Source organism: Bos indicus x Bos taurus, chromosome 19, assembly GCF_003369695.1.
Source record: "Bos indicus x Bos taurus breed Angus x Brahman F1 hybrid chromosome 19, Bos_hybrid_MaternalHap_v2.0, whole genome shotgun sequence".
Lineage (NCBI taxonomy): Eukaryota > Metazoa > Chordata > Mammalia > Artiodactyla > Bovidae > Bos > Bos indicus x Bos taurus.
This window is the reverse complement of record NC_040094.1, coordinates 3,317,189-3,389,277: the sequence shown is the minus strand read 5'-3', so window position 1 is coordinate 3,389,277 and position 72,089 is coordinate 3,317,189.

The following is a 72,089-nucleotide window of genomic DNA, read 5'->3' as shown; positions in this document are numbered from 1 at the left end:
TTTCTAAGGATTCCTTATGCAATTCTTGCTTTTTTGTGTGTTTTCATATAACTTTTAGAATATTTGTTCTAGTTGTCTGAAAAATGTCATGGGTATTTTTCTAGAGATTGTTTAAATCTGTACTATGCTTTTAGTGTTATGGACATTTTTATAATATTAATTTTTCCAATCCAAAAGCATGAGAAATATTTTCATTTCTTTGAATTATCTTCAGCTTTGTTTATCAATGTTTTATAGTTTACAGAATATATATCTTTTATTTCTCTGGATGAGTTTATTACTACATATTTTATATTTAATGCAATTTTAAATGACGTTTTATCTTCTGATATTTCATTATTAGAGTGAAGAAACAAAATATTTCTGTATATTATTGTGCTATCAGGCAGAAGTCATTCATTATTTCTAATAAATTTTGTGAGGTGATAATGGCACATTTTACCTCCTCTTTTCCAATTTGGATAATTTTCATTTCTTTTCTTTTTTTTCCTGAGTATTGTTACTGAGACTTCCAATCCTATGTTGAATAGAAGTAGTAAGAGGGGAAATCTTTTTCTTCTTCCTGAAATCTGTAGGACACCTTCAGCCTTTCACCACTGAGTATTATGTTTACTTTGTTTTTATTGTTCAGTCACTAAGTAATGTGTGACTTTGAGACCAAATGGACTGCACCATTCCAGGATTCCCTGTCCTTCACCATCTCCCAGAGTTTACTCAAGTTCATGTCCACTCAGTCAGTGATGCTATCCAACCAACTCACCCTCTACTGCCTCCATCTCATTTTGCCATCAAATTTTCTCAGCATCAGGGTCTTTCCCAGTGAATCGACTCTTTGCATCAGGTGGCCAAAGTATTGGAGCTTCACCATCAGTCCTTCCAAAAAATATTGAGGATTGACGTCCTTTAAGAATGATTGGTTTGATTGCCTTGCATTCAAGGAACTCTCAAGATTCTTCCCCAGTACCACAATTCAAAAATCACTAATTCTTTGTTGACTGATCCAAGAAGATCATCCTTCTTTATGGTCCAATTCTCACATCTGTATATGACTACTGGAAAAACCATAGCTTTGCCCATATGGACCTTGGTCGGCAAAGTGGTGTTTCTGCATTTTAGTAGCATGTTGTTTATTTTCCACACGTTTGTTCTTTTCCTATTTTTTCCATTGTGTAGTTGATTTTTAGTTTCATAACCTTGTGATCAGACAGGTGCTTGAAATAATTTATATGCTCTTAAATTTGTTAAAGCTTCTTTTGTGACCTAATATGTAGACTATCATGAGAGTTGGACTATGAAGAAAGCTGAGTGCTGAAGAATTGATGCTTTTGAACTGTGGTGTTGGAGAAGACTCTTAAGAGTCTCCTAGACTGCAAGGAGATCCAACCAGTCCATTCTAAAGGAGATCAGTCCTGAATATTCATTGAAAGGACTGATGCTGAAGCTGAAACTCCAACACTTTGGCCACTTGATGCAAAGAGCTGACTCATTTGAAAAGACCCTGATGCTGGGAAAGATTGATGGCAGGAGGAGAAGGGGACAACAGAGAAGGGGACAACAGGTTAGATGGCATCACCAACTCAATGGACATGAGTTTGGGTAAACTCCGGGAGTTTGTGATGGACATGGAGGCTTGGCATGCTGCAGTCCATGGGGTCACAAAGAGTTGGACATGACTGAGCAGCTGAACTGAACTGACGTACAATATCTTAGAGAATGTTCCATGTGTGCTTGGAAATAATGCATATTCTGTTTATTTGCTACTTTTAGATATACTGTCCTGTAGATATTAATTAATTTCAAATGTTCTATCCTGACATTTTGGAGAAGGCAATGGCACCCCACTCCAGTACTCTTGCCTGGAAAATCCCATGCATGGAGGAGCCTGGAGGGCTGCAGTCCATGGAGTCACTGAGGGTGGGACACAACTGAGCGACTTCACTTTCACTTTTCACTTTCATGCATTGGAGAAGGAAATGGCAACCCACTCCAGTGTTATTGCCTGGAGAATTCCAGGGACGGGGGAGCCTATTGGGCTGCTGTCTATGGGGTCGTACAAAGTTGGACATGACTGAAGTGACTTAGCATAGCATCATGACATTTAGGAATTCAGTGCCTTATTAATTATTCTGCCTCAATGGTCTGACCACTAATGTCAATGGGTATTAAAATATCTTAGTATTATTGTATACCTATCAGTTTTTCCCTGAATGCTCTTTATATTTGCTGTATATATTTAGGTACTCCTATATTGGTGGGTATATGTTAAAGAGTATAATATCTGCTTTACATATTCATCCCTTTATCATTGCATAATGTCCCTCTTTGTCATTCTTCATAGCTTCTTTTAAAAGTTTGTTTTGTCTGCTATGATTATTTCTACCCCTGTTTCTCTGTTGTTACCATTTGCATGATATCTGTTTTCCTACTCCCTCACTTTCAGGCTGTGTGTCTTTCACCCTGAAGTGAGTTTCTTGTAGGCACCATTTTGTAGCTTTTTCTGTGTTTTTTTTTTTTTTTTTTTTTAATCCAATTTGCCACTCTATTTGTTTTTAATCCAACTTGTCTCTTAATTGAAGTATTTAATATATTTACATTTTAAATGACTATTGATAGGTATGCACTTATTGTCATTTTAATCCCAGTTTTTAGGTTGTTTTTGTAGTTCTTTCTTTTTTCATTTTTGTGGCTTGATGATTTTCTTTTGTAGTTTCTTTCCCTGAGTTCTGTTTTTTTATTCTTTTCTGAATCTATTATATACTTTTGCTTTTTGGTTACCATGCAGTTCAAGTGTGTTGATTCATAACTATATCTAAATGCTTTAAACCTATAGTCACTCAAGTTCAAGAACATTTTAAAAGATGTATATTTTTATCCTCCTTCCCCACACATTTTATGACTTAGATGTCTTATTTTACATCTTCATGTTTATCCTGTTACTATTTACTGTACTTATAAGCATTTTTGCATTAAAAATTGTTTATTCATCTACATATTAGCTTATTAAAGAAAATGTCAATCCTTAATGTATATATTTGCCTTTCCTAATGTGATTTCCCCTTTTCTATAAATTCTTGTTGCTTTTCTATTTAAAGAAGACCCTTCAATATCTCCTTTAGGGTATGCTTCTGAATTATTTTCATTTTTGCTTGTTTGAGAATTTTTAAAAAATCTTTCCTTATATTTTAAATGGCAATCTTGCCACATAAGGGCTTCCCTGGTGGCTCAGATGGTAAAAAGTCTTCCTGCAAAGCAGGAGACAGGAGTTTGATCCCTGGGTTGGGAAGGTGCCCTGGAGAAGGAAATGGCTGCCCACTTCAGTATTCTTGTTTGGAAAATCCCATGGACAGAGGACTCTAGCAGGCTAAATTTCATGGGGTAGCAAACAGTCAGATGCAACTGAGCAACTAACACACTTTGCTACATAAAATATTCTAGGTTCCATATTTTTCTCTTTTAGCAGTTTGAATATCTTCGTGCCCCTCTTTTTCACTGGCCCAGAATGTTTCTGTAGTCTATCCTATGGGCTATCTTTTAATCGCCTTTTTGCTTTTCTCTTACTACCTTTAGAATTCTCTCATTATCTTTAAATTTTGTGTCATTTCAATTATGACTTATTGTGATATGGTCTTATTTGGAATCATCTTGTGTGGTACTGTCTGTATTTCTTGTATCTGGATGTCTTTTTCCTTTAGGTTTGAAACATTTTCAGCCATAATTTCTTCAGATCTATTTTTTATCCCATTTTCTCTCTCTTCTCCTTCTGGAATCCCTATTATGCATAGATTGGAACATTTCAAATTATCCCATAGATCTTGTATGTTGCTTTCATTTTCCCCCATTATTCTATCTTTCAGATCACAAATATGTTCTTCATTATCAGTCTGCTTTTCACTTCTTCTAACAGGTTTTTTTTTTCAAACATTGAATTATCTATTTTCAATTTGACCTTTCTTCATTTTTTTATATTTTGTGGTTCCTTGTTAAGATGATCTGTGTTTTGATCAATACTTTCTGCTAGTTCAGTTAGTATGCTTATTACCAATGTCTTGAATTCTTTATTTGATGAATTTTTATCTCTCATTTATTTTTTGGGGATTTCCTCTTGCTCTTTCAATTGAGCATATTTCCTCCTTTTAACTTTTTCTGACTCTATGAATTTTTGTGAAACATTTACCTATTGGTGTTTTGAAGGGGTATTCTTAAGTGAGAACATCCCTATGCAAAATGAGTATGCCATATGCCTTTAGTGGGAGATTCTGGGCTTGATGTGGCTGCCAATCATGTCTTTCTCCAAGTATATTGGCAGCTATTACTTAGGTAGTGTGTGAGGCTGGATAAGGAGGAGCTTTTGTGAATATATTCAATTTTAGAAGATAATGTTAAACAGTTTTCTAGATAAATTATACAAATTTATAATTTGTCTACAACAGCAATTTATATATCTACTATAAAGTCTAATTGTTTCACATTCATGTCAATAACTGCTTTTGTTGTTAGTTGTTTCTATTTTTTCTTTTCCTTTCTCTCTTTCTGTTTTTACTATCCAGATGGTTGTGCAGTGGTTTTTCATTCAAGTTTGAGAAACTTTTTTGTATATTTATGGCAGTATTAGGCATTTGAGAAAATTAATTATTCAAAAAATATTCAAGAAAATTAATGTCTGTGTTTTTTAATTCTTCCAAAAAACAGAAGATATAATACTTTTGACAACATAGGAAGACAAAGAAACTACCAAGAAAATGAAACAAACAAAAAAAAAAACTATAAGGCAATATTCCTGATGACATTGATTCAAACTCCTCAATAAAATACTAGAAAAGTGAATTCTGCAACAAATTAAAAGAGTCATACATCATTGTATTCCAAATCCTTGGAATGCAAGAATGATTCAACATACAAAAATCAAAGTAGTACACCACATTGACAAAATGAAAAGATGAAACTGCATAATTATCTCAATTGATACATTAAGATAATTTGAAAAAGTTCTACACCTATTCATTACTAAAAGCCTAAACAAAATGGGTATCAAGGAATACACACAATAGGTATATTGTATATGTATAAAGATTCACACCAGGGACAGCCCACAAGGAATTTACCTCAACACAACTATAATATAAGAAAACCAACAGCTAACATCATACTCAATTGGAAAAACTGAAAGTAGACCACTCTCACCACTTCCATTCAACATAGTACGTGATGTCCTAGCCAGAGTAATAAAACAAGAAAATGAAATAAAAGTAATCCAAATTGGAAAAGAATGATTAAATTATCTCTGAAGATGATATTACATATATAAAGAAAAATCTAAAGACTCAACAAAGTAAATATTTGAACTAATAAATAAATTTGATAAAATTGCAGGATAAAAAATGAGCATACAAGAATTATTCATGATTCTATACACAATGTTCTGTCCAAAATGGAAGTAAAGAAATAAATTCCATTCACAGAGCAATGAAAAGAATAAAATGTTTAGGAATAAGCTTAACTAAATAGCTTTAGTTATAAGAATAACATGTTTAGGAATGCTACTGCTGCTGCTAAGTCACTTCAGTCATGTTCGACTCTGTGCGACCCCACAGACGGCAGCCCGCCAGGCTCCACCATCCACGGGATTCTCCAGGCAAGAACACAGGAGTTGGTTGCCATTTCCTTCTCCAATGCACGAAAGTGAAAGGTAAAAGTGAAGTCGCTCAGTCGTGTCTGACTCTTAGCAACCCCATGGACTGCAGCCTAGCAGGCTCCTCCATCCATGGGATTTTCCAAGCAAGAGTACTGGAGTGGGGTGCCATTGCCTTCTCCATGTTTAGGAATAAGCTTAACTAAATAGCTTTAGGAATAAGCTTAACTAAATAGCTTTTGTGATTTTCAGTATTCAAATACTGAAAATCACAAAACACTGATGAAGGAAATTAAAGATGCAAGTAGAAAGATAGCCCACATTCATGGATTGTTAAATTGCTAATATTGGTCAAACTGTTTTACTTTTATATTTCCTTAATTTTATCAATATTTCCTAGCATATTTTCTTGTTGAAACTACATTGCTTTAATTTTTACATTTAAATGTATTATCTATCTGAAATTGATTTTGTTTATGGAGTAAGAATTTCTAAAATAATGGAAGTTTTTGTAGAAAGCAAAAATGTGTAATGGCACAATTTCCCACCTTTACCAGTTCTTTCACTCTAATGCTTGCTTAGTCTCCCATTTAGATCCCAGGTGTATAAGATAATGAGTCTCAGAATTTTTTTTAAATTTAACTTTATTTATTTTAATTGGAGGCTACTTACTTTACAATATTGTATTGGTTTTGCCATACATCAACATGAATCCACCACAGGTGTACACATGCTCCCCATCCTGAATCCCCCTCCCACCTCCCTCCCCATACCAACATGTATAATATCATATAAGAAATAAATTGTCAGTCCAGGTTTGATGCAGGATACAGGATGCTTGGGGCTGGTGCACTGGGGTGACCCAGTGGGATGGTACAGAGTCTCAGAATTTACCCACTCATGAAGGATATAGCTTACATTGATGACAGTATTAATGGCTCCTTTCTATACGATGATTCAGCAAGGTTGTTGGATACTCAAAGATAACAGAGTTTGTAACAATAATAATAGTAAATAATATTTACTATAATTTATATGTGCCAGAAACTGACTCAAACAAGTTATAGATCAGTCACTGAGAACCGGCCATCATAGAGTGTGAAGTAAAGTGGGCTGTAGGAAGCATTACTATGAACATAGCTAGTAGAGGTGATGGAATTTCAGCTAAGCTATTCCAAATTCTAAAAGATGATGATGATATAATGCTAAACTCAGTATGCCAACAAATTTGGAAAACTCAGCAGTGGCCACAGATCTGGAAAAATTCAATTTTCTTTCCAATCACTAAGAAGGCCAATGCCAAAGAGTGTTCAAACTACCACACAATTACACATTTCACATGCTAGCAATGCAATGCTTAAAATCCTTCAAGACACACTTCAATAGTCTGGGAAGTGAGAGCTTCCAGGTGTATAAGCTGGATTTAGAAAAAGCAGAGGAACCAGAGATCAAATTGCAATCATCAGTTCTATCACCAAAAAAAGCAAGGATATTCCAAAAAAACATCTACTTCTGATTCACTGACTACACTAAAGTCTTTGACTGTGTGGATCATGACAAACTAGAAAGTTATTGAAGAGATAAGAATACCATACTACCATACCTACCTCCTGAGAAGTCTGTATGTAGGTCAAGAAGCAACAGTTAGAACCAGACAAAGGACAATGAACTGATTCAAAGCTGAGAAAGGAATGCATCAAACCTGTGTATTGTCACCCTGCTTATTTAAATCCTATGTAGAGTTGTTTCTGTTGTTCAGCCCCTCAGTCATGCCCCATGCTTTGCAACCCCATGGACTGCAGCATGACAGGCTTCAGTGTACATCATCATCTCCCAGAGTTTGCTCAAACTCACGTCTATTGATTGGGTTATACCATCCAAATATCTCATGCTCTGTTGTCCCCTTCTCCTCCTGCCTTCAATCTTTCACAGCATCAGGGCCTTTTCTAATGAATCAGCTCTTCACATCAAGTGGCCAAATTATTGGACATTCAGATTCAGCATCAGGGCCTCCAATGAATACTCAAGATTGGTTTCCTCTAGGATTGACTGGCTTGATCTCCTTGCAGTCCAAGTGACTCTCAAGAGTCTCCTCCAACACCACACAGTTCAGAAGTATCAATTCTTCAGTGCTCATGGTCAAATTCTTCAGCTCTTTACGGCCCAACTCTCACATCTATTCCAATTTTCACTATTGGAAAAATGATAGCTTTGACTTGACGGACATTTGTCAGCAAAGTATTGTCTCTGTTTTTTTAATATTATGTCCAGGTTTATCATAGCCCTTCTTCCAAGGAACAAGAATCTTTTAATTTCATGATTGCAGTCACCATCTGCAGTGATTTTGAAGCCCAAGAAAATAAAGTCTGTCACTGCTTCCATTGTTTCCATATCTATTTGCCATGAAGTGATGGGTTTGGATGCCATGATCTTAGTTTTTTGAATATTGAGTTTTAAGCCAGCTTTTTCACTTTCCTCTTTCACCTTCATAAAGAGGCTCTTTAGTTCCTCTTAACTTTCTGCCATAAGGGCGTGGTCATCTGCATATGTGAAGTTACTGATATTTCTCCCAGCAATCTTGATTCCAGTTTGTGATTCATCCAGCTCTGCATTTCACATGATGTACTCTGCATAGAAGTTAAATTAGCAGGGTGACAATATACAGTCTCAATGTACTCCTTGCCCTATTTGGAACCAGTCTGTTGATCCATGTCTGATTCTAACTGTTGCTTCTTGACCTGCATACAGGTTTCTAACAGGAGGCAAGTAAAGTGATCTGGTATTCCCATCTCTTGTAGAATTTTCCATTTTGTTGTTATCTACACAGTCAAAGGCTTCAGAGTAGTCAATGAAACACAAGGAGGGTTTTTTTTTTTTTTTTTCCTGGAATTCTCTAGCTTTTTCTGTGATCTAACTAATGTTGGCAATTTGATCTTTAGTTCTTCTGCCTTTTCTAAAACCAGCTTGTACATTTTGAAGTTCTCGGTTCACATATTGTTGAAGCCAGGCTTGAAGGATTTTAAGAATTACTGTGTTAGCATGTAAAATGAGTGGCAATTGTGTGGTAGTTTGAACCTTCATTGGCATTACCCTTCTTTGGGATTGGAATGAAAACTGACCTTTTCCAGTCCTGTGACCACTGCTGAGTTGTGCTGGCATATTAAGTGCAACACTTTCACAGCATCATCTTTAGGATTTCAAATAGCTCAACTGAAATTCCATCTCTTCCCCTAGCTTTGTTTATACTGATGCTTTCTAACCCACTTGACTTCGCACTCCAAGATGTCTGTCTCTAGATAAGTAATCATATCATCACGTTATCTGGGTCATTAAGATCTTTTTTTGTGTAGTTATTATGTTTATTTTTGTCACCTCTTCATAATATCTTCTGCTTCTATTAGGTCAATTCTGTTTCTGTCCTTTATTGAATCTATCTTTGCGTGTAATATCCCCTTGATATTTCTAACTTTTTTGAAGCAATCTCTAGTCTTCCCCTTCCACTGTTTTCCTCTATTTCTTTACACTGGTCACTTAGGAAGGCTTTGTTATATCTCCTTGCTATTATTTGGAATCTGCATTGGGATGGACATATCTTTCCTATTATCCTTTGCCTCTTGCTTCTCTTCTCTTCTCAGCTATTTGTAAGACCTCCTCAGACAACCATTTTGCTTTCTGCACTTCTTTTTCTTAGGGATGGTTTGATCACTTCTTCCTGTACAATGTTAGAACCCTCTGTCTGTAGTTCTTCAGGTATTCTGTCAGATCTAATCCTGGAATTTATTTGTCACTTCCACTGTATAATCATAAAAGTTTTGGTTTATGTCAAAACTGAATGGCCTAATGTTTTTCCCTCCTTTTTAAATTTAAGTCTGAACTTTGAAATAAGAAGTTCATGATCTTAGCCATAGTCTGCTCCCAGTCTTGTTTTTGCTGACTGTGTAGAGCTTCAAATGACAGAGTAGAAGGACGTGAGTCCATTTTGTACTGTGAGAACTCCAAAATTTCAACTAACTGATGAACAACTATAGACAGGAGAATGTTGGATCCCATCAAAAAATGACACCTCACATCCAACAGCAAAGGAGCAGCTCCAACAAGACAGTAGGTGGGTAGAACAGCATTTAGAATCAAACACCATACCCACCAGAGACACAGGGAGGATCAAATCAAATCTTGTAACACCAGGTCCCAGGGACCACACAATAAACTGAGCCAGACCTAACATTGAGTGTTTGAGTGTCTTCTGGGGAGGCAAAATTTAGCCCCTGTGGGGACAGGGGCTGTGGCTGGAGCAGATCTGGGGGTGTGTTGCATGAGTGCAACCATAGAGCTACTGAGCAGACAACAAACAAACTGGAGAACAACTATACCAAAGATGTTCTCTCACTTTTGTGAAAATTCTAGGGCCCACAGATTTCCCAACCTAGGGATCTGGCAAAGGGACTGAGGACCCCCAGAGAATTTGACTTTAAAGGCAAGTGGGATTTGATTACAGAACTTCCACAGGACTGGGGAAACAGACTCTTGGAAGTAACAAACAAAACCTTGTGCACACCAAGACCCAGGGGAAAGGAGCAGTGACCCATAAGAGACTGAGCCAGTCTTGCCTGTGAGTGTCCAGGAGTCTCTAGTGAAGATGTGGGTCTACAGTGGTCTGATGGTCTACAGAGGCACTGAATTCAACCATCCTGAAGGTGAAAGTGAAAGCCACTCCATTGTGTCTGACTCTTTGCAACCCCATGAACCATACGGTCCATGAAATTCTCCTGGGCAGACTACTGGAGTGGGTAGTCTTTCCCTTCTCCAGGGGACTTCCCAAACCAAGGGATTGAACCCAGGTCTTCCACATTGCAGATGGAATCTTTACCAGCTGAGCCACAAGGGAAGCCCAAGAATACTGGAGTGGGTAACCTATTCCTTCTCCAGCAAATCTTCAGTTCAGTTCAGTCACTCAGTTGTGTCCAACTCTTTGTGACCCCATGAACTGCAGCACTCTAGGCTTCCCTGTTCATTACCAACTCCTGAAGCTTGCTCAAAATCCTGTCCATTGGTGATGCCATCCAACCACGCCACCCTCTGTCATCCCTTTCTCCTCCTGCCTTCAATCTTTCCCAGCATCAGGGTCTTTCCAGTGAGTCAGCTCTTCGCATCAGGTGGCCAAAGCATTGGAGTTTCAGCTTCAACATCAATCCTTCCAGTGAATATTCAGGACTGATTTGATTTAGGATTGACTGGTTTGACCTCCTTGCAGTCCAAGGGACTCTCAAGAGTCTTGTCCAACACCACGGTTCAAAAGCATCAATTCTTTGGTGCTCAGCTTTCTTTATAGTCCAACTCTCACATTCATACACGACTACTGGAAAAACCATAGCTCTGACTAGATGGATCTTTGTTAGAAAAGTAAAGTCTCTGCTTTTTAATATGTCATTTAGGTTGTTCATAGCTTTTCTTCCAAGGAGCAAGCATCTTTTAATTTCATGGCTGAAGTCACCATCTGCAGTGATTTTGGAACCCAAAAGTCTGACCCCAAAATTGAACCAGGGTCTCCTGCATTGCAGGTGGATTCTTTACCAACTGAGCAATCAGGGAAGCCCTAAATGAAAGTGAAGTTGCTCAGTCCTGTCTGACTCTTTGCAACCCCTTGGACTATAGCCTACCAGGCTCCCCCATCCATGGGACCTTCCAGGCAAGAGTTCTGAAGTGGGTGGCCATTTCCTCCTCCAGGGAATTTTCCCAACCCAGGGATCAAACCCAAGTCTCCCACACTGCACACAGACACTTTACAGTCTGAGCCAGGAGGGAAGACAAGAGTCTTGGCATAAGTCAAACCCTTATCATAGTTTGGCCTCAGGGAAAACACAAGAAGGGAAGACAGTTTCACCTATCAACAGAAAATTGGATTACAAATTTACTGAGCACAGCCCTACCCATTATAGCAAGACCGAGATTCCCCCACAGCCAGTTTCTACCATCAGGAAACTTCCACAAGCCTCTTCTCCTTATCCATAAGAGGGCAGACAGAATGGAAACTACAGTTACAGAAAACTAACTAAACTGATCACTTGTATCACTGCCTTGTCTAACTCAATGAAAGATGGATTGGTTATGGTGGAGACATCTGACAAAACGTAGTCCACTGGAGAATGGAATGGCAAACCACTTCAGTATTCTTTCCTTGAGAAACCCATGAACAGTATGAAAAGATAAAAGATATAACATGGGAAGACGAATCCTCCAGGTTGGTAGATGACAAATGTGCTACTGGAGAAAGAGATTCAGAAAGACTGAAGAGGCTGAGAAAAAGTAGAAACAATGCCTTGTTGTGGATGTGGCATGACAGAAGTAAAGTCTGATGCTTACAGGAACCTGGAATGTTAGGTCCATGAATCAAGGTAAACTGGAAGCGGTCAAACAGGAGATGGTAAGAATAAACATTGACATTTTAGGAATCAGCAAGCTAAAATGGACCAGAATGGGTGAATTTAATTCAGATGATCATTATGTCTACTACTGTGGACAAATATCACCTAAAAGAAATGGAGTAGCCCCCAGAGTCAATAAACAAATCCAAAATGCAGTAGTTTGGTGAAATCTCATAAACTACAGAATGATGAATGATCTCTGGTTGTTTCCATGGCATACCATTCAATATCCCAGTAAACCAAGTCTATACCCCAACCATTAATGCTGAAGAAGTTTAAGTTGAACATTTCTATGAAGATCTACAAGACCTTCTAGAACTAACACCAAAAACAGATGCCCTTTTCATCATAGGGGACTGGAATGTAAAAGTAGGAAGTCAAGATATAGTAGGAGTAACAGGCAAGTTAGGCCTTGGAGTACAAAATGAAGCAGGATAAAGGCTAACAGTGTTTTGCCAAGAGAACACACTGTCATAGCAAATACCTTCTTCCAACAACACAAGAGACAACTCTACACATGGACCTCATCAGATGGTCAATGCTGAAATCAGATTGATTATATTCTTTGCAGCTAAAGATGGAGAAACTCTATACAGTCAGCAAAAACAAAAACAAGATGACTGTGGTTCAGATCATGAGATTCTTATTGCTGTATTCAGACTTAAATTTAAGAAAGTAGGGAAAAACACTAGGACATTCATGTATGATCTAAATCAAATGTCTTATGAATATATAGTAGAAGTGACAAATAGATTCAGAGGATTAGATCTCAGAGCATATCTGAAGAGCCATGGATGGAGCTTCAAAAAATTTTACAGGAGGTGATCAAACCATCCCCAAGAAGAAGGAACACAAAAAGTCAAAATTCCTTTGTCTGAGGAGGCCTTAAAAATAGCTGAGTAAAGAAGATAACCAAAAGGCAAAGTAGAAAGGATTAGATATATCCATCTAAATGCAGAGTTGCAAAGAATAACAAGGAGAGATGAATGCAAAGAAATAGAGGAAAACTATAGAATGGGATAGACTAGAGACCCCCTGGCAAAACCAATACAGTATTGTAAAGTAATTAGCCTCCAATTAAAATAAATAAATTTATATTAAAAATAAAATAAAATTAGCCATACTAAGGGGACATTTCATGCAAAGATGAGCACATTTAAGGACAGAAACAGTATAGATCTAAGAGAAGAAGAAGATATTAAGAAGATTTGGCAAGAATGCAAAGAACAACTATACAAAAAAGATCTTCATGACCCAGATAACCAAGATGGTGTGATCACTCACCCAGAGCCAGACATCCTGGTGTTTGAACTCAAGTGGGCCTTAGGAAGCATCACTCCAAACAAAGCTAGTGGAGGTGATAGAATTCCAGTTGAGCTCTTCCAAATTTTAAAAGATGATGCTGTTAAAGTGCTGCACTCAATATTCCATCAATTTGGAAGACTCAGCAGTGGCCACAGGATTGTGAATGTTCAGTTTTATTTCCAATCCCAAAGAGAGATAATGCCAAAGAACGTTCAAACTACCACACAACCGCACAAATTTCATGTTAGCAAAGTAATTCTCAAATTTCTCTGATCTAGGCTTTAACTGTACACGAACCAAGAAATTCCAGATATTCTATTTGGATTTAGAAAAAGGAGAGGAAGCATAGATCTAATTGCCAACGTCCATTGGATCATATAAAATCTAGAGAATTCCAGAAAAAAAATCTACTTCTGCTTCATTGTCTAATCTAAAGCCTTTGACTGTGTGGATCACAGCAAATTGTGGAAAATTCTTAAAGAGATGGGAATACTGGACCACCTTACCGACCTCCTGAGAAACCTGTATGAAGGTCAAGAAGCAACACTTAGAAGTGTTCTAAAGTGAAGTGAAGTGAAGTGAAAGTCAGTTGTGTCCAACTTTTTGTGATCCCATGGACTACAGAGTCCATGGAATTTTCCAGGCCAGAATACTGGAATCTTCCAAACTCAGAGATTGAACCCAGGTCTCCTGCATTGTAGGGAGATTCTTTACCAGCTGAGCTATCAGGGAAACCTCACTTAAAATAAAACAGAGACAAATTAATACTAAACACAAGCTCAAACTTCTCACTTTTCAAATTGACAATATATCACAAGATTCACAATTGATTCTGTTGGCAAAGCTCTGAGAAAACAAACTCTCAGATATTGCTAGTAGGAATCTAATAGGTCACTACTGTAATGAAGGGGAATTGGCAATATATACAAAAGTACAAGGGCAATTTTATAAAAGGCTATTCAATGAACTAATGATTGTAACAAAATATTTAAAACATATCCATCAAATATCCATCAAAATAAAGCACATTAAATAAGCTACAAAATATCTATGCAATGCAGCTATGAGAAAAATGGAGCTGGAAAAAATGGAATGAATTTTCTCTGTATATACTGAAATTTTGAGTGATAATTAGCATTAAGATTAAGTGAAAAGTGAGAAAAGTGACTGTATATAATGTTTGCCATTTCTGTGTTTAATCTTTGAGCAAATAACCATATAAATAAAAGAAAAACTTATTAGTATATTTATTGGTATATGCAAGGAAAGCAACTTTTTTAAAAACCAGTAAGTAAAAGTTAAAAAAAAAATATCTATCTTGCTTTTCTATAAAACTTTCCAATCCAAAATGTTGAACAGAAGTTTTCCTTAGAGAACTATTTCAGCTGATAGAGAAGCAAGGAAGGATTGTATTGGACAAGCACCATTTTTCCACCCTTAATGAAAAACTAGAGCTAGACAATGATCATCAGTGGCTGCTCACGAAGGGCCAGCATTATGTTCCTCTTGAATGAAATAATCAAACACACACATACACACACACACACACACACACACACAATCAAAACAAAACTGGTCAAGCCTGAATATCTAACTGCTAATCTAAAGACAATGTAAGAAACAAATAAAAACATTAATCAATACCACAGATATGTAATTGACACAATTCATACTGGGGAAACTATAGGACAACCCAATTTTGCAAATGAAAGAGAGGAAGAACTAATAAATTAAAAGATACTCATGGAATATGTCAGTCAACCACAATAAGTGAACTTTTTTGAATCATGTTAAACAAGAGAAATGTGTACATGTGTGTGTCGGGGGGCGGGGGGAGTTGGGAGAATGGTATTCTTCCATGCACAACCATGTGCACATGTTTATTATAATTTGGGAAATTTGAATACTTAGTGGATATTAGAAGACACTAAGAAATCACTTTGGCCATGTTAACTATAATAAATACTATAGTTAATTTAAGAAGAGTACTTAATTTTGATAATACCTATATAAATGTTTATGGATGAAATAATATGATGTCTTCGATTTTCTTAAAATACTCTGGGTCAGAAGTAGATGGAAGTAAATATGAAACAAGATTAACCATGAGTTAAAGATGAATGATAGGTCCATGGAAGTTCAGTACACTATTACCTGCATGTTCATGTACATTTACAGTTTTCCAAACCAAAAAAGAAAAAAGTTTAAAAAAATAAAATTTTACTGTAAGCACAACCCTTGTTGTACAATAGCTTTTTCAAAAAACTGATAGTCAAAGAGGTTCATCCCTTTGAGTAGAGAACCAAATACTCCTCTATCATATATCTTATACAATTATAGCATGTGTACTCTGTGTTTCTTTTCATTTGCACAGAGCATTTTCAAAACTGAAATGAGAGCTGTATCAACCATCCTTCAATTTAATTTTACAGAGTGTCTTCCAGGCTCTATTATTGTAGGACTTTCAGACATATCTTGTTTTATTAGTCAAAGAATTATCCAGTCTAGGGAACAAGCAAGAGACAAAGTGGGTAACCATGACTTCAAATTACTATGATGCCCTTGTTTGCCCATCATAAAAAATAATAGAATGAATTAATACCAACATCAAAGTTTTGTCCAAGTCATTTATGGGTCAGCTGTGCTTTTTGTGTCAGGAAACTTCTCTATAGCTTATCCTTTAGGACAAAGTGAAATTTTAATATAAGGACTAAATGAGTCAGTCACGTGTAAAAACACACTCTATCAGGGTATCTGGTAAACTCATCTCAGACGTGTCTTCTTTTACAGGAATTAAAGATGAGAGAGTTTGACATTTATTACTGGGATGATTTACTCCTTTGTGAAGTTGTAAATAAATCATTCTTGCTCTGCTCTGTTACTGATTTGGAAATCTACAGAGCTTCAGATATGTTTGGCTTTTTTTTTTTTTTTTCTAATTTTATTTTTAAACTTTACATAATTGTATTAGTTTTGCCAAATATCAAAATGAATCCATCACAGGTATACATGTGTTCCCCATCCCGAACCCTCCTCCCTCCTCCCTCCCCATACCATCCCTCTGGGCCGTCCCAGTGCACCAGCCCCAAGCATCCAGCATCGTGCATCGAACCTGGACTGGCAACTCGTTTCCTACATGATATTTTACATGTTTCAATGCCATTCTCCCAAATCTTCCCACCCTCTCCCTCTCCCACAGAGTCCATAAGACTGTTCTATACATCAGTGTCTCTTTTGCTGTCCCGTACTGTGGTACATATACACAATGGAGTATTACTCAGCCATTAAAAAGAATACATTTGAATCAGTTCTAATGAGGTGGATGAAACTGGAGCCTATTATACAGAGTGAAGTAAGCCAGAAGGAAAAACATAAATACAGTATACTAATGCATATATATGGAATTTAGAAAGATGGTAACAATAACCCGGTGTACGAGACAGCAAAAGAGACACTGATGTATGTTTGGCTTTTAATCCAACATTTAAGTACATAAAAATTTACGCTTAAGAGATAGAACCTCTGTGGAAATTAATTTCATGTCAAGGAGGAACTTTTTGTTTGTTCCATTGGCATGATATAGAATCAAATAGAATTATCTACATCTGTGTATTGAACAATGTAAACTTGAGTTTCAACACACAAGTACAGCTTATGATATTAGTGGGTGTTAAGCTTTAAATAGAAGGAGAGATCACCTACTATGACTGTGATCCTCAAAATAATTGTAAGTATGTGTGTGTATAGTTGCTTCTGACACACATGAATACATGTTGACCTTGTAATAGATAGCTAATTCTGTGACTCATCAATTGAAAAATTTCACAATTGAAGAATCCTATATATTAGCTAAAATGAATACAATTATTAATTCTAACTTCAGCAGATAAAGAGGGGGACAAGAGCCTATGAAGATTCATTTTGTTTTTCTCCACAATATTTAAAAATTATCATTCTTAGATTCTAAATGGAAAAAATTCATGACACATAATTCTGTATTAAGAGATATTTCAGTTTCAAATGTTAGATATATGACTTACTAACTGAAGGGGACTGTATATCATTGATCATAATTTGTTACCACTTCCTGTATCTCTACCCTTTTTTATTTGATTTTGCAACTCCTCCTACTAGATATGGAGAATACATCCCTGCCCATCGATGTCTGATCAATAAGATGTAAGAAGAAGGGACAGTGGACCAGCTTGAGTTCAAGTCTTAAAAGTCACTGCTGTTCTGTTATCACCTCTTCTTTATTTCTGTTGTAAGAACATGTCCCAAGTAACCCATTGTCCCAGAAGCATGAGACATATGAAATTCAGATGAACCTATCCTTGGCTGGGAGCCAAACAGCCAAATTCAACCAATTCGCATGGTTCACACTCAAGCTGCAGTTACATGAGTGAAAACAAACACAAAACAGTTATTATATATCACTAAGTTTTGTTTGGCTTTATTTTTATTTATGCAGCATTATAGTAGCAAATGCTGATTAATTCAGATGTTGGGTACAGAACTAAGATACTGTTGTAAGAGAAACCTTAAATGTGTTAAAGTGCTTACACTGGTTCTGTAAATGTTACAAGACAAGAGAAGGGAGAAAACCAATATCTAGTGCCAGAAAACACTATGTGTCCCAATTTACTAGATTGTAAAATGCTGGAATTTGATGAAAGAAGTATATAATTATTTCATAGAGACAATATAAATGTTTAATTGGCTATTATGTGTCAACTGCTTAACCAGTGTTTGGTGCAAACAAATTATACTCAAATTTTAGTTACACATATTACAAGTGTTAGTCAGTGTGTCCAACCCTTTGTGACCCCATGGACTGTATCCCACAAGGCTTTTCATACATAGAATTCTCCAGGCAAGAATACTGGAATGGGTTGCCATATCTTTCTCTGGGGGATCTTCCCAACCTAAGGATTGAACTCCAGTCTCCTGCATTGCAGGCAGATTCTTTACCATCTGAACCTCCACATTAATTCTTAAAAATCTAATGATATTAAAGAAATATATTAAACTAAAATAAAAATTGAAATGTGCAATGGAGAGTTATGAATCAACATTCATGGCCTCCTAAATAATCACTCCAAGAATGACTTCAGATATTCTAGACACCATGAAACAATATAATATAAAATAGAGAATAGAAAGAAAGAAGAAATTGAGTTCAGCCGTGTCCAACTCTTTGTGACCCCATGGACTGTATCCCACAAGGTTTTTCATACATAGAATTCTCCAGGCAAGAATATGGGAATGGGTTTCCATTTCCTTCTCTGGGGGATCTTCCTAACCTAAGGATTGAACTCCGGTCTCCTGCATTGCAGGCAGATTCTTTACAATCTGAACCTCCACATTAACTCTTAAAAATCTAATGATATTACAGGAATATATTAAAATAAAATAAAAATTGAAATGTGCAATGTAGAGTTATGAATCAACATTCATGGCCTCCTAAATAAGCACTCCGGGAATGACTTCAGATATTCTAGATACCATTAAACAACACAATATAAAATAGAGAATAGGAAGACAGAAGAAAGTGAGCTCAGTCGTGTCCAACTCTTTGTGACCCCATGGACTATAGCCCACCAGACTCCTCTGCCCATGGAACTTTCCAGACAAGTGTACTGGAGTGGGTTGCCATTTCCTTCTCCAGGGGATCTTCCTGACCCAGGGATCAAACTCAGGTCGCCCTCACTTTAGGCAGATGCTTTACCTTCTGAGCCACCAGGGAAATGCTCAAAATAGAAAAGAAGAAGAATCTAAATCATCAGCTTACCTAATTCTCTTAAGCTACCATATCCCATCAAGTTATTGTAACTCAAATCTTCTCTGGATCTGCTAATTTTCCCATGAAAAGCATGCAAAAAGTTCTTCTTGATGAACACATTTCAATAAATATGATGAGAGAGTTAAATATTTTCTCCATGGCAAACTCATCAAGTAGATATGATGTATCATTATTAGTACATTGAAATTGATAATGAGGAAACCAAAACATATCAAGAAAGGTGATTTACTCAAAATTACTCTCCTGTTAGGTAAAAGGACTAAGATTTAACCCTGAATCATCTAATTACACATTTCTTTATTTTTGTCCAATGTTTTTTGCTGAAGTTCCCTCGAACACAGAGGTTCTCAAACCTAGCTGTCCATTAAAATCAAGTGTAGAGCTTTGAAAATATTTGCATGTGTTTGTCTAACTACACAGATTCTCATTTCACTTATCTGAATTGAGGCCAGAAATTTTTAAAATATCTCATGTGTTCTAGAACATAGGTATGGTTGAAACATCTAACACAGTGAGAAGAGATAATATAGTATAGTGGCTAAGAGTTGGACTGCTATATTAGGCTGCATAGATTTGAATCTTGATTCTGCCAAGTAGAGATACTCTGTTCCTCATTTTCCTCATCTGTGAAATGGAGATTTTGATCATATCAACTTACACTCTAGATATGAGGATTTCATATTTGAAAAGTGCCTAGGACAGTATCTACATATAGAAATGGCTACTCTGGAGATCCTTGAATAAAACAACAAGCCTGGAAACAGAAAAAACTTGGTTCATTCATGGATATAATTCCATCTGTTGCCCGCAAACACTGAGAAAATCATGTAATTTATACCCTAAACTTTTCAACTATAAAGTGAGGATTATTAATGGTCTTCTCTACCACTTCCTCTTTCTCTTCATCTTATACTTCATTTGGGTTTAACCAAATTTACTTTTTAGCATAAAAATACTTAACCATGGTACTGTGTGTTGTTTTATTCTTGAAATGTATTGGGAAATTTGAACATTGATCTTTAAAGGCTAAAAAACCCTTATCATTCAAAGGCTATAATATGGGTTCAAACAAAATCAAATCAAACAAAATCTTTTTCAGGATTGGTAACTCACAAATTGCATAGTAAACACAACAGAGAAATATGGGAGGAGTGTAGAATTTAGTATCCCTTGAATTTTAATTAACTCATTTAGAAAACAGCAAAATAACAGATTGTTGCTGAAATACAGTAATTCTGTTCTTCAGGGAAGATTTTTATTGAGTCATAGAATTTTTTTTTTTCCCCTCTATAAAGGAAAATTCAGGATCTAATATTATTCTGTTCTGGGCAACTTCTCAGCAAAAGTTGCTGAGACAAGACCTATGATGACTTTCATTTTCATGGAGGTGGAATAATTTCAATTTGGAAGTATCTGCAAATATGGGAGTGTGGACATATTATTTCCAGATCCAATTTGAAAGAGTAAGAACTTTCTGACTTCACACTCTGTGCTTATTCTAGATAATCTGTTTGGATTGGTCCAAGACAGAGAGAGAGAATCAGTTTAAACTTGTGCTTTGCTGCGCTTATTTCAAGCAGTATTGTTTCCACAGGTTTTCAAACTATTGTCATGTTATAGCCTAATCTCTCCATGGCATTATGATATTTTATAAACATCTATTTGAATAGTTATTTTCCCTACAATACCACAACATTCTTGAGGTTTATGTCTGTGTCTTATTTAGACATAAACTAATGAATATGTGGGTCTCCGTGCTGAGTAGTGAGATAGTACTTCTTTTTATTCAAAAATATAAACTATTAATATGTAAAGTTTGAAGATTCCTGAGAACGTGGTGAGGAAATGTCACAGGAAATGAAAGAAAAGAAAGGATACTAACTCTTCTCTGGTCTACCTGAAAGTCTTTCTGAAGGACTCAGGTTTGTCCAGCCAAGATCCATATGCAGGGCAAAGTAAACAAGGTTTCTGAGTTAAATATTACCGCATGGAGAGAGTCAGGGCCAGAAGGCTAGGCCCTACACTGGGTTAAATGGATGTTAAGAAGTGGGATTTGAGAGTGCTGTGTGGAGAAGGAGGCAGAACCTGGGTGCTCTGCTAAAGCTATCAAGATGTCCTAGAAGAACTAACTACATGAGTGTATATAAAGAAATATGATGCTGAAAACCATTCTGGAATGAACTACTCTTAACTGACTGTATCCCCAAGGAATTTATCATCCTCTCTTTCTCTTTGAAAATCTATAGTGATAAAAATAATGATATCCACTAATGTCAGTGAGAAGAACAAGTATAGAATCAAATTCAGCCATGAAATACTAACTGCAATTACATATGTTTAATTTGGTGGATGTAGAAGGGATAAACAGTGACAATTATTTGAAGTGAAACTTTGAGTTACAATACCAGGCCTTGAAATTGGAGTCATAATGGCAGAATTCCAACCATTCTGTAGCAACAAGAATACAGTATCAATAATAGAGACTTCTGAGCTTCATCTTCAAGGGACTGGTACTTTGGACACAAGAAGGCTGTTGTTCAATCATTCAGTCCTGTCCAACTCTTTATGACCTCATGGACTGTAGCACACCAGGCTTCCCTGTCCTTCACCATCTCCTGGAACTTGCTCAAATTTATGTCCACTGAGTTGGTGATGACATCCAACCATCTTGTTCTCTGTCAATCCCTTCTCCTCCTGCCTTTACCTTTCTCCAAAACCACAGCTCAAAAGAATCAATTCTTCAGCACTCAGCCTTCTTTATGGTCCAACTCTCACATTCATATATGACTACTGGAAAAGCCAGAGCTTTGATAGACAGACATTTGTCGGCAAAGTAATGTATCTGCTTTTTAATATGCTGCCTAGGTTGGTCATAGCTTTTCTTCCGAAAGCATCTTTTAATTTCATGCCTACAGTTACCATTCAGTGATTCTGGAGTCCAGGAAAATAAAGTCTGTCAATGTTTCAATTGTTTTCACAACTATTTGCCATGAAGTGATGGAACCAGATGCCATGATCTTAGTTTTTTTAGTATTGAGTTTTAAGCCAGCTTTTTCACTTCCCTCTTTTACTTTTTATTTTCTTCAAAAGACTCTTTGGTTCCTCTTCACTTCTGTCATAAGGTTGGTGTCATCTGCATATCTGAAGTTATTGATATTTCTCTCTCCAATCTTGATTCCAGCTTGTGCTTCATACAGTCTGGCATTTCACATGATGTACTTTGCATAGATGTTAAATAAACAGGGTGACAAAATACATCCTTGAAGTACTCCTTTACCAGTTTGAAACCAGTCCATTATTCTATGTCCAGTTCTAACTGTTGCTTCTTGATCTGAATACAGGTTTCTTAGGAGGCAGATAAGTTAGTCTGATATTCCCATCTCTTGAAAACTTTTCCACAGTTTGTTGTGACCCACATAGCAAAGACTTTAGCATAGTCAATGGAGCAGAAGTAGATGTTTTTCTGAAGTTGTTTTCTGTAATTGTTTTACAAAACAATATTCAAAGCATTTTCTCAAATTTTATAGAGTTTCAATGTGAAAAAAAAATATCATATATGGAAAGTAGGAATATTTTTATTTTTGGGGAAAGAGGGATAGAACTACTGAAAATATTTTTCGTGATTTTTGTTCTAAATGACTTCTGTATATCTACTAGGGTGTCTTTTATTCAGAATGCAAATCAAACCAAAGTATAGCCTATTTCAAATATGAACTTGTCCATTTCTTCCTAATAAAGAATTAGAACTTCATGACATATCAAGTGTCTTTTTTCTCAGCCAGGAAATGTAGATTCATCTGTAGTCATTCATAGCTTTGGTTTTCCAGTTTCTTTTCCTTCCCCTTCCACCATTTTGATAAGTTACCTTTTTATGTTTTTCTCCTCCTCCCTCTAACTTTAATGCATTTATATTTAAGTGTAGTTCAGATCACCTACTGTAAACAAGTAAAATTTGATATGTTCACTGAGTAACCCAGCAGTTGAAAAAAAAAAAAAAAGCAAAGGGAGCTGGAAAGGTTGGGAATCTTTAGAGATGGTAAACAAGAACACACCTGTTAAACTTTCACAACTTCAATCCCCAACTCAACTCACTCAGCAAAAATCAGAAAAAAAAAAAACAACTTTACTTTCCCTCTTCTATGGGGAATACCTAGGGTCAATATGAGAGGCATGGCATGAGGTTAACCTTTCTGCTATGATTCTTACAAGGTCAAGGCTTGCAGCAAAACACATCGTAACTAGAGCTACAGGGAAGCTAAAACCCAGCACACTGGAAGCTGAGATTCCAGCTGGTTAGGTAAGCCTGGGAGAGTCACTTAGGCAGAGAATAAAGGGTTGAGACAAAGTAAAAGTCAGAAACAGATATCTAAAATGAAGAATGCCAGAGTAATAAACTGGAAACAGAGAGAAAAGCACAGAGGAAGAGATGATCTGGGATGGTCTGTAGTCAGTAATTGATTGATGGGAAGATTCAACAAGAACAGTTCAACCCTAGAATTGTTACATAAAAGTAAAGCATGTGATGTAGTTCAGATGTTATTGCCACAGTGCTAACCCAGCACCAAGTGAACAATGGTTAGTTCTGTAATTGCCCAGATGCCAACAACAGGGCCACAAGTATCTCTCCAACATCATTATAGCCATGTTGGAGATAGGGCCAATTCTGACTAGCCCTGAGCTGCCTCTGAATGTTCACAACTTCGGCTTTTGAAGTGGGCTCAATAATAAGAGGAATTTATGAAGACCCACAAGTTTGATGGAGTATTCCAAACACTAGACAGATTTAGTATATATGATGCTAATCAGCAGACTGTGAAACAATGAACATGGAAGGTGAGGTTGTTCTTTCTTCTCTGAGAGAGACTCAATGCTTCAAGGATTGTGGAATATGGTACAATTGGATCTATGCTGCTGCTGCTGCTAAGTCGCTTCAGTCGTGTCCGGCTGTGCGACCCCATAGACGGCAGCCCACCAGGCGTCCCTGTCCCTGGGATTCTCCAGGCAAGAACACTGGAGTGGATTGCCATTTCCTTCTCCAATGCATGAAAGTAAAAGTGAAAGTGAAATGGCTCAGTCGTGTCCAACTCTTGGTGACCCCATGGACTGCAGCCTACCAGGCTCCTCCGTCAATGGCTTTTCCAGGCAAGAGTACTGGAGTGGGGTGCCACTTGGGCTTTACTATTTATTTTGTGGTCTTGGGCAATATTTTGAGATGACTGATCTTCAATATCGTAGTTTGGGCATATTATGAGTTCAGTATAATCATATGTTCTCTCCAAGGCTGAATTAAACAAACAAAAAAAAAAATCCATGCAGTGTGAAGGATCTATAATTAAGTGGGAAAATGTGCTGATATGTATAACATTCTTCTATGTTGTTTTAGCTGAGAATATAAAGAAACAGAGACAGAGATTAATAGAGGGTACTCTATCTGAAGTTTGGAAGAATGTAGACTGAAATGGAGGTCTGGTGGGGTTGAAGTGACCATAGGCAGAGATTTTTACATTCTACATCATATTTTATAAGTATTCTGAACAGTGGTGAGATGGTGAGGGATTTTTATTTGTGTGTGTGTGTGTTTGTGTATGCATGTGTATTTCATATAAAGGTAATTAAGGCATATTACACAGCATATGTAAAAAGCCTGTATCAAAATGCATACTCTCCATTGACAAATGTCTTTTCCCCCCTTTGCTTTAAGATCATCAATGCTGAAAATGACAATCCTTTTACTGTCATCTTCTGAAAGAGATGCCATGAAATTATCAAATAGCTTGGGAAGTTAATGAGTTATAGGGCTCTAAGGAAGTAAAACACATTCCCAGGAAGGAGACTCTATTATTCTGGACTGTTCAAAATAATCAGGTGACTGGCTCACTCCTCCCCTAATTGTAAACTGAGGAAGCCTAGTCAGTTGTTGTCCTAGAAAATCTCAGGGTAAAAATGGAAAGAGGAAAATATTTTGAATAAAAGCAGTTGTCTTCTAGTCCTTGCTTCACAACTTAAATTTTACAAGGCAGTTAACCTAACATTCTTAATCTGAAGAGTTGATTTGCTTTTTTTTTTTTCTTCTTTAAATGTTAAGCTAAAAATCTCTGTGATGCTATCAAATGAGGTGGTGACTTAGAAAATGCTTTAATTGATTCACTCATTCATTTATTCATTCAAAGTTGTTTGAGGATCTATTAAACTGTGCCAAGGTAACAGAGTTGAAATGCCAGTGGTATAAGAATCTGCCTTAAGATACAATATGTTGTTCAGTTGCTCAGTGCAACTGCATGGACTTTGTGACCCCATGGACTGTAGCATACCAGGCTTCCCTGTCCATCACCAACTCCTGGAGTCCACCCAAACTTATGTCCATTGAGTCAGTGATGCCATCCAACCATCTTGTCCTCTGTTGTCCCCTTCTCCTCCTGCTTTCAATCTTTCCCAGCATCAGGGTCTTTTCTAATAAATAGGCTTTTCATATCAGGTGGCCAAAATATTAGAGTTTCAGCTTCAGCATCAGTCCTTCCAATGAATATTCAGGAATGATTTCCTTTAGGATTGACTAGTTTGATATCCTTGTAGTCCAATGGACTCTCAAGAGCCTTCTCCAACACCACAGTTCCTTTTTATTATATTATATATTTTTGCCTTGTTTGTTTGAAAAGGCACACACACCAAAAAAAGACAATATAGTAAAAACGGGTTCTTAAGCTGCCACAAGAGTAACTGCCTATCTGGAAGAGTTGCCTTTACTTTGCAAACTATAAAACCTTTTGCCAAACCCAGAGGTTTTATTCTTTTTTCTAATTGAGCAGGACTTGGCTTGTATGTCTCCCAAAGAAGTTTTATCTATGAATTAGCAACAATGATTTACATTTAGCTAAGAAAAAGAAGAAAAATTTTATCCTGTAATTTTTCAATCATCTTCAATAAATGGTTCTATAGATTAACTATTTTCTCCTCTCTCACTCCAGAAATACATGTCTGTATCCCTTCTACTCTTTATTCCTTTCTCTGAAATGTTTCCTTTACTTATGACTTAGTCTACTATCATGTTCCAATTGCTGGTGTGAGTTTTTAGACAATAACTCTCTATAAATCAAGTATCCTCCAGCCATACCAGCTTCAGATAATTGGGATGAATCTTTAACTCCTAGAGTGTTACTAAAATTAGAATGGTTTTACTAAATTAATCATATGATGGAGTTTCTCTGTCGATTTATCTCTTTCTGTTAGGCAAGATCTGAGGTCAAATTACCATGGCCTTTCTTGTTAGCAGACCTTCTGTCTAGCCCTTGATTAGACTCACAGTTTTCTATTTCTATTTCTCAAGAATACTTTCCATATTTTAAGTAGCACTGCTTATGAAGTAAAAAACAGCATATTCAAATAAAGTCTCTCAAGGTAGAGTTAGCTAATACTCCTTTAACATACTTTGGGGAGAAAATTCTGGGCCCCTGACCTTAAGAGCTACAAACCTATAGGCATATAACTGCCTGGATATATTATTGTATTTCCTTATAATTTAACCATTTTAAAATTTGGGAAGAAATTTCCCATCTTACAAATCACATTTGCCAATGCAATGGGGATGCCAAACTTTTTTACAGCACATAGACAATAAAAATCCAGTTTTGATTGGTTGCTTTACATCTGAACAATATTTCTTGTATTTAATTCTATGAAGCTTACAGTTCAAAACTAACACCCAGATTTAAATATTCAGAGCTCAACTGACATTGCTATATGACTTTTCTGTAGCTTCTGCCATAATACTTTTTCTTTTGAGCATCATTTCTTTTTATGTACATTTGGAATTTTGAGAGATTCTGAGAAACCTAATTTCCAATATGTTGTTTTATTTATTGATGCTATTTTTCTGTGAAGTTCTCCACCTTTTAATAATAAAATCTTCCTTTTGTATCTTGTGCATTTATGAAAGTGATAAAATATATTTTTAAAAAATTCCCTCCCTAAATCCTATTCTAAATGTGGGATAAGGTTGAGGACAAGACTGACATAATCCCAGTCCTGCTCTGGTTCCAAATCTTTATCTTAGCAAATGGCATCATCATTTACATAACTGTTCAAGCCAAAATTCTAAAAGTTTTCATTGATTTTTAATTTTCCCTCTTCCCATTCTACATTTAGCCATCCACAACCTGTGTCAATTCCACTTTCACAATATATTCTGAAAGCAACTACTTTCTCCATCTCTACTTGCAACAAGACTGTCCAAGTCTCCATAATCTCTCATCAGAAATGCTATAAGAAGAGCCTCTGAACTGGTCTTTCTGCTTGTTCTCATCTCCCTGAAATTTATCCTCCAATGACATTCAGTGATTTTCCAGAATTCCATCCACCCCAGATTTACTGAGCTAGAAAATGTTTATTTTAGCAAAGCTTTCAGGGTATCGGTATGCACAATAAGTTTGAGAGGCGACGATCTAGAACAAAAATCAGTGTTACTATCCTTCTGATTAAAAGTCTTCAGTAGCTTATTTTTAACTTGGAATAAAGCCATTAAAGCCCAAACTCTTTAATATAGCTTATGAATCTCTGTATATCTTGACATATATCACACCCTCTGAGCACATCTTGTTTCAATCCCTGCTACATCCATTATACTCCTGCCACAGGAGTGATCTTTCTACTTCTAGAACATTTCTTTGGGTCTTTGCACTGGCTATTCCCTCTGCCCATAATGCTTTTCCCTCACCATGTAATGGTAGGCTCCTTTCTGTCATCCTGATCTTAGATTATATATCACCAAGTCAGATATAACTCCCCTTAACTACTTAAGTGGTAGTAGTCATCAGATTATTCTGTTTCCAGGCTCTACATTAATTCTCTGCTTAATACGTTTCTGCCATTGCACATTTTTCCTTTCTATTTGTTCATTATCCTTCTCTCCTCTAGAAAGCTCTTCATTAGTCTTGTTCTCTGCTCTATCTCCAGCATTTAAAGCTGAGCTTGCCACACATCACAGGCATCACCAAATAGATAATGAATGGAAATGTAAAGAAACAAAGGAAGGGACAGAAAATTGGATATATCCAGGACAATTTTAAGAAGCAAACTAGGAGAGGGTCCTAGAGAAACCATATCCAGAAAGGCTGAGAGTGGAGCTAAATAAAAGTGTCTGCTTTTATTCAATAAAATTGAAATTGGAGAAGATAGAATGAATTTATTATTTAAGGAACAGTACTCAGGACATAACCTTGTTGTTCTTGTAGGCACCACCGCCCCTTTCTATCAAAATAGAAATTTTGATATCCTTTTTTTAAAACATAAACTTTCATAATTTAGGAAAATTTGATATGATTCTTGGTATGGGAAGCAGGTCTTTATTAGAATGCTAGGTCAACATATAAAGTACATTCAGATTTATTGCTGTTTGCATATTCTCACCACCCCTATCCTTGATAAATTAAAATGTAGAGACCAGGAAGGTGGCATAAATATTTCTTATGTGGCTAATACAAGAGGCAGTAGTAGAGATTGTGTGTGTTTGGGTGGAAGAGTTTAATCTCACCCCTAATTATTTTCACTTTTCATTTTGTGACTCTTATACAAGCTGCAATGATTATATGCATTCACATTTGTATTGTTTCCCTCTTTCATGTTAGACCATCACTTTTATCTCTCCAAAGGTGGGAGTTTTATCTAACTCTCACTTTACTTCTCCAGGGACTAACACACAAAATAGAACATAACAGAATCTCTACAAATAGATGTTTAATGAATGAATAAAAGGAGAAAATAACTGATGAAGAAAATTTCCAGGAGAGGAAGAAAGGGCCGGAAGTTAGAGAAGGGATATGCCAGTCAATGAGACAAGATAGACATTTCAAAATATTTATTACTAGGGTGAAACATTTGAAAAGATCATTTCCTATTTTTTTAGTAGAAAGAGAAATTTACTGGACATAATTACCATTAAATTTCAACATTCACAATCTGCCTCTAGCGTAAATATATTCTGTGAGTAAGTTTTCTGACTCAAACTCTCAAGCCTGCCTCTGATAGTACCAAATTTTTACACGTAGAAAAATAGAGATGGGTTTCCTCTTGGCAGGAGTTCACTGGAGCTTTTATATGAAAATTTAATGATGAAGCAAGAGCCTGCCTATAGAATTCCATGTCATAAGTATGCTTTCTGGCTGGAGGGAACAAAAATCAATGATTTATTTATACAGCAAGTTACTGACAAAGACAATGCACTAGCAGTCCAGATCCTTACCACTGGTGAATAAAACATTGCGAAAACATCTTAGAAATCTTAGATCACTGGAGATGTGACTACCAGCCACTTCCAGAAATAAATGTGTAATCAGTTAAACACCACTTTAATTTGTGAATGTAGGGCCTAATCAGGAAAGATTAAATCATTTACTAGCAATTAATAATATGGGAAAGAACTAGAGATTTCTTAGATATTAAGCTTAGAATAAAAAGTGAATATTTAAATGTCAATTATAAAATTGATTTCAAAATACAGTAGGTGACCATCTTTTATATCCTTTCAACTTTCTGGTATAGCACAGTATAAATGTAAAAACAACAACAAAAGATGACTTGCATATAGGCAGTAGTTCTGGAGAATATTATTGGTGTAAATTTAGGCCAGATTCTCTGAACTTTGCTTCGTTATTTGTTGGTGTTGTTCAGTCACTTAGTCCTATCTGACTCCTTGTGACTCCATTGACTATAGTACACTAGGTTTTCTTGTCCTTCATTATCTCCAGGAGTTTGCTCAAACTCAAGTCCATTGAGTCAATGATACCATACAATCATACTCTATCCTTCTCCTCCTGTCCTCAGTCTTTCCCAGCATTGGGGTCTTTTTTCAGTGAGTGGTGTCTTCCCACCACGTAGCCAAAGTGTTGGAGCTTTAGCTTCAACATTAGTCCTTCCAATTCAGGGTTGATTTTGTTTAGGATTGACTGGTTTGAACTCCTTGCTGTCCAAGGGACTCTCATGAGTCTTCTCCAGCACCAGTTTGAGAGCATCAACTCTTCTCCACTCAGCCTTCTTTATGGTCACATCTGTACATGACTACTGGAAAAACCATAGCTTTGACTAAATGGACCTTTGTCAGCAAAGTGATGTCTGTGCTTTTTAATACAATGTCTAGATTTGTCGCAGCTTTTCTTCCAAGGAGCAAGTATCTTTAACTTCATGGCTACTGCCATAGTCCGCAGTGATTTTGGAGCCCAAGAAAAAAGTCTGTCACTGTTTCCCTTTCTTCCCCATCTATGTGCCATGAAGTGATGGGACCAGATTCCATGATCTTAGTTTTTTGAATGTTGAGTTTTAAGCCAGCTTTTTCACTCTCTTCTTTCACCTTCATCAAGAGGCTGTTTAGTTCATCTTCACTTTCTGCCATTATGGTGGTGTCATCTGCATATCTGAGATTATTGATATTTCTTCTGGCAATCTTGATTCCAGCTTGGGTTTCATCCATCTCAGCATTTCATATGATGCACTCTGCGTGTATGTTAAATATGCTGGATGACAGTATACAGCCTTGATATACTCCTTTCCCAATTTTGAACCATTTTGTTGTTCCATGTCTGGTTCTAACTGCTGCTTCTTGACCTGCAAAAAGGTTTGTCAGAGGATGGGTCTGGTATTTCCACCTTTTGAAGAATTTTCCAGTTTGTTATGATACACACAATCAAAGGCTTTAGAATAGTCAATGAAACAGAAGTAGATTTTTTTTTTTTTCTGAAATCCCTTTGCTTTTTCTATGCTCCAAAGGATGTGGGCAATTTAATCTCTAGTTCCTCTGCTTTTTCAAAACCCAGCTTATACGTCTGGAAATTCTTGGTTCATATATTGTTGAAGCCTAGCTTGAAGGATTTTGAGAATTACCTTCTAGCTTGTGAAATGAATACAATTTTGTGGTAGTTTGAATATTATTTGACAGTACCCTTATTTTGGATTAGAATGAAAACTGACCCTTTTGAGTTCTGTGGCCACTTCTGAGTTTTCCAAATGTACTAGAATTTTAAATACAACACTTTAACAGCATCATCTTTTAGGAACTAAAGTAGTTCAGCTGGAATTCCATCACCTCCAATAACTTCTTTCATAGTAATGCTTTATAAGGCCCTCTTGAATTCACACTATAGGCTATAGGTGAAGGATCACACCATCATGTTTATCAGGGTCATTAAGATCTTTTCTCAGAGAAGGCAATGGTACCCCACTCCAGTACTCTTGCCTGGAAAATCCGATGGACAGAGGACCTGGTGGGCTGCAGTCCATGGGGCCGCTAAGAGTCGGAGACGACTGAGCGACTTCACTTTCACTTTTCACTTTGATGCACTGGAGAAGAAAATGGAAACCCATTCCAGTGTTCTTGCCTGGAGAATCCCAGGGACGGGGACGCCTGGTGGGCTGCCATCTATGGGGTCGTACAGAGTCGGACACAACTGAAGCAACTTAGCAGCGGCAGCAGCAGCAGCAGAAAGATCTTTTCTGTAGAGTTCTTTTCTGTATTCTTGTCCCCTCAGTTTACTATCTTACACTTCTGTTAGGTCTATAACATTCTGTCCTCTAGTGTGTCCATCATTACATGAAATGTTCCTTTGGTATTTCTAATTTTTTTAAAGAGATCTCTAGTCTTTCCCATTCTGTTGTTTTTCTTTATTTCTTTGCACTGATCATCTAAGAAAGCATTATATCTTTCCTTGCTTTTCTTTGATACTCTGTATTCAGATGGGTATATCTTTCTTTTTCACCTTTGCCTTTCATTTATCTTCTTTTCTAAGCTATTTGTAAGGCCTCCTCAGATAACCATTGTGCCTTTTTAAATTTCTTTTTCTTGGGGATGGTTTCAATAATCATTTCCTGTACAATGTTATGAACCTTTGTCCATTGTTCTTCAGGCACACTGTTTATCAGGTTTAATCTCTTGAATCTATTTGTCACTTCTACTGTATAATCATAAGAGATTTGATTTAGGTCATACCTAAATTGTCTAGTAGTTTTGCCTACTTTCTTCAATTTAAGTCTGAATTTTAAAATAAAATGTTCTTGATCTGAGCTATAGTCAGCTCCTGGTCTTGTTTTTGCTGACTGACTGTATACAGCTTCTTCATATTTGGTTGCAAAGAATATAATTAATTTCATTTTGGTATTGACCATCCTGGTGATGTACATATGTAGAGTTGTTTCTAGTGTTTTTGGAAGAGGGTGTTTGCTATGACCCAGTGTGTTCTGTTGGCAAAACTGTTAGCCTTTCTCCTGCCTCATTTCCTTATTCATATATAATATGGATAAAGGTGATCTCATTGTGTATGAGTTTTGGGGCAGGGTGATGTTGTGTGAGAGGGAATAAGAAAATGTGTGTCAAGCAAAGAGTAGATACCAAATAAATCATGAATGTTGCTTTTGTTATAATTAAGGAAAATAAATTTAGTACTATGTCAAATTAATTAATAAATATTTTTTTTAAAAATGGCCTTCCCTGGTGGTTCAGATTGTAAAAAAATCCACCTTCAATGCACCCACCTGGGTTCAATCTCTGGGTTGGGAAGATCTCCTAGAGAAGGAAACAGAGCTACCCACTCCAGTATTCTGGCTTTGAAAATTCCATGGACAGAGGAGCCTCGTAAGCTACAGTCCCAGGTCATAAAGAGTTATATAAGACTATAATTAAAGAAAATAAATATATATTAATTTATTACTTTAGCAAATTAATAGATATAAAAATAGTCTATAATATATAAAAATAGCCATATGATTAGGAATGTCATTAAAATGTGGCTGTGCAAAAATTTTGTCATATTTGCTATTTTCAAAATCAAGTGTCAATAACAAAATCGTTTAACCTATATGGATCCTACAAGGTTATATCAGGAATGAATGAGGTAAATATCACCTATTATTATTATTACCATTTCTCAGTATTTTAATTCATTTAATGAGAGTGATGACCCAGATAATCATGATGGTGAGATCACTGACCAGGAGCCAGACATCCTGGAATGTGAAGTTAAGTGGGCCTTAGAAAGCATCATTACGAACAAAGCTGATGGAATTTCAGGTGAGCTATTTCAAATCCTGAAAGCTGATGCTGTGAAAGTGCTGCACTCAATATGCAAGCAAATTTGGAAAACTCAGCAGTGGCCACAGGACTGGAAAATATCAGTTTCCATTTCAATTCCAAAGAAAGGCAATGCCAAAGAATGCTCAAACTACCACACAATTGCACTCATCTCACAGGCTAGTAAAGTAACGCTCAAAATTCTCCAAGCCAGGCTTCAACAATATGTGAACTGTGAACCTCCTGATGTTCAAGCTGGTTTTAGAAAAGGCAGAGAAACCAGAGATCAAATTGCCAACATCCGCTGGATCATGAAAAAAGCAAGAGAGTTCCAGAAAAACATCTATTTCTGCTTTATTGACTATGCCAAAGCCTTTGACTGTGTGGATCACAATACACTGTGGAAAATTCTGAAAGAGATGGGAATACCAGACCACCTGATCTGCCTCTTGAGAAATTTGTATGCAGGTCAGGAAGCAACAGTTAGAAGTGGACATGGAACAACAGACTGGTTCCAAATAGGAAAAGGAGTACGTCAAGGCTGTATATTGTCACTCTGTTTATTTAACTTATATGCAGAGTACATCATGAGAAACGCTGGACTGGAAGAAGCACAAGCTGGAATCAAGATTGCCGGGAGAAATATCAATAACCTCAGATATCCAGATGACATCACCCTTATGGCAGAAAGGGAAGAGGAACGAAGAAGCCTCTTGATGAAAGTGAAAGTGGAGAGTGAAAAAGTTGGCTTAAAGCTCAGCATTCAGAAAACGAAGATCAATGCATCCAGTCCCATCACTTCATGGGAAATAGATGGGGAAACAGTGGAAACAGTGTCAGACTTTATTTTTCTGGGCTCCAAAATCACTGCAGATGGTGACTGCAGCCATGAAAGTAAAAGACACTTACTCCTTGGAAGGAAAGTTATGACCAACCTAGATAGCATATTCAAAAGCAGAGACATTACTTTGCCAACAAAGGTCCGTCTAGTCAAGACTATGGTTTTTCCTGTGTTCATGTATGGATGTGAGAGTTGGACTGTGAAGAAGGCTGAGTGCCGAAGAATTGATGCTTTTGAACTGTGGTGTTGGAGAAGACTCTTGAGAGTCCCTTGGACTGCAAGGAGATCCAACCAGTCCATTCTGAAGGAGATCAGCCCTGGGATTTCTTTGGAAGGAATGATGCTGAAGCTGAAACTCCAGTACTTTGGCCACCTCATGCAAAGAGTTGACTCAGTGGAAAAGACTCTGATGCTCGGAGAGATTGGGGACAGGAGGAGAAGAGGACGACAGAGGATGAGATGGATTGATGGCATCACTGACTCCATGGACATGAGTCTGAGTGATCTCCGGGAGTTTGTGATGAACAGGGAGGCCTGGCGTGCTGCGATTCATGGTGTCGCAAAGAGGTGGACATGACTGAGCAACTGAACTGAACTGAATGAGAGTGTAACTCATATAGACCCATCAAAATCTAACTTGGCCACATTTTATGAACACATTGCTTTGATCATTTAAAAATAGATGAGATATTTATCATATTCTCTTCCTTCTATTTTAAAGTGAAGCTTTAATAATCACTGATACACTCTTCTCGAAGTTTACAAAGAGCACTTGTGGATGGCTAGTTACAATGGTTTTGTGATTGTTTCTTTTAGTTGTGTTTTATTTTAAGCCACTAAAATATTGATAGATGGCATGGACTGAATGTTCATGTCTCCCCTAAAATTCAAATATTCAAACTCAACCCATCACTGTGATAATATAAGGAGATGGGGCCTTTGGAAAGTAATTAAGATTAGATGAAGTTATGAAGGTGGAATTCTAAAGAATGGAATTCTTACAGGGATCACAAGAAAGAATGCTTCCCTTCTTCACTATCTGCCTTTTAAAAATACCATTCCCTCACCTCCCCAACATAATTTATTTTTCTATTTGATTATTGCCTGTTTAACTTCCCTGACTCAAGTCACATGTCATTTTCTCCTTGAAGAGTTTTTTTTTTTTTTTTCCCCACTTGGATATTAATTGAGTCCAGGAGGATCTTAAGTGTCATTTATAATGAAAATCAGCTATGGTTTGGAAATTACCTTACCAAATCCCTTTAAGTGCTTAGAATAGTAGGAGGTTTATTTCAAATAATTATGGGCTTATATTTCACATGTTAGCAAAGTAGTGTTCAAAATTCCTCAAGCTAGGTTTCAACAGTACATGAACTGAGAACTTCCAGATATACAAGCTGGATTTAGGAAAGGCAGAGGGACCAAAGACCAAATGACTGGATCATAGAATTGTTGGATCATAGAAAAAAGCTAGAGAATTCCAGAAAAACATCTGCTTCTGCTTCCTTGACTATGCTAAAGCCTTTGATTTTGTATATCACAACAAATTGGAAAATTCTTCAAGAGATGGGAATACCAGACCAACATAACTGCCTCCTGTGAAACCTGTATTCAAGTCAAGAAGCAACAGGTAGAACCAGACATGGAAAATGGACTAGCTCACAATTGAGAATGGAGTACATTAAGGCTGTTTTATATTGTCACCCTGCTTATTTAACTTATATGCAGAGTACATCTTGTGAAATGCTAGGCTGGATGAAGCATAAGTTGGAATCAAGATTGCTGGGAGAAGTATCAATAATCTCAGATAGACAGATGGCACCACCCTTAAGGCAGAAAGCAGAGAAGAATTAAGGAGTCTCTTGTTGAAGGTTAAAGAGGAGAGTGAAAAGCTGGCTTAAAACTCAATGAACATCATGGCATTTGATCCTGCTATGTCATGTCAAATAGATATGGAAACAATGGGAACACTGACAGACTATATTTTCTTGAGCTCCAAAATCACTGCATATGGTGATTGCAGCCATGAAATTAAAAGACACTTGCTCCTTGGAAGAAAAGCTATGACAATCCTAGGCAGCAGATTAAAACAGAGACATCACTTTGCCAACAAAGGTCTGTAAAGTCAAAGCTATGGTTTTTCCAGTAGTCATGTATGGATGTGAGAGCTGGACAAAAAAGAAGGCTGAGCATTGAAAAATTGATGCTTTTGAACTGTGGTGTTAGAGAAGACTTGACTCTTGAAAGGAGATCAAAACAATCAATCCTAAAGGAAATCAACGCTGAATATTCATTGGGAGGACTGATGCTGAAGCTGGAACTCCAGTACTTTGGCCACCTGATGGGAAGAGCTGACTCATTGGCAAAGACCTTGATGCTGACAAAGATTGAGGGCAGGAGGATAAGGGAATGATAGAGGATGAGACAGCATTACTGTCTCAATGGACATGAGTCTGAGCAAGCTCCAGGAGATGGTGAAGGACAGGGAAGCCTGGCAAGCTGCAGTCCATGGAGTCACAAACAGTCAGACATGACTGAGCAACAGAACAACTGAAGCCCGTTTTTGTGGGCTTATATACTTTTTGGTGTTTGGGAAGCAGATGTCAGGAAAGTAGCATTCAGATAGTCTCTGCTGCAGGACTCATAAGGAACATGCTACTGAAGGTTTCTTCTGCTTATAACACCGATATGCATGGTACTCAAAAGGAGACTGTGGTTTAGCAAGAAATGCAAACTTCATCTAAATAAGAGCTGTTTTTGAAGTTATCAGATTGAAAAATCAAGAGTTCCCACATAAACAACAGAAATAGTTTCTAAAGCCCCTTTTAAGCTATACTCCTGAATGGAGAGAAGTCTAAAATAAAATTATGCTCTAATAATGGCCAAGAACAAATATTTGGAAAGTCTTTTCCCAGATAATGGATTAGCCTTGGCTGGTACTTTTCAATAGCAAACATATAAAAAGTATTTCTGATACACTTTTGGTAGATTATTTTTCAATAAGAAAATTGAAGGTGTTACTTTCTTTCCCAGGAACCAAATTAGAACAAGGTTCTTTTTATGATCATCTCCCCATACACAGACACCCCACCCTGAGTAACTATGGAAAATATATAGTTTTTTCTAAACATTTTGAATGTTTATTATTTTATTATAAATTGTTTCCTTCTAATTTCTTCTTCCTTTACATTTCAGAGCAGAAATGAAGAATGTTGTTATAATTCTATAAGTATGTAGGCAGAAATAGATTTTTTAATAAAAAGAAGCAATGGAGACTGAAGAGTTTGTATGAAACCCTTTGTTAATTAGAATGTAACAGTTTAATTGATATGCCTGTTTCTGTAGTTGTTCTAAAATTATGTTTCTTAGGTCCACTTTCTCAAGTGTATTTAAGAATAATGATGGCAAGGGTATTATTATTTTTATTGCTATACTCCCAATCACCCAAGCTGACACTGAAACATATTAGATGTTCAATATATACTTATTGTTAAACTATTTCTTAATCTGATACTATCACAAAAAATTACTTTCCTCATCTGTAAAAGGATAATTCTATAGTATATCATTATCACATGATTTGACATGTAGTAGTAGCTTAGTAAATGCAGGTATATTCTCAATGGCTTGATTCTAGAAAACATGAATTCTTAACTCCCTGGCATCACTATACACCTACTGAAAACTTTTTTATAATACCAGATCCCCAAATCTATTGAGGGCACTAACTTTCTGTGCCTGACTTTTCAGATTTGTCATTGGCATTTTCATTTCAGAGTCTCTTATTTTTGTAGTGCTTCTTTTTTGTGTTTTGTTTTGTTTTAGGATTTATATCTTTTTTTAAACAACAGCACATAGGTTATGTGTTTCCATTTAGGTAACTTTCTCCTGACATCATCACAACTTTTGAAAGGGAAAAAAGTTATTAATCAATTGAAAGTAAAATCAGTTTTCTTGGGTTTGAAAAAAAAAACCCTTTTCCTGTGAAAATATAACTAAAGAATGTATAAGGAAGAGTCAACATTTGCATGCCTGGGTAATGAATGATGCTATTCCAGCAAAAAGCAAGAATAGCCTGTTAGAGTTCTCTAAAGAACTATACATTCTAAAATAGGATGTCCGCTTTATCAACGTGTTCACATCAGATCAGATCAGACGCTCAGTCGTGTCCGACTCTTTGCGACCCCATGAACCTCAGCACGCCAGGCCTCCCTGTCCATCACCAACTCCCGGAGTTCACTCAGACTCATATCCATCGAGTTAGTGATGCCATCCAGCCATCTCATCCTCTGTCGTCCCCTTCTCCTCTTGCCCCCAATCCCTCCCAGCATCAGAGTCTTTTCCAATGAGTCAACTCATCACATAAGGTGGCCAAGGTACTGGAGTTTCAGCTTTAGCATCATTCCTTCCAAAGAAATCCCAGGGCTGATCTCCTTCAGAATGGACTGGTTGGATCTCCTTGCAGTCCAAGGGACTCTCAAGAGTCTTCTCCAGCACCACAGTTCAAAAGCATCAATTCTTCAGCGCTCAGCCTTCTTCACAGTCCAACTCTCACATCCATACATGAACACAGGAAAAACCATAGCCTTGACTAGACGGACCTTTGTTGGCAAAGAAATGTCTCTGCTTTTGAAAATGATATCTAGGTTGGTCATAACTTTCCTTCCAAGGAGTAAGCGTCTTTTACTTTCATGGCTGCAGTCACCATCTGCAGTGATTTTGGAGCCCAGAAAAATAAAGTCTGACACTGTTTCCACTGTTTCCCCATCTATTTCCCATGAAGTGATGGGACCGGATGCCATGATCTTCGTTTTCTGAATATTGAGCTTTAAGCCAACGTTTTCACTCTCCACTTGCACTTTCATCAAGAGGCTTTTGAGTTCCTCTTCACTTTCTGCCATAAGGGTGATGTCATCTGCATATCTGAGGTTATTGATATTTCTCCCGGCAATCTTGATTCCAGCTATGTTTCTTCCAGTCCAGCGTTTCTCATGATGTACTCTGCATATAAGTTAAATAAACAGAGTGACAATATACAGCCTTGACGTACTCCTTTTCCTATTTGGAACCAGTCTGTTGTTCCATGTCCACTTCTAACTGTTGCTTCCTGACCTGCATACAAATTTCTCAAGAGGCAGATCAGGTGGTCTGGTATTCCCATCTCTTTCAGAATTTTCCACAGTGTATTGTGATCCACACAGTCAAAGGCTTTGGCATAGTCAATAAAGCAGAAATAAATGTTTTTCTGGAACTCTCTTGCTTTTTCCATGATCCAGCGGATGTTGGCAATTTGATCTCTGGTTTCTCTGCCTTTTCTAAAACCAGCTTGAACATCAGGAAGTTCATGGTTCACATATTGCTGAAGCCTGGCTTGGAGAATTTTGAGCATTACTTTACTAGCGTGTGAGATGAGTGCAATTGTGCAGTAGTTTGAACATTCTTTGGCATTGCCTTTCTTTGGGATTGGAATGAAAACTGACATTTTCCAGTCCTGTGGCCACTGCTGAGTTTTCCAAATTTGCTGGCATATTCAGTGCAGCATTTTCACAGCATCATCTTTCAGGATTTGGAATAGCTCAACTGGAATTCTTTCACCTCCACTAGCTTTGTTCGTAGTGATGCTTTCTAAGGTCCACTTGACTTCACATTCCAGGATGTCTGGCTCTAGGTCAGTGATCACACCATCATGATTATCATGGTCATGAAGATCTTTTTTGTACAGCTCTGTGTATTCTTGCCATCTCTTCTTAATATCTTTTGCTTCTGTTAGGTCCATACCATTCCTGTGCTTTATCGAGCCCATCTTTGCATGAAATGTTCCTTTGGTATCTCTGATTATCTTGAAGAGATCTCTAGTCTTTCCCATTCTGTTGTTTTCCTCTATTTCTTTGCATTGATCATTGAAGAAGGCTTTCTTATCTCTTCTTGCTATTCTTTGGAACTCTGCATTCAGATGCTTATATCTTTCCCTTTCTCATTTGCTTTTTGCTTCTCTTCTTTTCACAGCTATTTGTAAGGCCTCCCCAGACAGCCATTTTGCTTTTTTGCATTTCTTTTCCATGGGGATGGTCTTGATCCCTGTCTCCTGTACAATGTCACAAACCTCTGTCCATAGTTCCCAAGGCACTCTATCTATGAGACCTAGGCCCTTAAATCTATTTCTCACTTCCACTGTATAATCATAAAGGATTTGATTTAGGTCATACCTGAATGGTCTAGTGGTTTTCCCTACTTTCTTCAATTTAAGCCTGAATTTGTCAATAAGGAGTTCATGGTCTGAGCCACAGTCAGCTCCCGGTCTTGTTTTTGCTGACTGTATAGAGCTTCTCCATCTTTGGCTGCAAAGAATATAATCAATCTGATTTCGGTGTTAACCATCTGGCGATGTCCATGTATAGAGTCTTCTCTTGTGTTGTTGGAAGAGGGTGTTTGTTATGGCCAGTGCATTTTCTTGGCAAAACTCTATTAGTCTTTGCCCTGTTCATTCTGTGTTCCAAGGCCAAATTTGCCTGTTACTCCAGGTGTTTCTTGACTTCCTACTTTGACATTCCAGTCCCCTATAATGAAAAGGACATCTTTTTTGGGTGTTAGTTCTAAAAGGTCTTGTAGGTCTTCATAGAACCGTTCAACTTCAGCTTCTTCAGTGTTACTGGTTGGGGCATAGACTTGGGTTACTGTGATATTGAATGGTTTGCCTTGGAAATGAACAGAGATCATTCTGTCGTTTTTGAGATTGCATCCAAGTACTGCATTTTGGACTTTTTTGTTGACCATGATGGCTATTCCATTTCTTCTGAGGGATTCCTGCCTGCAGTAGTGGATATAATGGTCATCTGAGTTAAATTCAACCATTCCAGTCCATTTGAGTTCGCTGATTCCTAGAATGTAGACATTCACTCTTACCATCTCCTGTTTGACCACTTCCAATTTGCCTTGATTCATGGATCTGACATTCGAGGTTCCTATGCAATATTGCTCTTTACAGCATTGGACCTTGCTTCTATCTCCAGTCACATTCACAGCTGGGTATTTGTTTTGCTTTGGCTCCATCCCTTCATTCTTTCTGGAGTTATTTCTCCACTGATCTCCAGTAGCATATTGGGCACCTACTGACCTGAGGAGTTTCTCTTTCAGTATCCTATCATTTTGCCTTTTCATACTGTTCATGGGGTTCTGAAGGCAAGAACACTAAAGTGGTTTGCCATTCCCTTCTCCAGTGGACCACATTCTGTCAGATCTCTCCACCATGACCCGCCCATCTTGGGTTGCCCCACAGACATGGCTTAGTTTTATTGAGTTAGACAAGGCTGTGGTCCTAGTGTGATTAGATTGACTAGTTTTCTGTGAGTATGGTTTCAGTGTGTTTGCCCTCTGATGCCCTCTTGCAACACCCACCATCTTACTTGGGTTTCTCTTACCTTGGGCATGGGATATCTCTTCACGGCTGCTCAACGTGTTCAAGCAGCAGCCAAATCAGCCTAACTGAGAACTCTTTTCTGATGCACTAATTTCAGCCTGTAGAAAGCTCATCTGAAGACATTCTAAGATAAAAATCTTCTCCTGAAATTGTACGTTAAACAGAAGCCATGACTATGACCTTAACGAAGATGGACTTTACTCTTGATTCTTAAGATCTAAAAAAAAAAACAAAAACAAAACAAAACTGTATAAACCACAATAAGTCACCCACTTGTCAAAGCTGAAAAAAAAAATTGTGATACAACTATTTCAAAAATAATCTGCTAACTAAATTTTAGGTTATAAGAACCAAATATTTTCTTGGAGAATATTTAAACAGATTAGCTCAGAACAAATAAAAGAAAACAAACCTCCAATTAATTTATATTTTCCCCCTCTTTTTTACTTTTTGCCTGCTTCTGGCCTGGAGATAACAGTCAGTCAGATGGGGAGAAGGTAGATGGAAAGACAGCATGTAGATTCCAGGTGAGTCCATTTTATGGATGAGAAACTGGCCAGAGTAATGTTATTTCAACTAAAGCATTCCAGTTCTGTCTAAAGTTTCAGAAATGATAAACTTGAAGTTCAGGAAGTGCATAGTATCCTCTAGGATACTGACAAGTAATTTTGCTTTCAAAATATATTTGGGCAATAGACATAGTATTAACTATTATATAGCAGCAAGCATTCCTAGCTATGGCTTTTTGAGGTATTTCCATGAGAAACAAATTATCTAGGATATTAACAGGGAAATGTTCAAAGGAAAGCATAAGGACAAGTAAGTTAGGGAATAATCTAAATGGCTTTGTTTTTTTATGAGAGCTTATAACAGGAAAATATGAACTATAAATCCCCAAGAAGGGGTTATGATAAGCAGTTTCCAATTCTTATGCATACTGTGATACGAATATTCTGTAGAAAATACTATTGATGATTGTTGTTAATATGTAAGCACAGTGGCATCATACTATATATTCTAGAATGGTCAGCATTTTTTTGTGTCTCCTCTGTAGTTGGTATTAGACTTTAAGGCAGAAATTAGGTTTATTTCCCTGTCTCCCACAATACTGTGGGTAAGAATCTCTTAGAAGAAATGGAGTAGCCATCATAGTCAATAAGAGTCCAAAATGCAGTAATTAGATGTGATCTTAAAAATGACAGAATGATATCTGTTTGTTTCCAAGGCAAACCATTCAATATTCCAGTAATCCAAATCGATGCCCCAAGCAGTAATTCTGAAGAGGCTGAAACTGAATGATTCTATGAAGACCTACAAGACTTTCTAGAATAAACACCCAAAAAAGATGTCCTTTTCATTATAGGGGACTGGAATGCAAAAGTAGGAAGTCAAGAGATACCTGGAGTAACAGGTAAATTTGGTCTTGGAGTACAAAATGAAACAGGATGAAGACTAATAAAGTTTTGCCAAGAGAATGCACTGGTCAAAGCAAACATCCACTTCAAACAACACAAGAGAAGACTCTACACATGGGCATCATCAGATGGTCAAAACTAAAATCAAACTGATTATATTCTTTGCAGCAAAAGATGGAGAAGCTCTATATAATCAGCAAAAACAAGATTATGGCTCAGATCATGAAATCTTTATTGCAAAATTCAGGCTTAAATTGAAGAAAATAGGGAAAACCCCTATACCATTCAGGTATGACCTAAATTAAATCCCTTATGATTATACAGTGGAAATAAGAAATAGATTTAAAGGACTATCTGATAAACAGAGTACCTGATGAACTATGGACAGAGGTTCATGACATTGTACAGAAGGCAATGATAAAGACCATCCCCAAGGGAAAAAAAAATGCAAAAAGGCAAAATGGGTGTCTGAGGAGGCCTTACAAATATCTGTGAAAAGAAGATAAGTGAAAGGCAAAGGAGAAAAGGAAAGATATACCCATTTGAATGCAGAGTTCCAAAGAATAGAAAGGAGAGATAAGAAAGCCTTCCTCAGTGCTCAGTGCAAAGAAATAGAGGAAAACAATAGAATGGGAAAGACTAGAGATCTCTTCAAGAAAATTAGTGATAATAAGGAAATATTTCATGCAAAGACAGGCACAATAAAGGGCAGAAATGGTATGCATCAAACAGAAGAAGAAAATATTAAGAAGAGGTGTCAAGAATACACAGAAGAACTATACAAAAAAGATCTTCATGACCCAGATAAACATGATACTGTGATAACTCACCTAGAGCCAGACATCCTGCAATTCAAATGGGCCTAAGTATGCAACATTATGAACAAAGCTAGTGGATGTGATGGGATTCCAGTTGAGCTATTTCATATCCTGAAAGATGATGGTGTTAAAGAGCTGCACTCATTATCCCAACAAATTTGGAAAACTCAGCAGTGGCCACAGGACTGGAAAAGGTCAGTTATCATTCCAATCCCAAAGAAAAACAATGCCAAAGAATGTTTTAACTACCACACAGTTGCACTCATCTCACACACTCAAAAAGTAATGCTCAAAATTCTCCAGGCCAAGTTTCAAAAGTACATGAACAGTGAACTTCCAGATGTTCAAGCTGTATTTAGAAAAGGCAGAGGAACAAGAGAGTAAATTGCCAACATGCATTGGATCATCAAAAAAGCAAGAGAGTTCTGGAAAAACATCTACTTCTGCATTATTGACTATGTCAAACTTTGGATTATGTGTGTGAATCACAACAAACTGTGGAAAATTCTTGAGAATTTGCCTCTTGAGAAATCTATATGCAGGTCAAGAAGCAATAGTTTGAATTGGACATGGAACAATAAACTGGTTCCAAATCGGGAAAGGAGTACTTCAAGGCTGTATATTGTCACCCTGCTTATTTAACCTATATGCAGAGTTATATGTGAAATGCTGGGCTGGATGAAGCACAAGTTGCAAGCACCAGGAGAAATATCAATAACCTCAAGATATGCAGATGACACCACTCTTATGGTAGAAAGAGAAGAACTAAAGAGCCTCTTAATGAAAGTAAAAGTGGAGAGTGAAAAAGTTGGCTTAAAACTCATCATTCAGAAAACGAAGATCACGGCATCTGGTCCCATCATTTCATGACAAATACATGGGTAAACAATGGAAACAGTGACTGATTTTATTTTCTTGGGCTCCAGCACCACTGCAGATGGTGAGTGCAGCCTTGAAATTAAAAGACACTTACTCTTTGGAAGAAAAGCTATGACCAACATAGGCAGCATATTAAAAAGCAGAGACATTACTTTGCTGACAAATGTCTGTCTAGTCAAAGCTATGGGTTTTCCAATAGTCATGTATGGATGTGAGAGTTGGACTATAAAGAAAGCTGAGCACTGAAGAACTGATGCTTTTGAACTTTGTTGTTGGAGAAGACTCTTAAAAGTCTCTTGGAAGCAAGGAGATCAAAGCAGTCAATCCTAAAGGAAATCAGTCCTGAATATTCATTGGAAGGACTGATGCCTAAGCTGAAACTCCAATACGGTGGCCACCTGGTGCAAAGAACTGATTCATTGGAAAAGACCCTGATGCTGGGAAAAATTGAAGGAAGGAGGAGAAAGGGACGACAGAGGATGAGATGGTTTGATGGCATCACTGACTCGAAGGACATGATTTTGAGCAAGCTTTAGGAGTTGGTGATGGACAGGGAAGCCTGTCGTGCTGCAGTCCATGGGGTCACAAATAGTCAGACCTGACTGATCAACTGAACTGAATGCCCACCATGGTGTTTAGCACAAACTCAGTACTCAATAACTGATTAAGGAATATACAAATTATTGAATGCACAAATAAATGAATGGATGAGTAATGCCCATTCAACAGGTGTAAACTAAGTATATGTTCTCTAGAATTAAGACTGGGTACAAGCCCTGGCTCTTCCATACATAAATTATGTAAATGTAGTGCATTTCTCTTCATCTTCAAAGCTGAGATAATATTCCCTACCACATAGGATTTCTATGAGAATTGTATGAAACATTATATATATGTGTGTGTGTGTGCTCAGTCGTATCCAATTCTGTGATACCAAGAACTGTAGCCTGCCAGGCTTCTCTGTCCATGGGATTCCCAGGCAAGAATGCTGGAGCAGGGTTGCCATTCCCTTCTCCAGGGTATTTCCTGACCTAGGGATAGAACCCACAATCCTCAAGTCTGCTGCATTGTTAGTCAGGTTGTTTACCACTAGTTCCACCTGAGAAGCCCAATTATATATATTCATGTTTCTAAAAACAGCGTCAATACATAATTAAGAACATAACAGGCAGGAAGGCTGCTGCTGCTGCTAAGTCGCTTCAGTCGTGTCCGACTCTGTGCGACCCCATAGACTGCAGCCCACCAGGCTCCCACGTCCCTGGGATTCTCCAGGCAACAACACTGGAGTGGGTTGCCATTTCCTTCTCCAATGCATGAAAGTGAAAAGTTAAAGTGAAGTCGCTCAGTCGTGTCCGACTCTTAGCGACCCCATGGACTGCAGCCTTCCAGGCTCCTCTGTCCATGGGATTTTCCAGGCAAGAGTACTGGAGTGGGGTGCCATTGTCTTGTCCTATGGGTCTCCAAATGGAGGAAATAGGCTGCAAGTGCCAGATATTTGTTATCTCTCTCTTAAGCCTCAGGAGGAAACAAACTACGAGTGTTAGCTTTTTTTCCCTTCTCTATACAAATTTAAAAAGAGGTTTCTTTTAAACTTCTGTGTTGCCATAATGACTCTTGGTTCCACCTGAACTTAACTTTTATCAAACCTTGAGCTGACCTAGCAGGGGGGCACTCTCTCTGCCCACTTCTGATGTCTATGTCAGAATCTTTCTCTATCTCTTTTATACTTTAATATATATATATACACACACAAAAGCTCTGAGGGATCAAGCCTCATCAGTGGCCCTGGAGTGAATTTCTCTCCTTCAGAGGCCAAGAATCCTGGCATCATTCACGGCTTAGCAACAACTTTTCATAATTAATATACAATAACTAGTATTAAATGCAGTTAATATTATAAAAGTTATTAAAATAGAATCCAAAATGGTACTGAAGAATGATATAATATAAATAATAAGTAAATGTCCTTTTGCTCATCCTGCTCATTTTTAAATAAGGTTAAGTATATTCAATTGAAACCTACTCTGTGTAAGCTAAGATGTTCAAATGTTAGATGAGTTACAAAAACAGCAAACTTAGGCATCTATAATAAGCATCTATAATCTGTCAAAATGTTTAATCTTGGTGGAACTATGTTAAGCTATATGATCAGAAATATAGTGTGCATATCCCAGGTAGCTTTCAGCTGGTAAAGAATCCACCTGCAGTGCACAAGACCCTGGTTCAGTTCCTGGGTTGGGAAGATCCGCTGGAGAAGGGATAGTCTACCCATTCCAGTATTCTTAGGCTTCCCTGGTAACTCAGATGGTATTGAATTTTCCTGCAATGTGGGAGACCTGGGTTCAATCCCTGGGTTGGGAAGATCCCCTGGATAAGGGAACGGTTATCCACTCCAGTATTCTGGTCTGGAGAACTCCATGGCCTGTGTAGTCCATGAGGTTGCAAAGAGTCGGACATGACTGAGAGACTTTCACTTCACTATAGGATCAGATTCCTCCATGGAAGAATGTTATATCTGATTTAATAAAGTTCAGCATTACTCATCGCATTAAATATGAAAGGAGTATTCTATAACATACAGGAAGAATTTTGAAATGGAGATTTTAACCTGGTGTCTGCAATGCTTATTTTTCCTAATCCTTAGGATGTGGACAAATGTTCTTACATGTGGTCTAGATATATTGAAAGAGTGTTTTGCACCAGGACAGACAAAGATCTGACTTAATTCACTGTGTAAGTGATAATAAATCCAGAGTGATGCTTCTAATCCATTTGACACTAACTGAAATGTATAAAGAGTTAGCCTCCTGAGAAATGTTTTATAATTTAGGGCAGCTATTGTAATGTTTCTTCTAGTAGCTTTTGAAGGCACGGAAAGCCTTTCAACATCTGCATGACAAACAAAATATGTGCTTAAATTGATACTATAGAGAGTCATATGATATATGGCTTACCACGGGCAGTTAAAAGTTGATGCAGAACATGAAGCTAATGCCTGAAGTGACTTCAGAGCTCCTTTGCAAAGTTTTGCCATCTTTTAACCATGGAAATTAACTTAGTAGCCTGTGCACAGGCATCAAAATTGTTATTTCCTCACACTCATTTATAGGAAATATGAAATTAAGTGAAAAGCAGCTTTTACATAACTGGCTATCTGAGAAATTAAGAAAATTCTTTCAAGTAGGAGGAAATCAGAGGGACCTGGGTTTTAATCCTAACTCCACTATTGTATGGATATGCAAAATGAGACTTAGCCACTGGCTACCTCAGCTTTCCATACCTGTCTCAAGAGGCTTTTGTGAAGAAATTAAGGAAATGAATTCTGGCACAAGACTGCTAGGGTTTGAGTCCCAGTGGCTCTGCATACTAACATTGTAGATATGCATAGTTATCTTCTTTGCATCGTTGTTTAATCACCTATTGTATTGCTAATTTTTACTAGGGATGCCATAAGAAAATACCAGAGAGTGGGTGGCTTAAACAACAGAAATTTATTTTCTTATAATTCTGAAGTCTGAACATCCAAGATCAAATTGTCATCAGATTTGTTGTCTTCTGATGCCTCTCTTCTGACAAATGGCTTCCTTCTCACTGTGTTACCAGAGAGTAGGTTTTTGTCTCATCACAGAAAGAATTCAGAGACAAGCCATGGTGGGGTAGGGGGAGGTACTTAATAACCTATCATACTCTCTCAAAGGGAGAGTAGGAAGACTCATGTGAATAGTTGTCCTGAATTTCTTTGGCATATTGGTTATACCAGTCATGAAAATGAATGGGTGGAATATTCATTTAGGACGGAGGGGTTTGGGGTTGTATTCCATGATTTTCTTTCCAGCTCTACCTTCACAAGGGGAGGAGGTATTTTTGCCCTTGTTTAATCTTGATCAACAGGGTAATGGTGTGAGTGCATGATGGGGGCTTCTTACCTGCAAGGCTAATTATAGCATAATGAAGGAATAATTAGCAAAAGGTTACATTCGGATGTCCAAAATTCCCACCTTTTCCCACCTTTTTTTTGCCTTTCTCCAGGATGCTTGTCATCACAAAATGTTTGGTTTCCTATCAGTCTGGAGATTCTTGTTTTTCTTTGCCCAAGAATCCTCTTGTTCAAGGGAGATGTATAGTTTCCTGCCATTGGGCCAGGCCCTCCTTTCTCTGTTCATATCTAGCTATCTGTCTCCTCTGACATTTGTGTCCTTACATGGGATATTTTTCTGGGTGCTCCTTTTATTTCTCTTTGTATCCAAATTTCCTCTTCTGAAAGGATATCATTCAGATTGCCTTAGTGATCACTCTAGGGGCTTCATTTTAATAGTTCTATCTCCAAATACAGTCACATTCTAAGATACTGGCTTTTAGAGCTTGGATGTATAGATTTTGAGGAGAGACACAATTCAGCTCATGACAATTGTAAAAATGAGAAAAATAATGCACTCTCTCTCATAGAGAGAAATAAATGAATTGACATGTATAATGGCTAAGTACTCAATATATGTTACCCATTATTGTTATAGTATTTCACTTTGGACAAGTAAATTAATCTTTATAAGCCTCATTAAAATAGAGATTAATAATAGTACCTTATAGAGTGTTCGTATGGACTAAAGACCATGCATGTAAAATTCATAGCTAACTGCCTGGCTTATCTTCAGCTCTGAATAAAGGTTAATAACTATTAGTAATATTGTTATTGCTATTGTTGCTATGTGTACCAAATATAAGTTCTTGTTATTTCATATTATTTATTAAAATTATTTTTTGGATATGTATTATTCCATATATTTAGTATATGAGGAAACTGAACTTCAAAACACAATGAGTTTATCCAAGTTTGCATAGCCCATAGATGGCAAAATCATGATTTAACCCTGCCTGACTAAAATCTAGGGAAGCCCTAGGTGGTGCAGTAGTAAAAAATCAGTCTGCCAATGCAAGATATATGGATATGGATCCCTGGGTTGGAAAGATTCCCTGGAGTAGGAAATGGCAACCCACTCCAGTATCCTTCCTTAGAAAATTCCATGGACAGAGTAGCCTAGCGGGGTACAGTCCATGAGATTGCAAAGAGTCAGATGTGACTGAGCACTCATGCACCGTTAAAATCCAACAGTTTTTATATCTACAAACGAGTTTTTGTTTACTAAACAAATGAAGAAACAAAAAATGCATACCGCTATCTCAGAAAATCAGATTAAATTGAACTCCTGGTACTTCTTTTTCCTAAATATGACTACCTGGTCATGTCCAGGTGAATATTTTTTTGTGTATCTTCATTGTCACCCTCTCTATTTGCCTTTTCTAACTTTTATCAATAATTGTCTTAGAACTTCATGATTATCTCTCTAATTCTCCTGGGAAACTGTTAAGTTCCTGAAAGGGAAGGGCTATTTCTCATTCATTTTTCCAGATAGCAGTGAACAAATGTTTGAATAAACTACAAATAAGACCACAACTATGCATTAAGTCCTCTTGATTATTCTTTTGAGTCTGTTTAATCATTAAAGATTACTAAAGATTATGAAATAAGAATAATCATTAAAGAGGAGTCATTAAAGATTACAGAGTATCCCAATCCCTGCTCAATATTTCTAATTATCCTAACTTAAGCTATGATTAAATTAGAGTGTTGATATAAGACAAGGAAGAAATTCAGAATATTTTTGCCACATTCAATAATTCTACAACATGGAACCTGCCCAAATTACTGCACAACTGGTATATTGTACTTATTGTAGATATATTTTAGCTTATGGTCCAAGACCTTTTGCCAGAAACTGGAATCTCATAATAGGTTTGACTTGCTTTCTCCTCAGAGTGTACTTTACAAAAGTCACTAGGAAGCAGAAAATGGATATAATTTTCATGTATTTTAAGAAAAACAATATTAACCATGTTTTCCACCTAAAATGATTTGTTCCCATAGGAATCAGTAAAAGCATATTTGAAATTTAAATTAAGAGGTCTGTTCTTATTGATGGAGAAGGAAACGACAGCCCATTCCAATATTCTTGCCTGGGAAATCCCATGGACAGAGGATCCTGGTGGACTATGATCCATAGTGTTGCAAAAGATTTGGACACAACTGAGGAACTAAACAACAAAATTTCTTTTTGATGGAGCTTCCAGTGGGAAGTATGGAGATTGGAAAGTTAACCTTAGTAAATTCATTCTATGTAAATATATAATCTTAATGGCTTTGGGGAAACAAAAGAGAGTAAGGCAGAGATTTGGTGTCTGAAATACTGAAAAATCTGTAACATTTTGATCAGGCTCAGCATCTGTGTGCTAGCTGCTTTGTAAATAATGAGTGAGTTGGTGTAAATATATTGGAGAATGACAGGAAGAACGATGGCTTTGGTGAGCTTGAATCAGTCATGCAAACAACAGATTCTGGACTACAGAGATATAGAAGATAAATTTATCCTTGTGCTGGTTTCAACAGGAACATCTCTTTAAGAAGATTTAAGGACATTGCTTAGAGGACATTATTAACTCAAAACCCTCAACTTTTCACATATTCAGGACTGAGTTATTATTGCAGCTGTTTCTCTATCTAATGGCTGCTGCTGCTGTTTAATCACTAAGTTGTGTCCAACTCTTACCAGCCCCATAGACTGCAGCCTGCCAGGCTCTTATAGGATTTCTGAGGCAAGAATACTGGAGTGGGTTGCTATTTCCTTCTCCAAAGGATCTTCCTGACCCAGGGATCAAACCTGAGTCTCCTGCATTGGCAGGTGGATTCTTTACCACTGACCCACCAGGGAAGCTCTATCTAATGGGTTATGTCCAAATTCCCTAAATAGCAGAAATAAATCCTCATTGCAAAACATTTCCAAAACCAAGGGTACTAACAGTTTCCTATGGAGTTTTAGAAGACCACTTTCTCCCTTGATCAAGAATAGAATGAAGACAGAGCAACATTTTTTTTTATTTATTCATTTTAATTGGAAGATAATTACAATATTGTGATGTTTTTTGCCATACATCAACATGAATCAGCCACAGATACACATATGCCTCCTCCTTCCTGAAGCCCCCTCCCAACTCCCTCCCCACCCTATCCCTCTGGGTTGTCCCAGAGCACTAGTTTTGGGTGCCCTACTTCATGCATAGAACTTGCAAGAGTCATCTATTTTACATGTGGTAATGTATATGTTTCAATGCTATTCTCTTAAATAATCCTGCCCTTGACTTCTCCCACTGAATCCAAAAATTTGTTCTTTATGTCTGTGTCTCCTTTGTTGCCCTGCATGTAGAGTCATCAGTACTGTCTTTCTAAATTCCATATATTTGTGTTAATATACAATATCCTGTCACAGAAGTGTCAATGAAAGTTTGATGTCAATAGGAAATACCTGGGCATCTTGCTAAATTGTAAATTGTGAGTCATTTAGGATTGACCTTGGCCTGAGATTCTGTATTGCTAACAAGCTCTCAGATAATGCCGGTGAAGCTGTGGGTGCCTGCTAAGTCACTTCAGTCATATCCAACTCTTTGCAAATCTTTGGACCATAGCTTGCCAGACTCCTCTACCCAAGGGTTTATCTAGGCATGAATACTGGAGTGGGTTTCCATGCCCTCCTCCAGAAGATCTTCCCAATCATGGGATCAAACCTGTGTCTCCTGAAGCTCCTGCATTGCAGGTGGATTCTTTACCAATGAGCCACTTGGTGACCCCTACAAATGATGCCAAGGGATCAGAAAATGATACTCATTTTGAGTACAGTAGATCAAGATTATTCCAAATATTTTCCTATGGTTCATTGCTATAAAGAAGTTGCAAAAGTCCTTAAACCAAGACAACTCATATGGCACCAGTTTAAAAAAAAAAAAAAAGCTGCTTCTGAAATTTTCTTGAGAATGCTTTTTTCCTACTCTTGAGACACCTGATTTTTGGTCCTTATGATCTGGTTTAACTTACCTTGTATTGACTTGTAGGCTTCAAAGGCTGCAAGTCGTACTCATCTTGTGTCTTTATTCTTTTTTTGATGAGTCATTCTCCTCTTCATATCAATACCTAGTTTACCTGTCCACTAATCTCTAATCACTGCTATAACTTTTTTTTTTAATAGAGGAACACACTCAGGAACTCATTTCCTTTATTTGTCTTGTTTGTAGAAAGGGTCTCTTGCCCAGTTTCTTAGGGAAAACAAATTAATTAACAATAACAACAACAACTACAACAACAAAAACCCAGCTGTGTCAAAAAGTTCCAAACACCTTATATGAAACTATTGAAAAATATGGGAAGCTGTCATAAGCAGGTGGAAATATGTTGCTTTGCTTTAATATCAAGCATATTGGAAAGGAAAGATGAATAATATCTGTAATATCTCTTTCTATTAGACAATAAGCAACTTGAAAGAAGAAACACTATCATCTTTGACAATATCTAAAGAGTTTGACAGAAAATGAAGGTGGTCAGTATGATTTTTCTTTTGAGAGACTGAAAAAGAAATAATTGCAACAAAGCTTGAGTTTTAACTCAATGTTCTCATCTATAAAAGGAGGGATGTAAATCTGCATAAGTGCTAGGTAGTCCTTATGTAGTCTAAGTAAGATAATAGCCATTGTTGTTGCTGTTCAGTCACCCAGTCATATCTAACTCTTTGCAAATGCAGCACATGGACTACAGCACACTAGGCCTCCCTGTCCCTCAAAGTTTGCCCAAGCTCATGTTCATTGCATCAGCGATCCCATCCAGCATATCTCATCCTCTGATGCCCTCTTCTCCTTCTACCCTCAATCTTTCCCAGCATCAGGGACAATGTCAGCTGTTCACATCAGGTGACTGAAATACTGGAGCTTCAGCTTGAGCATCAGACCTACCAATGAGTAGTCAGGGTTGATTTCCTTTAAGATTTACTTATTTGATCTCCTTGCTGTTCAAGGGACTCTCAGGAGTCTTCTTCAGCACTATAGTTTGAAAGCATAAATTTTTTGTTGCTCTGCCTTCTTTATGGTCCAATGCTCACAACAATTTATGACCACTGGGAAGACCATTTGTTATAGCTCAGTCATGTCCAACTCTTTGCGACCCCATGAACTGCAGCACACCAGGATTCCCTGTCCTTCACCATCTCCTGGAGTTTGCTTAAACTCATATCCATTGAAGCATCGATGCCATCCAACCATCTCATCCTCTATCACCCTCTTCTCCTCCTGTCTTCAATCTTTTCCAGCATCAGGGTCTTTTCTAATGAGTCAACTCTTCACATCAGGTAGCCAAAGTATTGGGGCATCAGCTTCAGCATCAGTGCTTCCTGTGAAGGCCATAGCCTTGACTATACTGATCTTTGTCAGCAAAGTGATGTCTCTGCTTTTCAAAACACTGTCTAGGTTTGTCATAGCTTTACTGCTGAGAAACAATTGTCTGATTTCATGGCAGATGTCACCATCCACAGTGATTTTAGTGCCCAAGAAGAGGAAATCTGTCACTGATTTCACCTTTTCCCCTTCTATTTGCCACAAAATAATGGGGTCAGATGCCACAATCTTAGTGGTTTGTTTGTTTGTTTTTAGTATTTAGTTTTAAGCTGGCTTTTTAACTGTCTTCCTTCATTCTCTTCAAGAGGTTCTTTAGTTTCTTTTCACTTTCTGCCATTAGAGTGGTATCATCTGCATATCTGATGTTTTTGATGCTTCTCTTGCTATCTTGATTTTAGCTTGTAATTCATCTAGCCTGGCGTTTCTTATGATGTGCTTAGATTAGATTACATAAGCAGGGTGACAGCAGAGAGCCCCATTGTACTCCTTTTTCCATCTTGAACCAATCAATTGTTCCATACAGGAATCTAACTGTTGCTTCTTAACCAGCATACAGGTTTCTCAGGAAACAGGTAAGATGGCCTAATATTCCCAACTTTTCAAGAGGTTTTCACAGTTTGTTATAATCCAAATAGTTAAAGGCTTTAGTGTAGATGATGAAACCACATAGATGCTTTTTTCTGGAATTCCTTTGCTTTCTCTGCTTCTACTGCTGCTGCTAAGTCGCTTCTTCAGTTGTGTCCGACTCTGTGCGACCCCATAGACGGCAGCCTACCAGGATCCCCCATCCCTGGGATTCTCCAGGCAAGAACACTGGAGTGGGTTGCCATTTCCTTCTCCAATGCATGAAAATGAAAAGTGAAAGGGAAGTCACTCAGTCGTGTCTGACTCTTAGTGACCCCATGGACTGCAGCCTACCAGGCTCCTCCACCCATGGGATTTTCCAGGCATGAGTACTGGAGTGGGTTGCCATTGCCTTCTGTCTATGACCCAGCAAATGTTGACAATTAGATCTCTGGTTCCATTGTCTTTTCTAAACCTAGGTTGGACATCAAGAAGTTTTTGGTTCATGTAATGCTGAGGTCTAGCATGCAAGTTTTTAAGCATGACCTTACAAGCATGGGAGATAAGTACACTTATCTGATGGTCTGAACATTCTTTAGTACGGCCCTTCTTGGGAACTGGGGTAGGGATTGACCTTTTCCACTTCTGTTATCACTGCTGGGCCTTCCAGATTTGCTGACATATTGAATGGAACACTTTAATACCATCATCTTTTAGAGTTTTGAATAGCTCTCCTGAAATTCCTTCCATCCACTAGCTTATTGACAGCAGTAGTTCTACTAATATAACTATTAAAGTACTTTAAAACTTTAAAGCACTATGCACATGCAAGCGATTTTTATTATATCCATTATATATATGCATTTATATTTGCTGTATAAATATTGTAATATAAGTATACATAATATAATATTTAAAATATTATAATATATTAATATATAACCTATTATATATAATTATACATGTACATTATATAATATATAGATATATTGATATGTATGATATTAGTATGATATAAAATATATATTAAATAATATACACTATTATATTGCATATTATGTATAAATAATATATATAATATATTCTATATAATAACATATAATCATAATTATAATTAATATTATAATAATATATTATTATATGATATATAATATATATAATATAGAAAGAAAGTGAAGTCGCTCAGTCATGTCTAACTCTCTGTGACCCCCATGTACTGCAGCCTACCAGGCTCCTCAGTCCATGGAAATTTTCCAGGCAAGAGTACTGGAGTGGGTTGCCATTTCCTCCTCCAAGGGATCTTCCCCACCCAGGGATCCAAACCAGGTCTTGCGAATTGCAGGAAGATGCTTTACAGTTTGAGCCACCAGAGAAGTCCACAATATATAATAAAATATTATATAATATATATTATATAATATATTTCTAATTCTATCTAAATATAACTATATATACTTTTAGATATATAATACATAATTATACAATAATAATATGTAATTATAATTATATAAATCATATAAAATATAGACAGTTATAATTTTAAAATATAAATGTATATTTTATAATTTATATAGTAATATAAATATATATTTACCATATATAAATGTATAAAGAAATTTATAAGTAAATATATATAGATATATAAATACTATAATTATATATATATAAATATATACATGATATATTATAATTAGTAAATTATATTATTATGTGAATATATTATATATTATAATTTTATATACTATAATATGTTATATAAATATAATGATATAAACATGTATTATATATTAATATTTTATAATTATATATTATAATAGAATATATTAATATAGTATGTATAATATATAATATAAATAATCTTATATGTTATATAAAATATAAATATATATCATATGATTTATATAATAAGATAAATATAGATTATATTAAAGATATATATTATGTTATATAATTATTAACATTATATATAATTATATATGTTATTATATATAATTATATTTATTATATAGTACAATATGAATATTATAATATATTTATATAATTTAATATATTTATATTAATATAACTAATATTATTATGTTTTAATTATAATATATTATATAATTATTATATATGCATAATACATTATATAGTTGATAATTATATAATATATATAATGCAATATAATACATTAATACAATTAATATAATATAATATAATATATATATATTATCAGTTCAGCTCAGTCGTGTCCGACTCTTTACGACCCCATGGATCGCACCACGCCAGACCTCCCTCTTCATTACCAACTCCCAGAGTTTACTCAGACTCATGTCCATTGAGTTGGTGATACCATCCAGCCATCTCATCCTCTGTCCTCCCCTTCTCCTGTCCCCAATGCCTCCCAGCATCACAGTCTTTTCCAATGAGTCAATTCTTCACATGAGGTGGCCAAAGTACTGGAGTTTCAGTTTTAGCATCATTCCATCTCCTTTAGAATGAACTGGTTGGATCTCCTTGCAGTCCAAGGGACTCTCAAGAGTCTTCTCCAACACCACACTTCAAAAGCATCAGTTCTTCAGCGCTCAGCTTTCTTCAGACAGTCCAACTCTCACATCCATCCATACATGACCACTGGAAAAACCATAGCCTGGACTAGATGGACCTTTTTTGGCAAAGTAGTGTCTCTGCTTTTGAATATGCTATCTAGGTTGGTCATAACTTTCCTTTCAAGGAGTAACCGTCTTTTATTTTCATGGCTGCAGTCACCATCTGCAGTGATTTTGGAGCCCCCAAAAATAAAGTAGGACACTGTTTCCACTGTTTCCCCATCTATTTCCCATGAAGTGATGGGACCAGATGCCATGATCTTCGTTTTCTGAATGTTGAGCTTTAAGACAACTTTTTCACTCTCCTCTTTCACTTTCATCAAGAGGCTTTTTAGTTCCTCTTATTTTCTGCCATAAAGGTGGTGTCATCTGCATATCTGAGGTTATTGATATTTCTCCCAGCAATCTTGATTCCAGCTTGTGCTTCTTCCAGCCCAGCGTTTCTCATGATGTACTCTGCATAGACGTTACATAAGCAGGGTGACAATATACAGCCTTGACGTACTCCTTTTCCTATTTGGAAGCATTTTGTTGTTCCATGTCCAGTTCTAACTGTTGCTTCCTGGCCTGCATACAGGTTTCTCAAGAGGCAGGTCAGGTGGTCTGATATTCCCATCTCTTTCAGAATTTTCCACAGTGTATTGTGATCCACACAGTCAAAGGTTTTGGCATAGTCCATAAAGCAGAAATAGATGTTTTTCTGGAACTCTCTTGCTCTTTCCATGATCCAGCGGATGTTGGCAGTTTGATCTCTGGTTCCTCTGCCTTTTCTAAAACCAATTTGAACATCAGGAAGTTCACGGTTCACATATTGCTGAAGCCTGGCTTGCAGAATTTTGAGCATTACTTTATGAGCGTGTGAGATGAGTGCATTTGTGCAGTAGTTTAAGCATTCTTCGGCATTGCCTTTCTTTGGGATTGGAATGAAAACTGACCTTTTCCAGTCCTGTGGCCACTGCTGAATTTTCCAAATTTGCTGGCATATTGAGTGCAGCTCTTTCACAGCATCATGTTTCAGGATTTTAAATAGCTCAACTGGAATTCCATCACCTCCACTAGCTTTGTTTGTAGTGATGCTTTCTAAGGCCCACTTGACTTCACATTCCATGATGTCTGGCTCTAGGTGAGTGATCACACCATCATGATTATCGTGGTTGTGAAGATCTTTTTTGTACAGTTCTTCTATATATTCTTGCCCCCTCTTCTTAATATCTTCTGCTTCTGTTAGGACCATATCATTTTTGTCCTTTATCAAGCCCATCTTTGCATGAAATCCTCCTTTGATATCTGTAATTTTCTTGAAGAGATCTCTAGTCTTTCCCATTTTGTTGTTTTCCTCTATTTCTTTACACTGATATCTGAGGAGGGCTTTCTTATCTCTCTTTGCTATTCTTTGGAACTCTGCATTCAGATGCTTATATCTTTCCTTTCCTCCCTGCTTTTCGCTTCTCTTCTTTTTACAGCTATTTGTAAGGCCTCCCCAGACAGCCATTTTGCTGTTTTGTATTTCTTTCATAATATAATTATATCCATATATAATTATATCCATTATATATGTATATCTATTTATATTTATTATATCCACTATATATATTAATTTTCTAACTGTAATATTAATGTTTCTCAACAGGTGAAGGCATGGAGATTAAAAATAACAACATTGTTTTAGAAGTTCAGGGACAATCTCCCTTGTCTGTCCAAATCCCATACTCAGTGTTTGGCATTTGAAATTAAGTGATTAGAAATTATTTTTTATTTTACCCTTTTTTTCTTTGAAAGTTCCTTGTTCTTAAAGAAAAGCATCATGTTAAGTTTTATGAGTAGTCCAATCATATTTCTGGTTCTCCTAAATAATGTCACTATATGCCTCTTCTAGAATTCCGTTTGGTTAATGACCACCATTTAATCTAAAAGAGGGCCTCACTTACATGATGGATAATAAGCCTAATTATTAGATAGATTTACAATCTGGTGTGAGAAAGTTTGTTCTATCTTTTGTTTGAGTATGCAATTTCTGAATGGAGAGATGAAAGCAGGGAAGGAAAGGATACCTTGATGGTTCTTACATGATGGGGTGGAATGTATGAGGTTTGTATAATCTGATAAAGATGAAGGGAATAGAGGAATAATGAATAGAAAGCTATTTTAGCAAGAGGAGTCTGGATCAGTTTATACCAAGGTGGCCTTCCTCGATTATTGGTTAAGAGAACACTGTGTTATTAACTTTCTAGGGCAGAGTTGGCTATTTACTTGAGATTGGTGAGGAGGGGTATTTATTTAGAAGGGCTGGAAAATCAATATGTCTCTGAGACTTGCTATCAGTTACTTAAACACAAAGATAATTACATCATTAATCTGCTTCCACAATTTGGAGAAGGAACTAAACATAGAATAATTGACTTTAATGGAAAAATAAAGTCAAAAGGATATGACATTTACTCTTTCAGTGAAAAGAGCTTTAGAGTGAAAAAAAAAAAAGCCCATTTTATCCAAAAGAGGTGTAGTGAAATACTATACATACTATAATATACACATACCTACTTCTTTGTTTGTTGGTTGGTTTAGTTTAGGGGATGGCAAGGAAGGAGAAAGATGAAGAATCCTCAGGCCACACAACTGTTTTTTTGAAGATGCCTCAGATCTTGCAGGAATAGAAGGCAGAAAAAAAGTCACCATCACTAGTCTTCTACTTTAATACCAGGACAGGAGAAGTTGAAAATCAGTTTTGTTGATATTAGCTTCTGGTGTCAGATTTTCTACTGAAGCTTGACAGTCAGCCTAGTTTGTATTTTGATGGGCTCTGGAATATGTTACAAGAATTTATGAACACTTTCTGCCCTCTGAACGTGCTTTTTCTTACATTTTCAATTTAATGTTGACTGTTCAACTATTCTATCATGTTGATGTATGGCAAGACCAATACGATATTGTAAAGTAATTAGCCTCCAATTAAAATAAATACATTTAAATTAAAAAAAAAATAAATATAGGAACACACACACAGACACACAAAAAAAGGACTGACAGTTTTAAAATTAGAATGAGATAATTCATGAAAGTCAGTCTTTGGTGATTATCTGGTTTAGAATTCAAAGGCATGGCAAACTTGTAAATCAGGCTATCCATGCTTATCTCATCAGAAAGTTTCTTTACCCAAATATGTTACTGGTTCCTTAAGCTCAAGCTCTAATTGAGACACTAGGCATGTGATAGGGTCCTTCCAGCAAGTTATGACTCTTGAAGTTTGAGTTAACATAGTGTCATTCTGTTAAGGAGAAACTATCCATAAAACAGTAGATTTTCCTTAGGAGAAGGATATATTTTTCCTTCCCTAGAAATGTGCTAACTATTTCTTGAAAACTGGTCTAGGAGAGACAGGTGAATATACATTCATTTGATGTTTTTGAATAGAATGAACCTATTTTTTTTTTAAAGGAAATTTGTATATTTGAAATAGTTTTAATTTATAGGAGAGTTGTGAAAAATAATTTATGAGTTACCATCATCTAGTTTCCTCTAATTTTATATCGTACAAAACCATGGTATATTTTTTTGAAACTAAGAATTCTTAATGCTGGTATAATATTAATACTTAAACAATTACTTTGTTTGGATAATATCATTTTTGTTGTTTTTATTTTTTACTTATGCTCTTTTTCTCTTTAGGATATGATTAGGATATATTCTATGTTGCGGTCACTGCCATGCATACTGAAGCTGTGGGACAGAATTGAACTGATAGAAATCTCTTTAAAAGAAAGACTAAGGCAATTTGATTTATTTTGACCCAATCTGCAACTATCAAGTATCTGAATCACATAGAGGTAGGGAAAACTACATTGGTGGTTTCCTGTGACGGTTGTAAGGCATTGGGGAACAATAGCTGTAGATTGTCATTACATTTTTGAGTAAATTATAAATAAATAAAAAGCATTTCCTTATTTTACAGGAACTTGTAGGCAAACTAAAGAAATAAGAGCCACATCGCAGGTAGCAGGAAACAAAAAGCACATTTTATGGGCAGTAAAAATGTTAGAAGGACACAGTGGGTTCAGAGCAATGAGAGAATGTCCGCTGGGTTGGAGACATGATGGGATCTAAAGCGGCTAAAAGAATGAAGGGGAATGAACCTAAAGGGTTCATTACTTGGGGAGCCAAGGAATGAAAGAGAAGAGGTCAATTGCTTGCAAAATAGAACTTGCAAACCTCTCATGGTAACCTTTTGAAATCTTCTGGGAAGACACAGGCAGTTGTTGAAGTTCTGCATTAGTAAGTAGAGGCAAACAGTTTAACCAAAATCATTTAGAATATATATAGTATTGTGTACTTGTTAAAAATCAAGCTTATCTCTTTGTCACACTTCAGATAGTTTTTCAATAGGAAATACCAACCTTCACACTAGGTATGTGCTCATAGACTCAAGGAAGTTCATTTTTTCATTCTAGTAAGCATGTTTGTTGAAGGAGTTCTAAAGCTCAAAAATAGGTGGAAGTCTATTAGGAGGAAAATGGAAAATAATTTAATTAGGGACACATTTAGATGGATTTACCTTTCTTTCAATGAATCCAGCTGCTCTCCAAATTTCAGAGTAATAATATAAAATGTCCTTTATAGCAGCTTTGGATCTTCTGCAAGATATTGTAATAATGTCTCCAGATATCTAATCCAAGAAGAATAGAAAGGGTCTGTATGCCACATATTGTGTATACACACACACACACACATACATATATATATAAATCACATTTAAAAAGTTGCATACTTTGATTTGTTCACCTAGAAATAAAGAGGAATTTTTTTTTATTTTGTCATCCATGCTTATACATTCTATGCTCATTACTGCTCGTGGGGCTTCCCAGGTGGCACTAATGGTAAAGAACTCACCTGTCAGTGCAGGAAATCTAAGAGACATGGGTTCAATCTCTGGGTTGGGAAAATTCCCTGGAGGAAGGTATGGCAGTAATTCCTCCCTGGAGAATCCAATGGACATAGGAGCCTGGCAGGCTACAGTCCGTGGAACTGCAAAGAGTCAAACATGACTGAAGCGACTGAACATGTGTGCATAATCATAACCAAATAATTTCTTCTCTAAAACTAATGATTTAATTCTAGCAACATGACAGATTGTGCTCAAATTGTTCATCCTATCAACTATGCACATGCACATAAAAATTGATTGATAAAATATTTACAATGCACACCAGGTCAGACCAAAGAAAGACAATTCACCCAGATGCTTGAAATAAAGAATTTACATCAAAATGGTAGGTAAGGCTCACAACATAGGGATCCATAAAGTGTTTAAATCATTAAGAGATTCTCAACATCCAATTATGAATAAAAGTTGCAGAAGAAACTAAAAACTCTTCTGGTACTTAGGCTAAGCCAAAAAATACTACCTATCTTCATGATCTAAACAATCAATTTTTCCATTATCTAGCAGTTATGAGTATTTTTCTTGTTTCTGAGCTTTGAGGTGAAGAAATAAATATTAAAACCATAGGCATAGATGTATGTAAGTAGGGAATCCAAAGTTATAATACCTAAGAAAAAACAAAATCTGGTAAGACAATTAAAATTCTTTAGTTACCCCACAGAAGCTAAAGAGAAACCATTCTATTTAAATTTTTTGAAAATTCAAAATATACAGAATAAAAGATTCAAGCTAAGTGGAACATGGATACAAAATAATTGCAGTCCATATGAGAAAACACACTATTATAAGAAAGAGTTCATACGTAAAATAGCACAAGAATTGATAATATTTGAATAATCAGAAAGGGATTGTAACATAAATATGCTTAAAATGCTGAAAGAATAACATTTGATAAAATAAGTGTAGCCAGACTTTTAAATAGAAACACACTGAAATTTTAGATGTTAAATATAATCAATGAAATAAAAGAAAATTCACAGATAGATTAAAGAGCAAGTTAAAGGATTCAAATGAGATAATTAGAATATAGCACAGAGATATGAAAATATGAGATAGAGGTGAATAAAAGTTGGACGATAGTAGATAGTGCAAAGTAATTAGTCTCTTTATTCATTTATCTGTTGTTGAACATCTATCTTGCTTCCATGTTCTGGTTGTTTTATTTTTTTGACTTTCTTTTATTTATTTATTTTTAAATTAGAGAATAAGTAAATTACATTATTGTGATTCCTTTTGCCATACATCAATGTGAGTCAGCCATAGATATACATGTGTCCCCTCCCTCTTGATCCCCAACCCCACCTCCCACTGCACCCCATCCTTAGGTTGTCACAGAGCACAAGCTTTGGGTTTCCTGAGCTGAACACCAAACTCCTACTGGCTATCTATTTCACTTATGGTAATGTACAGGTTTCAATGCTATTTTCTCAAACCATCTCACCCTCTCTATTACCCACTGTGTTCAAAAGTCTGTTCTTCATGTCTATGTCTCCTTTCCTGACTTGCATGTAGGATCATTAGTACTATCTTTCTAGATTCCATGTAAATGTGTTAATATACAATATTTTTTATTTCTCTTTTTGGCTTGCTTCACTCTGTATAATAGGCCATAGGTTCATCCACCTCATTGGAACTGACTCAAATGCACCCCTTTTTCTAGCTTAGCAATATTCCATTGTGTCCATGTACCACACTTCCTTATCCATTCATCTGTCCACGGACATCTAGGCTGCTTCCATGTTGTACCTATTGTAAATACTCCTGCAATGAACATTGGGGTACAAGTGTCACTTTCAGTTATGGTTTCTATGTTCATTGTATCATAGAAAGCAAGGGAACTCCTGAAAAAAAAAAAAAAAAATCTACGTCTGTTTCATTGACTATGTTAAAACTTTTGACTGTGTGGATCACAACAAAGTGTGTGAAAAATTCTTCAAGAGATATGAATACCAGATGACCTTACCTGTCTGCTGAGAAATCTCTATATGGGTCAAGAAGCAACAGTTAGAATCTTACATGGAACAAGTGACTATCTCAAAACTGGGAAAGGAGTACAAGAAGGTTGTATATTGTCATCCTGTTCATTAAACTTATATTCAGAATACATTATGCAAACTTCTGGACTGGATGAATGACAAGCTAGAATCAAGATTTACAGGACAAATATAAACAAACTCAGATAAACAGATTAGTGAGTTAGTTCAGCCACTCAGTCTTGTCTGACTCTTTGAGACCCCATGGAATGCAGCGCCCCAGTCTTCCATGTCTATCACCAATTCCTGAAGTTTATTCAAATTCATGTCCATTGAGTCCGTGATGCCATCCAACCATCTCATCCTCTGTTGTCCCCTTTGCCTCCCACCTTCAATCTTTCCCTGAGTCAGGGTGTTTTCCAATGAGGCAGTTCTTTGCATCAGGTGGCCAAAATATTGGAGCTTCAGCTTCAGAATCAGTCCCTCCCATGAATATTCAGGACAGATTTCCTTTAGGATGGACTTGTTGGATCTCTTTGCAGTCCAAGGGACTCTCAAGAGTCTCCTCCAACACCCATTCAAAAGCATCAGTTCTTCAGCACTCAGCTTTCTTTATAGTCCAACTCTCTCATCCACACATGACTAGTAAAAATACCATAGTATTGACTAGATGGAACTTTGTTGGCAAAGTAATATTTCTGCTTTTTAATATACTGTCTAGGTTGGTCTTAACTTTTCTCCCAAAGAGCAAGCATGTTTTAATTTTATGGCTGCAGTCACCATCTGCTGTGATTTTGGAGCCCCCCAAAATAAAGTCTGTCACTGTTTCCATTGTTTCCCCATCGATTTGCCATGAAGTGATGGGGCCAGATGCCATAATCTTAGTTTTCTGGATGTTGAGCTTTAAGCCGACTTTTTCACTCTCCTCTTTCACTTTCATCAAGAGGCTCTTTAGTTCCTCTTCACTTTCTGCCATAAGGGTGGTGTCATCTGCTTATCTGAGGTTATTGATATTTCTCCTGGCAGTCTTTATTCCAGTTTGTGCTTTATCCAACCCAGGATTTCTCATGATGTACTCTGCAAGTAAGTTAAATAAGCAGGGTGACAATATAGAGCCTTGACATACTTCTTTTCCTATTTGGAACCAGTCTGTTGTTCCATGTCCAGTTCTGATTGTTGCTTCCTGACATGCATACCGATTTCCCAAGAGGCAGGTCAGGTGGTCTGTATTCCCATCTCTTTAAGAATTCGCAGCAGTTTGTTGTGATCCACACAGTCAAAGGCTTTGGCGTAGTCAATAAAGCAGAAGTAGGTGTCTTTTCTGGAACTCTCTTGCTTTTTTGATGATGATAAATCTGTATTGGCTGCGATGAACTTTGGGGTACACGTGTCTCTTTCAATTCTGGTTTCCTCATTGTGTATGCCCAGCGGTGGGATTGCTGGGTCATAAGGCAGTTCTATTTCCAGTTTTTTAAGGAATCTCCACACTGTTCTCCATAGTGGCTGTACTAGTTTGCATTAACTGGAGCCTATTACACAGAGTGAAATAAGCAAGAAAGAAAAGAAAGAAAGAAAAATACCAATACAGTATACTAATGCATATATATGGAATTTAGAAAGATGGTAATGATAACCCTGTATGCGAGACAGCAAAAGAGACACAGATGTATAGAACAGTCTTTTGGACTCTGTGGGAGAGGGAGAGGCAGGGATGATTTGGGAGAATGGCATTGAAACATGTATAATATCATATATGAAATGGGTCACCAGTACATGTTTGATGCATGATACTGGATGCTTGGGGCTGGTGCACTGAGACGACCCAGAGGGATGGCATGAGGAGGGAGGAGGGAGAGGGGTTCAGGATGGGGAACATGTGTATACCTGTGGTGGATTCATGTTGACGTATGGCAAAACCAATACAATATTGTAAAGTAATTAAACTCCAATTAGAATAAATAAATTTATATTTTAAAAAAAGAAAAAAAAACTGTATTGGAAAAAAAGGGAAGATGAACTAAAGTGCCTCTGGATGAATGTGAAAGACGAGGGTGAAAAAGCAGGTTTAAAGCTCAACATTAAAAAAATCTAAGATCATGGAACCAAGTCCCATCATTTCATGGTAAAGAGATGGGGGAAAAAGTGGAAACAGGGAAAAAAAATATTTTCTGGGGCTCCAAAATAATTGTGGGCAGTGACTGCTGCCATGAAATTAAAAGATGCTTACTCCTTAGAAGGAAAGCTATGACAAACCTAGATATTAAAAAGCAGAGATAACACTTTGCTGAGTATGATCTGTATAGTCAAAGCTATGGTTTTTCCAGTAGTTATATATGGGTTTAAGAGTTGGAACATAAAGAAGGCTGAGCACTGAAGAATTGATGCTTTCAAATTGTGGTGCTGGAAAAGACTGTTGAGCATCCCTTGGACAACAAGGAGATCAAAACTGTACATCCTAAAGGAAATCAATCTTGAATATTCTTTGGAAGGACTGATGCTGAAGGTCCAATACTTTAGCCATCTGATGCAAAGAGCTGACTCACTGGAAAAGACCCTGATGCTGGGAAAGGTTGAGGGCAAGTGGAGAAGTGGGTAACAGAGGATGAGATGGTAGGATGGCATCACTGACTCTATGGGACTTGAGTTTGATCAAACTCAGGAAGATAGTGAAGGACAGAGAAGCCTGGTGTTCATGAGGTCACAAACAGTGAGATACAAACTAGACACTGAAGAACAACTACATACAAAATGTTGTCTGAATGAACAACTCAAAGAAACAATACATATCATAAAGCGTTCTTTTTTTTTCATAATCAGATCTTTATTTTTTCTAAATGAATGTTTAAAGTTATAAAATAAGTTTATTTTTTGTTATTATTTTTTAATTAATTAATTTATTTATTTATTTTTATTTATTAAATTTTATTTTATTTTTAAACTTTACATAATTGTATTAGTTTTGCCAAATATCAAAATGAATCTGCCACAGGTATACATGTGTTCCCCATCCTGAACCCTCCTCCCTCCTCCCTCCCCATACCATCCCTCTGGGTTGTCCCAGTGCACTAGCCCCAAGCATCCAGTATCGTGCATCGAACCAGGACTGGCATCTCGTTTCATACATGATATTTTACATGTTTCAATGCCATTCTCCCAAATCTTTCATTCTTGAAAATATATCTTAACAATCAACTAGTAAGTGCCTACTCTGATACAAGATGTAGGAAGCAGCTCATCTCCACTGAGCAGTGTGATCTCTTCTAAAAAAAAAAAAAAAAAAAGTTTGTACCAAATTCCCAAGGATTGTGAATAGTGTGAATATGTGCATGTATAAGCAGAACTTATGATTTAAAAAGTAGAGGATGGAAGGAGTGGATTATTTAATACAGTTAAGGGTTTAGCCCAGTAGTGTTCTATTGTGGAAGAAAGTGTTATTGGTGGAAACCAGATTTGTTGCTGTTGTTGTTGTCGTTCAGTTGCTAAGTCATGTCCAGCTCTTTGCAACCTCATGACTGCAGCATGCCAGGCTTCCTTTACTATCTCCCCGAGTGTGCTCAACCTCATGTCCATTAACTTTGTGATGCTATCTAATCATTTCACTGGTTGTTGCCCACTTCTTCTACTGTCATCAATCTTTCCCAGCATCAGAGTCTTTTTCAATGAGTCATCTCTTTGCATCAGGTAGACGAATTACTGGAGCTTCAGCTTCAGCATTAGTCCTTCTAATGAATATTCAGGATTGATTTCCATTAGAGTTGACTGGTTTGTTCTCCTTGCTGTCCAAGGGACTCAAGAATCTTCTCCAGTACTATAGTTTGAAAGCATCAATTCTTTTTGTTTATTTTTTTTACTTTACAACATTGTATAAGCATCAATTCTTCAGTGCTCAGCCTTCTTTATGGTGCAACACTTATATCCATACATGACTCAGTATACAAGATAATATTTGCCAATTTAATGATGATGGAGCTGATATCTGTCATTTCTATTCTCAGCCCAATAATACATAAATTAAAATGAAAACATTTGAAAGCAATCATTCACACTTTTTTTTTTAATCTTCCAAATGAATTCAATTGATGTAATGTAAATCATTGAAGGCTTTAGTGAAATTAGAACTATTACTTAGAGGTGATTGTGCCATCTGTTGAACATTTTATTGTATTTTATGTAATCAGAAAATTAGCTTCAGTTGGATTTAGCCACTATGATTTGAGGATTTATTTGTTAAGCAGCTAGTGTTACATGCCCTAAATAATACAGTTCGCATAACAAGGATGAATGAGTGGATGTCTCAGGGATGTGTATATTTATGTATTATTTATATATACTAATACACATTGTTATATTTATACATATATATATACATATCAGTATCTATATATCTGTATGTATGTACGTATCTATCTATCTATATATAGTTTGTTTATATATAGGGGCTTCTTTGGTGGCTCAGAGAGTAAAGACTCTGCCTACAATACAGAAGACCTGGGTTCAATCCCTGGGTTGGGAAAATCCTCTGGAGAAGGGAATGGCAACACATTCTGGTATTCTTGCCTGGAGAATCAAATGGACAGAGGAGCCAGAAGGACTACAGTCCATGGGCTTTCAGAGTCAGACACGACTGAACATCTAACACACATATATAACAAACTCAGCAAGATTGATGTATAAATTGGATATTAAGTAAATGAATAATTTATTGTGAAAACCCACTATAAATTATTCATTAATATGAAGACATGAATGTCTTTCTATGATTACTGTATTTCCTTCCTCAAAATAAACATATATGGGAAGATAAATTGTATTTGGACTTTTTTTGGAGAGTATGACATGAGAGACAATGAAAAATACTGAAGTTAGGGAGCAAGAAGATATGTACCAGTCATTTTAGGCTTTTAGAAAGGCATAATAATGAGAGCTTGCCACAAAGATACAAGGACAAATAATTTTGTTTTGAAATAAATTATAATTAATCACATTTTTCCAGGTCAAGTAAATACATAAAAATAGTCAAAATATTTAACTACCAAAGGAGAGTAGGAAACACACAAACTTCATTGGGTGTATTGCACCAAATAATAAGTCACTGTTTATTTCAAAGTTGTTATCCTTTTGAATCCATTGTGATTTTTTGTCATATAATTAATAAAGCTAAATTTTATTTACATAGCTAATTTTCTGTAATTTACTCCAGCTCTTTTATGTTTATAATATATATATATATTTTTTTTTTTTTTTTCCCACAAGGAGATAAAGTAGGGTACACCCTCCACTAGATTGTACCCTTGAACCATTTCTTATTATGACTGTCTGATGTCTGGTGATATTTATGTCTGGAAATACACAATTTTTAACAGGAACATAAAGAAGTAAATGGATTAAAGAAATCAGTTATAGAGGAAACAAATAGGACTTGGAGATTGAGGGTATGTAGTTGATTAATGAGAGAAGAAATTCAGGATCATGCCATATTTTTAACTTAAGTCACTTGGTGTTTGGTGGCACAGTTTATTCAGTTAAAGATCATAGGAACAATTCTAGTAAGGTAGATGACTTAGCTTTGGGGCAAAATGAATTTTTATTGATTGTGGTATATTTAAGTAAAAGTGTCAAAAAACAGTTATCAGTTCAGTTCAGTAGCTCAGTCGTGTCTGACTCTTTGCAACCCCATGAATCGCAGCACGCCAGGCCTCCCTGTCCATCACCAACTCCCAGAGTTCACTCAGACTCACGTCCATTAAGTCAGTGATGCCATCCAGCCATCTCATCCTCTGTCATCCCCTTCTCCTCTTGCCCCCAATCCCTCCCAGCATCAGAGTCTTTTCCAATGAGTCAACTCTTCGCATGAGGTGGCCAAAGTACCGGAGTTTCAGCTTTAGCATCATTCCTTCCAAAGAAATCCCAGGGCTGATCTCCTTCAGAATGGACTGGTTGGATCTCCTTGCAGTCCAAGGGACTCTCAAGAGTCTTCTCCAACACCACAGTTCAAAAGCATCAATTCTTCAGCGCTCAGCCTTCTTCACAGTCCAACTCTCACATCCATACATGACCACAGGAAAAACCATAGCCTTGACTAGACAGACCTTTGTTGGCAAAGTAATGTCTCTGCTTCTGAATATGCTATCTAGGTTGGTCATAACTTTTTTTCCAAGGAGTAAGCGTCTTTTAATTTCATGGCTGCAGTCACTATCTGCAGTGATTTGGGAGCCCCAAAAAATAAAGTCTGACACTGTTCCCACTGTTTCCCCATCTATTTCCCATGAAGTGATGGGACCGGATGCCATGATCTTCGTTTTCTGAATGTTGAGCTTTAAGCCAACTTTTTCACTCTCCTCTTTCACTTTCATCAAGAGGCTTTTTAGTTCCTCTTCAGTTTCTGCCATAAGGGTGGTATCATCTGCATATCTGAGGTTATTGATATTTCTCCCGGCAATCTTGATTTCAGCTTGTGCTTCTTCCAGTCCAGCGTTTCTCATGATGTACTTTGCATATATGTTAAATAAGCAGGGTGACAATATACAGCCTTGACGTACTCCTTTTCCTGTTTAGAACCAGTCTGTTGTTCCATGTCCAGGTATAACTGTTGCTTCCTGACCTACATACAGATTTCTCAAGAGGCAGGTCAGGTTGTCTTGTATTCCCATCTTTTTCAGGATTTTCCAGAGTTTATTGTGATCCACATAGTTAAAGGCTTTGGCATAGTCAATAAGGCAGAAATAGATGTTTTTCTGGAACTCTCTTGCTTTTTCCATGATCCTGCAGATGTTGGCAATTTGATCCCTGGTTCCTCTGCCTTTTCTAAAACCAGCTTGGACATCAGGAAGTTCACGATTCACATATTGCTGAAGCCTGGCTTGGAGAATTTTGAGCATTACTTTACTAGCGTGTGAGATGAGTGCAATTGTGAGGTAGTTTGAGCATTCTTTGGCATTGCCTTTCTTTGGGATTGGAATGAAAACTGACCTTTTCCAGTCCCATGGCCACTGCTGAGTTTTCCAAATTTGCTGGCATATTGAGTGCAGCACTTTCACAGCATCATCTTTTAGGATTTGGAATAGCTCCACTGGAATTTCATCACCTCCACTAGCTTTGTTCGTAGTGATGCTTTATAAGACCCACTTGACTTCACATTGTGGGATGTCTGGCTCTGGTCCCATCATTTCATGGCAAATACATGGGGAAACAAAGGAAATGGTGAGGGACTTAATTTTAGGGGTCTCTAAAATCACTGAAGATGGTGAGTGTAGCCATGAAACTAAAAGACGCTTGCTCCTTGAAAGAAAAGCTATGACCAACCTAGACGGCATATTATAAAGCAAAGACTTTACCAGCAAACGTCCATCTATTCAAAGCTATGGTTTTTTCAGTAGTCATGTATGGATGCGAGAGATGGACTATAAAGAAAGCTGAGTCCTGAATATTTAATGCTTTTGAACTGTGGTGTTAGAGAAGACTCTTGAGACTCCCTGGACTGCAAGGAGATCCAACAAGTCAATCCTAAAGGAAATCAGTCCTGAATATTCTGTGGAAGGACTGATGCTGAAGCTGAAACTCTAATACTTTGGCCACCTGATGCGAATGACTCATTTGAAAAGACATCGATGCTGCGAAAGATGGAAGGTGGAAGGAGAAGGGGATGACAGAGGATGATATGGCTGGATGGCATCACTGACTCAATGGACATACATTTAAGTAGGCCTCAGGGGTTGATGACTGACAGGGAAGCCTGGCTCTTGCGGTCCATGAGGTTGCAAAGAGCCAGGTATGCCTGAGGGACTGAACTGAATTGAAATACATATAAAGAAGCAGAATAGAACTCACTGGAAAGTTTAAGACTTTGGCCCACCCCTTTGACCACATGTCCCTCCATCCTAACAAACAGAGAGGGGTCTCAGAACTCTAGAGAATTTGATTCACTTTCCTATGTGTTTTTCAACGGTGAATTGCAGTACTTATGCACTATGTGCGTCTTACTTCCCTTATTGCTTCTCAGTTTCCAAATACTCATTCTGTTACTAATAACAATCTATATAGATGGGGAAACAGAGGATGATATGGTTAGATAAGCATCACTGCCTCAATGAACATGATTTTGAGCAAACTTCAGGAGATAGTAGAGGACAAAAGACCATGATAAGCTACTGTCCATGGGGCCACAAAGAGCTGGACACAACTTAAT